Genomic DNA, 72,089 nt, shown 5'->3' with positions numbered 1-72,089 from the left:
TTCTATTTTAAAATGAACTTTTAACTGATTACAAAGGAATTGTGTGAAAATTGGAGAAAAACATGTTATATTGTTCATGGCAGGATGTATTTCTGAAACATTTGTGTGAAAAGTGTTGTGAAATGTTTAGCAAAAAATAATCTTTTAATTTATGCTAAAGTATTTTTTATTCTTTATTGTAAATGGAAAAGGTTCATTTACACAAAATAAAACTTTTTAAAAACATTGTTTAATTAATATATTTGATGTTTTATATTTACTGAAAATAAATTGATGCATTTTGGATAGACCAAAATGCCTTTAAATAGTTCTTGAAGGAACACATTTGACACTGTTAAGGTGCAAAGTGTCCTGTCACTGTAGTGGTTCCTTCATGGATGAGATTTGAACCTTTGATGAAGCTACAATATGCAGCCTGGGTTGACAATATTGTAGCAGGTGGTTTCCCATGGTACAAACCATGTCCTCAAAGGTACAAACTGCAATGGTACACATTTATTTCTTTGTTTTAAATTACAATTCTGTTCCATATAAAAGTACTGCCCCAGTGACAAGAGTTTGTACCTTCTTTGGTACATCATTGTACCATTTTTTTCTGAGAGTGTACAAATTGAAATTAAATTCACAGTGAATTGAGTAAAAACATTAACTAATAGTTATGGTTCCATCGTTGACTGATTGCTTCAAGAAATGGAGGCTTTTGATATATATATATATATATATATATATATATATATATATATATATATATATATATATATATATATATATATATATCGTGGTCATTTTGTTTAATAAAGACCTATTGAATATTCTAAAAGTTACCTTAGGTTCTTCATGTAAATAAATTGTTTACAGTATTTTTTAAGTGCCTTCAAGTACACTAAATATCTTTTAATCAATATTTTCCTGTTTTGAGTTGTTAGTTGTCAGTTTGCTGATGGTTTACTTTAAGTTCTTGATGAAACATTCCTTAAAGCACCAGTAGATGTTTTTCTGATGAGCTCGAAGACCAAAAAAGTTCTTCATGGAACTTAAAGGTTCTCGTGAAAGCCAGGAACCTTTCTGTCAGAGAGTGTGTGCATGTGCACACCTAGCATGAAGTGAACCCGCTCACTGACATCAGAACCCGCTCGCCGCCACCATGGAAGGCTCCGCATTAGTGCAGGCGCACAGAGCTCCAGCAAATGTCAAACCGAGCAGCAATTTCACGCGCGTCTGACGTCAACAAGGGCGAAGGAAAATAAACTTCGCGCACACTTCGGGAGAAACCATTTTCGCCAACGCCGTTTTTTTCTCCTTCCGCGTAGAGAGGAGGAGAGCCCGCTGATATAGGCATGCTCAGCTGAAGCGTCCTGCAGCCTCTGACGCTGGGCGCAGGCGAACTGCGACGGCCGCGCCAAACGAGCTCCAGGTAAGACATATGCTTTAGAAATGCCATCCGAGCGCGTCGCGCCTTTTAACCGCCGAAAACGGAGGTCCGCAGCCGGCCCGTGCATGCAGGCATTTTTTCCATTAAGGAGCAGTATACCGCGAGCGCGCGCGCGTGTGCGTGTGTGTTTTCCACCTAATGCAAAAGATAAACACACTCAGGCAAAAGACGCATCTGCAAACGGTGCGAAGAGCTGAAAAACGCAGCCCGCACCTTGCGTTTGCGTTTGCCGGTGCGAGTCTAGGCCATTTGCGTGTTTATGTTGATATGGGAGGATATGTAAAAATTGAAACGGGATTATGACAGCGTATTTTCCCCACTCAGTTTGTGCAGTGTGTTTTCTGTACCTGCGGCGCTGCGCTGCGCTACGTTTCCCTCCCCGTTTTGACTTTTAAAATGATTGTTGAGCGGCCTGTGTTTGATGTATACTGTGGCACACACTGCAGTATGGCTTTGCCAGCATAGCACGTTTGTGCTGCTGCTGATGCTGCTGCTGGTGCTGATGCTGTAGGTCATATTACGCGCTTGTGCGCCGCGTTGATGCTCATCAGGAGCTGCGTGTGTTTGTGGCGCAGTGGAGATGCTCAGTGAAATGAAATAAGTGAGAGGTGGAAATTGCATTTGAGTTGGGCTTCTTGCTCTAATATTAACAACCTCTCCCATAGGGAAGGGAATGGCTGGTGCGTTTGGGTGTTACTCTCTGCTTTGCCCATACCACCCCACCTCTCTCTCTCTCTCGCTCTCTCTCTCGCTCTCGCTCTCTCGCCGCTAAGTTCTTAATTAATTCTGATACACACGTGATAATAATTGAGTCGTCTCTGTTCGGGCCCTATTAAAACGCTGTATTCTGTAAAAGTGACGAAGGAGTGATTTTAATCACCTGCTCTTGTGCTGACGGAAGCTACCTGTGTGCCCTACACTGGAGCACTGAGCTCGGCCTGCTCCTTAGAGACAGCGAGTGTGCGCGTGTGTGTGTGCGCGCGCGTGCGCGTGTGCACAGGAGAATGTGATTGCTCTTTTACAGCTTTGGGGTCTTCAGATGTTTAGGTTTTTTATATAATCCATGAGCGCACTGTAAACATATGCAGCTTGTTGTCTGTGAAATAGATTTAACTCAAGCTTTAAATAGACCCGCTGGACTTCTTAATGAATGAATAATATTATAGAAGGGCTAGAAAGAGACTTTGAGATAGTAGTGTCACATGCAGCTGTGTTTATTTATTGGACAAATAAAATGTTGGGTAGTCATAACTCAATGTTGGGTCAAATAATTAACTTATTAACCCAACGGTTGGATCCATATTGACAAGGCATGTGCCGGTATAAGATTCTGACGGTATGATAACCTTGGATAAAAATATCACGGTTTCACGGTTTGTCGGTATTGTGATTACTGGTCTAAAATATGTCATTTTTTAATTGTCTGGGTAAAACACGAAAACTTTCTTTCCCCCTTTGAACACAACATATTTTATTTTGAGAAATGTTTAAGATATTTTGGAGCAGTAAACATGTCAGGCTAAACAATATTAAGGAATCATTGACTTCTGCTGTCTTCATTTGTTCCAAAAACACAGATTTCTTTACAATTTAAAATGGCATCTTTGTATATTTTTTTCTGCTGGAGATACTGTCGTCCTAAAAAACAAACAAAAAAATGTAAATAAATAAATCGTACACATACCTTAAGAACGGTATAGCAGAAAATTTTGACGGTTTTAAAACCTTGACTTTTCCAAACCGCGGTATACCTTGAAAACGGTTATTGTCCTATGCCTAATAGTGACCCAAAGTTGGGTAATGACAACCCAACGCCACAATATTTTTTTTTGCTCATTTAAACTACTTATTTAAAATGAGCTGAAACAACACAATTCTTGAGATTTCATTGGGACAACTTAATTTTTTATGTTCAAGCCACATAAATTTGTTAAAAGTAAGTTAACTTAATTAATTTGTGTTGGGGCGACATGAATAAATTGTGTGGAACCCTGCATTTTTTACAGTGTACATTTAGCTACATCTTACATTGTAAAAAATTCTGGATTCCACACAATTGATTTGTGATGGGACAACATGAAGTATTTAAGTTAACCTATTAGTTTGTACAGATTTAAGTGGACTGAACACAAAACAATTTAGTTGTCGCCCCAAAAAAACTCAAAGATTGTGTTGTTTCAGCTCATTTTAAATAAGTAGTTGGAACAAACACCATTTTGGGGTGTAGTTGCAGATGTAGTTGGAAGGCATAAAAAATAAGAGCCTTGTACGATATTTGAGAATGAATTCAAAATTATTGTGAAGATATTATTGAGATCAAATTGACCCATCGCAAACATTTGTGGATATCCGAGCACAGAACTCTTAAGAAGACACATCTGAGATTAGATCTGAGATCCAGAGCTCTTAAAGGAACATCATTATTCATTAGCATTATACTGTCATCGTCAAACTCTCGTGACTTTCTGTCAACAAGAGCAGATGCTGGCAGCTTGAAAACAGTCACCATTTTCACTTGCGCTATATAATGAAAGTGAATGTCTATAGTGCTGCTTAAAGGATGCCTTTGCATGTGTTGTGTGAAAGATGATCAAACAGCATGAAGACGAGTAAACGGCATTCATTTTTGCTGGTGAACTGTCAGTTTAATTTCAGTGCGCTCTCCAGTTAATTTAATTCCCATCTAAGTGGAATGCCTGAAATATTAAAAATGTTTCATTGTGATTTTTTTGCTGCATGTGTGTGTGTGTGTGTGTGTGTGTGATGAAGTTTGTGTGTATCTGGCACATCTAGATTGCATAGTGACAGCCATGTTTTAAGTATTGATGATGATGCATATTTAGGGAAATTACCATAAGTCATGGGCAGCATAGTGGCTCAATGGTTAGCACTGTTGCCTGAAAGCAAGAAGGTTGCTGGTTCGAGCTTCGGCTAGGTCAGTTGGTGTTTCTGTGTGGAGTTTGCATGTTCTCCCCATGTTCGTGTGGGTTTGCTCCGGTTTCCCTCACAGTCCAAAGACATGTGCTATAGGTGAACTGAATAAACTAAATTGGCCGTAGTGTATGAGTGTGAATGAGTGTGTTTGGGTGTTTCCCAATAGTGGGTTGCAGCTGGAAGGGCATCCGCTGCATAAATCATATGCTGGAATAGTTGACGGTTCATTCCGCTGTGGCGACCCCTGATGAATAAGGGACTTAGCCGAAGGAAAATTAATTAATGAGTCATTATAATTCTGCTGAATATGCAGATGGAGTGACTTCATAAAGTTATTTAACTTTCAAACTTTGTTATGTGTGTGATCAATATAAAATAAGACAAATTAATTCATTCCTAAAACTAAAACCTTTTTTTTTTTTGGACAAAGTAAAAGAGTTGATGCATTAGCACGACACAGAATGACGAGATTAGATAAATGATGTCAGATCAGTGTTTTGTGAAGTCTCCCTCTGGGATACAGTCAGCGGTTGTAATTATGAACCTCCATTCCAGTGGTGATGCTGTGACACTCTCATATTCAATCAACATGAGGCAGCAACACCCCTTTTTCTACCCAGCAACACCGATGTGCTATCATTGACAGCAGCTGTCATGGTCAAATCACACTTTGACTATCGCAGCCTCTCTTCCCTGATCCTCAGCAGCGAGTAGGGACCACTACTTTTTTTTTGCGGTCTGATACGATCAAGCAGTGGCGATGGCACCTGCATTGGTATTCACTCTGTTGAGAATGCAGCACTGGAGGGAGGTGGCCAGTTTAACTGTGTCACATGCAGCACCAGAGAGGGAGAGAGAAGGAGAGAGGGAGCGAGAGCTGTGTCTCAAACGGCATTGTTTGCTTTTTCACTCTTTATTTATTTTTACTCTGGATTGTGCTTTAGGTTACAGCTGATTCAGACACTGAGAGACCTGATTGGCTGCTCACAGTGATGATGTCACCCCCAGAGCACACCAATCAGAGTTAAAGCTGGCAGGGGAAATGCAAGCTCACTGTAATTTCAACCCCATGTTTGACAAATTTACATGGGTTATTAAAGCATCAGTGGTTTTAATGCTTCTGCAATGCGATATCTAAAGCGTGAGGAGGCTTTCCGAGCTGACAAGAACAAAAAAAAGAACAAGTGTGTAGCCTATTTTTTAATCTGTGCAGTTTTATCATTATATTTACACTGGATACTGGTAATATCATGCTTCTAATCCATGCACATGTTCTCCACAGAGGTCATCCAGAGGTCAGGTGTGTGTGTTGACAGTGAGTGCAGAGATGGATCTAGTTAGAGAAGGATCCAACTAAAGCCTGAAGCATAGCTGGCGGTATCGCATGGCTCACCATCAATTCAACCTGACCCAATGGCACTCATCAAATCAGTCTGAGCATTAGTCAAGAAAACAAGAGTGTTTCACACACTCACACATATATGCATAGAGAGTCAAGGTCGTTGTCTGACTTTTTCTTTAGGCAGAGGTCAAGGTCAAGTTAAGGTCAGTGTGGGGATCAGAGGTTAACACTGAGGTGTGTTAAGCACTGAGGTGTGGCTTGATTGTTATAAATCTGCATGGAAACACACTGATTGGCTCTCTCACGATGCAGATTGAGTGTTTATTGAACTGTTGTTCAGACATAAATTCATCAATCAGTGATTTGCTGATTTGTGAGTAGGGTGTGTGTGTGTGTGTGTGATTGGTAATCGGTAATCTTTAATGTCTACTAAATATGCATGTTAATGATTTCCCAAGGATGTAAATAAAACAATGATTATTGGAATACAATTTAAGACTCTCTGCTTCACAATTTCAGTTTGAGGGACATTCTACCAGAAATGTACATTTCTATATCTGCACAACTCTGGTTTGCACTTATTTGCCATATGCTCTTAATGTAATTGTATTGTTTACAAATTTCTATTCTTTATGTATATTTTTAGACTACATATTATGTATATTTTTAGACCACATTTTATGTACAATTGTATTTATTGTAATTTTTTTCTTAAAACTCTACTTCTTGTATTAATATTATTTGTTAGGCACCTATAGGGTCTGAGAGTAACGTCATTTCGATTCTCTGAATGTCCTGTACATGTGGCTAAATTGTCAATAAAGCTTTGACTTTGATTTTCGCTTATTAAAAAACGTAGCTTATTAAAAAGTAGCTTGTCATCCTCAAAAAAAAAAAAACATATGAAAACAAGCAAAAAATCATACAATTCAATGATAGAACCTGTCCTTAATCACTGTCAGCTTCTTCTCCATCAAATGACGTCACTTCCGAGTCATAGCCTTAAACGTGTAATGCGCGTAATGTTAAATTGAATGCAAATGTGACAGGACTGACAGAAACAGAAGGATAATTGTACATTTATTTGTATTATACATCTGTGGTATTTATTTGTAGAATTTATTTAAAATTTCATGTTTTTAATCAATTGATTTAAATGATTACAACTTAAACGTTGCTGTTTCTGAAGTTTTTTTTTTAAATAACAGTGTTTAGCATCAATAAGGCTGAGGACAAAGACAATGGCAGGGTTTGTATTGTGTAAAGTGTTTTTAATAAATAAAAAAATATCTGAAAGCCAAATGAAGGACATATTCCTTTACAAAGCAGCAGAAATCAACCATCGGTCTATTTTAGACATTTTTGGGATGAAATACTTTTTATTCACTGTATTTATGTTCTTATTTCAGGGTCAGATAATATACGATTCTCGTAGAATGTCTCTTAATTCAGGATTATTTGTGAAACTTACCGGCAGTTTCTTTGTAAAAATTTGGTATAGATAAACTTAATCCCATTTAACTTTGACACTTGTTTTGCTTTATGACTTTACTCATGGTTTACATATAAAGAAAATAAATATTACAATCCTTATTTTTATTTTGCCCTTAGTTTAATTAGTCCTTACTCTTTACAACAAGGTTCCATGATAGGTATGGGACAATAACCGTTTTCAAGGTATACCGCGGTTTGGAAAAGTCAAGGTTTTAAAACCGCCAACATTTTCAGTAATACCGTTCCTAAGGTATGTGTAAGATTTCTTATTTACTTTTTTTTTGTTTTGTTTTTTTAGGACAATAGTATCTCCAGCAGAAAAGATCTCCAAAGATGCCGTTTTAAATTGTAAAGAAATCAGTGTTTTTAAAACTAATGAAGACAGCAGAAGTCAATGATTCATTTTCATTATTTAGCCTGACTTGTTTACTGTTCCAAGATATTTTAAATCTTTCAAAAAATATATTGTGTTCAAAGAAGAAAAAATTGTTGTTTTTTTACCCGGACATTTAAAAAGAATATATTTTAGTGCAGTTATCACTGGAGATGGGGACTTGAGTCACATGACTTGACTCAATTCAGACTTAAGTCTTAGGACTTGAGACTTGCTTGACAAATATCCAAAGAAGACTCGACTTGACTTGGACTTGACTGTCATGACTTGAGACTTGACTTGGACTTAAGTTAAATGACTCGAAATAACTTGTTTTTGTTAAATAAATAACTGTTTGTTGTTTATTATGCATTACATACAAAACCGAAAGTTATATATGTAAATATAAATTATAAAAGCAAATGCAAATGTTCAAAAATCGACTAAAATTTGATTGACTTGAAGGTGACTTGCTAGACCTAGCTACTGTATGACTTGACTTGACTTGAGATAAGCAGTGACTTGACTTGAGTCTGACAAAAATTGACTTAACTTGCTTGAGACTTGAGGGTTATCACTGGAGACACTGCTTGTGATTTGCACATGTGTGACTTACTCCCACCTCTGGTAATCACAATACAGTGATACCGTGAAACCAGGATATTTTTATCATACCGTCAGAATCTTAGACCGGTCCATGTCTATTCCATGGTTACACCTCTTTAGTTCATTAATTCATTTTCTTTTCAGCTAAGTCCTTATATTAATCTGGGGTCGCCACAGCGGAATGAACTGACAACTTATCCAGCATATGTTTTATGCAGCGGATGCCCTTCCAGCTTCAACCTATCACTGGGAAACACCCATATACTCTCATTTACACACATACACTACGGCAATTCAATTCAAATCGCGCATTTGTTGGACTGTGGTGGAAACCGGAGCACCCGGAGGAAGCCCACGCCAACACGGGGAGAACATGCAAACTCCACACAGAAATGCCAACTGATCCAGCCGGGGCTCGAACCAGTGACCTTCTTGCTGTGAGGCGATTGTGCTACCCACTGCGCCACCATGTCACCTAATTCAGGATTATTGAATTTTTGAAATTTATTTGAAATTTACCGGCAGTCTCTGTGAAAATTTGGTATAGATAAACTTTATCCCCTTCAACTTTGACACTAGTTTTGCTTCATGACAGAACTTTACTCATGGTTTACATATATAGAAAATAAATATCACAATCCTTATTTTTATTTTAATTTGTCCTAATTCTTTATCTGAGTAACACTTTACAACAATGTTCCACGGTAACACTTTAGTTTAGGTCAGAACTACTGGCTGACTACCTGCGTATTATTAAGATATGAACTGTTCATTACTAATTATAACATATTATTTTATTCGGCATCCCTAATCCTACCCTAAACCTAAACCCAAGTTCTACCTTACCTACTATTATATTATTAAATTAGTAGTTTATTAAGCTAGTAGTGTTAGTTAGTGGTTTGTTAATACTGACAGTTGTCACCTACACTAAAGTGTTACTGGTTCCGTTAGTTAATGTTAGATAATGTGTTTACCAACATGAACAATGAACAATACATTCATTACAGTATTTAATAATCTTTGTTTATATTTGTTAATGAAAATCAAGTCATTTGGTTCTTGTTAGCTCTGCGTTAACAAATATTAATAAGCACAACTTTGGATGTTAATAATGCATTTGTAAATGTTGAACTATGATTAATAAATGCTGTACAAGTATAGATCATTCATAGTTAATGTTTGTAAGTACATTAACTAACACAAACTACTGGAACCTTATTGTAAAGTGTGACTTTATGATTTATGGATCAGCTCTAACTATGTTTCAGTGAACCAGTTTAAATTTGTTATTATGCATTGTGGGGGGACACGGTGGCGCAGTGGGTAGCACGTTCGCCTCACAGCAAGAAGGTCGCTGGTTCGAGCCTCGGCTGGGTCAGTTGGCATTTCTATGTGGAAGTTTGCATGTTCTCCCCGCGTTCGTGTGGGTTTCCTCCGGGTGCTCCGGTTTCCCCCACAAGTCCAAAGACATGTGGTATAGGTGAATTGGGTAGGCTAAAATTGACCGTAGTGTATGAATGTGTATGGTTCCCAGTGATGGGTTGTGGCTGGAAGGGCATCCGCTGCATAAAACATATCCTGGATAAGTTGTTCATTCTGCTGTGGCGAGCCCAGATTAATGAAGGGACTAAGCCGAAAAGAAAATGAAGGAATGAAGAATGTGCATTGTCAAATAAAACAACAGACGCATCTGTTATTTTTTTCATATTAAACGAATGATTTAGGTAAAATATATGTAGGTTAATATTAATTATGATTTGGCTGTGGGGTGGCACGGTGGCTAAGTGGTTAGCTCTGTCAACTCACAGCAAGAAGGTTGCTGGTCGAGTCCCGGTTGGGCCAGTTGGCATTTCTGTGTACAGTTTGCATGTTCCTTCATGTTGATGTGGGTTCTTTTCCTGGTGCTCCAGTTTCACTGTCCAAACACATGCGCTATAAGTGAATTTAATAAACTAAATTGTCTGTAGGCGACGTGGTGGCTCAGTAGGTAGTGCTGTCGCCTCACAGCAAGAAGGTCACTGGTTTGAGTCTCGGCTGGGTCAGTTGGCGTTTCTGTGTGGAGTTTGCATGTTCTCCCCGCGTTCGCGTGGGTTTCCTCCGGGTGCTCTGGTTTCCCCCACAGTCCAAAGACATGTGGTACAGGTGAATTGGGTAAGCTAATTTGTCCGTAATGTATGAGTGTGAATGAGTGTGTATGGATGTTTCCTAGAGATGGGTTGCAGCTGCAAGGGCATCTGCTGCGTAAAACATATGCTGGATAAGTTGGCGGTTCATTCCGCTGTGGCGACCCCAGATTAAAAAGGGATTAAGCCGAAAAGAACATGATTGAATGAATGAAAATTGTCTGTAGTGCATGAGTGTGTGTGAAAGAGTGTGTGTGGGTGATTCCCAGTACTGGGTATTTCTGTGTGGAGTTTGCATGTTCTCCCCATGTTGGCGTGGGTTTCCTCCGGGTGCTCCGGTTTCACAGTCCAAACACATGCGTCAAAGGTGAATTGAATAAATTAAATTGTCTGTAGTGCAGGAGAGTGTGTGTGAATGAGAGTGTGTGGGTGTTTCCCAGTACTGGGTTGCAGCTGGAGGGCATCTGCTTGCTTAAAAACAAATGTTGGAATAGTTGCTGGTTCATTCCGCTGTGGCGATCCCTAATAAATAAGGAACTGAGCCAAAGAAGAAAAAAAAAAGAATGAATGAATCGGCTGTAGCTAAATGTTTCAATGAATCAGTTCAAAACTGATTTAGCTGTTTATTTGAGTTGTTTATTTAACTGTTTTAGCTATTTATTTTTCATTGTTCATTGGTTTTCATTATCACATGGATTCAGAAGTGTTGCCAGACCATTTGTTTATGATTTAAGAATTAGCTTTGTATCAAATCACTTCAAAACTCTGATTTAAATGAATTTGCATTGTCACTTAAAACACTGTACTTTATATTTTAGTGAAAAAACACTCACACTATTCAATAAGTTTTCATTAGTTCACATAATTTCCAACATTAACAAACAATAAACAATACATTCATTTATTAATCCTCATTAGCATTAGTTCATTAAAATAAAGTCCTTGATTATTAGTTCTTGTTAACCCACAGTTTAAATGTTACCGATCCCAAGTTTGTATTTTATTAAAGCATTAGTAAATGTTAAACTATAAGTAATGAATGCTGTACTGTACTGTACATTATTAGTTTATGTTAATAAATAAATTCACTAACATTCACTTAAAATTCTAATGTAATAGATAATTGTTCTGCATGACTGTGTATAAACGCAGACTATACACAAATGAACTTACAATGTCAATAAAACTATGTTATATTCAATAAGTTTCCATTAGTTCATGTATTTGCTAACATTATCCAACAATGAACAATACATTTATTTATTCATCTTAGTTAGCATTAGTTAATTAAAATAAAGTTCTTATTGTTAGCTTTTGTGCATTATTTAAATGATATAAATTAACTAAAATTCTCTCATGGATATTAACTATTTGTTAGTTCTTGTACATTATTTAAATGTTATAAATTAACTAACATTCACTTAAAGCCTTAATGTAATAGGCAACTGTTCTATGACTTTGTATAAACGCAGACTACACACAAATGAATTCACAATGTCAATAAAACTATGTTATATTCAATAAGTTTCCATTAGTTTATGTATTTGCTAACATTAACCAACAATGAACAATACATTTATTTATTAATCTTAGTTAGCATTAGTTAATTAAAGTCCTTGCTTGTTAGTTCTTGTGCATCATTTAAATGCTATAAATGAACTAACATTCACTCCAAAAAACCTTAACGCATTGTAATAGGAAAATGTTCTATATGACGGTATAAATTCAGACACAAATCAGTTTACAATGTCATTAAGACTATGTTATATTCTATAAATTTCCAGTAGTTCATGTATTTGCATGCAACATTAACAAACAACGAACAAAACATTTATTTATTCTCTTTCGTTAGCATTAGTTAATCAAAATAAAGTCCTTGTTTGTTAGTTCTTGTGCACTTTTGAAATGTTAACACTCAAGTTTGGATTTTATTAATGCACCAGTAAATGTGAAACTATTAGTAATAAACGCTGTACTTTTCTGTTCATTATTAGTACATGTTAATTAATAAATGAACAAACATTCACTTAAAACCTTAATGTAATATGCATTTGTTCTTTATGACTGTGTACAAATGCAGACTCTACACAAATGAATTGACAATGTCATTAAAACTATGTTATATTCAAGAATTTTTCCATTAATTAATGTATTTGCATGCAAATTTAACAATACATTGAACAATACACAATGAACAATACATTTATTTATTCATCTTAGTTAGCATTAGTTCATTAAAATAAAGTCCTTGTTTGTCAGTTCTTGTGCATTACTGAAATGTTATAAATTAACTACCATTTACTTAAAATGTTAATGTAACAGCATTAAACCCTCGCATATGTGTCTATATATAAATCTCTATCTATCTATCTATCTATCTATCTATCTATCTATCTATCTATCTATCTATCTATCTATCTATCTATCTATCTATCTATCTATCTATCTATCTATCTATCTATCTATCTATCTATCTATCTATCTATCTATCTATCTATCTATCTATACATCTATCCATCCATCCATCCGTCCATCCATCCATCCATCCATCCATCCATCTATCTATACATTTTTTTCAAGCCCATTACACATATTTTCCCACCAATTTTATAATATTATTACTTATTATTATACTTATAAACAATTGTAGTTAAGTAATGAAAGTCACTGAGATAAAGTAGAATAATGCTTATAATATCAATGTTCAATGTAAAGTGAACATTATAATATGGACAAAATGCAAATGTTCTATATAAAAGCATTCTATACACAAAAATAATACAAAAGTAATCAGCCTGAAACAATACAGGAGGAAAAAAAACGTTGTCCTTTTTATTTAAAGCAGGATCCTTTCTGTATGTTCCATGCATTAACCATTTGAAATCTGCATAGCAACAAAGCCCCTGCTCCCTCTGCTCCTGAGATCTATACATTACATATCTTAATACAGCCGAAAAACCTCACCCAGCCCCAGAAATGTATCAGTAAATGATGAGCAGAGCATCACACGGACTTTAAGCCGCACCTCTTGAGTTTGAGCGTTTTTGTGCATTGCTTATATAATAACCCGACAGGGGTGTGGCCACATCAGATCTCCAGAATAAATACTGTATGTCGCCTTTTAAACTTTCATGCGCTCAACCGAGAAGATGCTCAGGTCTCGGCAGAGCAGATGCTTATTGTTTTAGAGTGTAATGTTCTCTCTCTGTCTTTCTGTCTCTCTTATTCTCCAGTGATGGCCTCTGCTGAGCAGCTGTGTCCCCGCCTGCTGCACCAGCACTGCCCATAGGCACACACACACACGCATTTACACACGCCTTTGGGCTCCCTTTCCAACTCCGTCCACACACATACACACATCATGTACAGTGTGGAGGACCTGCTGATCTCTCATGGATATAAACTGCCCAGGAGCGGCCCTGCCTCCTCCTCTTCCTCTGCGCCTTATGACAATCGAAACAACGAATGTCGCCGTGAGAACGTCGTAGAGAACCGGCCTGCCGCTGCTGGTGGTGGCGGGACGCTCAACGGATTTGGGACGACGGAAGGGGGAGCCGAAGGGAGCACTGGGGTGTACAGGCCAGCACCAGTCAAGTCTTATCCTGAGAACAACAATAATATCAATGAGGGCCATGAAAGGATTCAGCGCAGATTGGAGGTTCCTGTCGCTTTCCTCGGTGACCTGCAACCTCTGGGTGACTCTCTAGCGACTGACAGTGGGTAAGTGTGCACAATAGAGTTGGAAAATTGTATGTTTCGTTTATATGGTCACTGTAAAAATACTGGGTTCTACACAATTCCTTCATGTTGTCCCAACACAAATCGATTAAGTTAACTTACTTGATTTTACAAGATTCAAGTGGATTGAACATAAAACAATTAAGTTGTCCTAAAACAAAACTAAGAATTGTGTTGGGCCAACTCTTATTAAATATATAGTTTAAACAAGCAGCAATGTCAAATTTGACCCTTATGTCCTTAGATTTCTTGATGTGGAAAATTAATCTTTGCAGGTTACAGTCTGCGTGAACAGGAAGTTGCTGAGACTTTTATTTCAGCATGTTGATGTACTTCTGACTAAAATAAAATATTTTGTACACACACACACACACACAAAATCATTGGATTTACTCAATTCCTAAGGTAAGTGGTTGTAAACAATTTATATTGGCTGAATTTAAACAATTAACGAATTAAACTTAGTAATGTGGGGCGGCATGGAGGTTCAGTAGTTAGCACTGTCGTCTCACTGCAAGAAGGTCGCTGGTTTGAGTCCAAGCTGAACCAGTTGGCATTTCTGTGTGGAGTTTGCATCTTCTCCCAGTGTTGGCGTGGGTTTCCTCAGGGTGCTTCGGTTTCCCCCAGAGTCCAAAGACATGCGGTTTAGGTGAATTGGATGAACTAAATTGGCTGTAGTGTATGAATGTGTGTAAATTAGAGGTGTTTCCCAGGACTGGGTTGTGGCTGGAAGGGCATCCACTGTGTAAAACATTTGCTGGAATAGTTAGTGGTTCTCCAAGTCTGAGGCCATGGTGCTCCACCGGAAAAAAAGTGTTTTGCCATCTCCAGTTTGGAGGAAAGTCCTTACCCCGGGTGGAGGAATGAGGGAAGGCTGGAACGTGAGATTGACTGACGGTCTGGTGCAGCGGCAGCAGTAATGCAGTCAATGTACCAGTTCATTGTGGTACAGGAGGAGCTGAGCCAAAGGCAAAGCTCTCGATTTACCGGTCAATCTACGTTCCTACTCTCACCTTTGGTCATGAGATTTTGGTCATGACCAAAAGGACAGGATCTCAGATACAAGCGGCCGAAATGAGTTTCCTTCGCAGAGTGGCAGGGTGCACCCTTATGGATAGGGTGAGGAGCTCTGTTGCCTGGGAGGAGCTCAGAGTAAAGCCACTGCTCCTCCACATCGAGAGAAGTCAGCTGAGGTGGCTCAGGCATCTGTTTCAGATGACCCCTGGATGCCTGCCTAGGGAGGTGTTCCAGGCATGTCCCACCAAGAGGAGACCTTGGGGAAGACCCAGGACACGCTGGAGAGACTAAGGCCCAATCATAATTCTATTTTTGAACCCCTACCCTTGGCCCTTACAACCGAGGGTTAAGGGGAAGGGCTTCAAAATTTACCCCTAAGAATTGGGACAGCACTACAGCACCTGCACACATCATCATATGACATTGCGATCTCATGCTTCATGTTAGATCAGACGATCACGACTGCTGTAGTTAATCCAGTTGTGCTATTTTTTGGTATGTATCTTCAGGAAATCACTGAAGGCAATGATATCATGTTATCATGAGGATATAATGTGGCAATAAGATCGTAATGTACTGTGTATTTACACAGTGGCCATATTTATCAATGTAAACACACAAACACAACATTAACATTATAGCAGATACTGTAAAAAGCTCATTCCCAGCCACTAGACATTACTGACAGGGTTTTCCAGTGTCATTGAGTGACAGAATGTTGTGGGACTGCTGTACAGAAGTTATTAATAGATAATATCGATCGCGAAATTTAGCGTTTTTTTTTTAAAAGCTTGATGGTAAAACATGAACGCAGTTATGAATATATTACAACCTGTTTGTTTGTCGTAAAAATTCGTAATAATGACAAAAAATACTAATTTGTGGATCTCCTTACTTCCGGGTTCAGCAATACTGCCGCTGTGGCTGGTGTATTCTGGGAAATTTTCTTACCCCTTGGTTTCGAGTAAGGTCCTGAAAAGTCTTTGTTTGAAGGGGTATTCACCCCTTCCCCTTAGCCCTACGCCTTCAAGCTAAAGAGAATTAGGACACCCCTACCCCTTGGCGTGCACGCGCAAAATGAGGGGTAGGGGTAAGTGGAAGAGTTAAGGGGTAGAATTGTGATTTGGCCTATGTCTCCCGGCTGGTCTGGGAACGCCTCGGGATCCCCCCGAAGGAGCTGGAGGAAGTGTCTGGGGAGAGGGAAGTCTGGGGTTCTCTTCTAAGTGTGCTGCCCCCGCGACCCGGCCCCAGAAATGTGGTTGAAAATGCATGAATGAATGTAATCCAGTAATGCGATCAATGAACCAGTCCGTTGTGGTAAAGAAGGAGCTGAGCCAAAACACAAAGCTCTTAATTTACTGGTCAATCTACGTTCCTACTCTCACCTAAGGTCATTAGCTTTGGGTCATGACCGAAAAGACAAGATCTCGGATACAAGCGGCCGAAATGAGTTTCCTTTGGAGGGTGGCAGGGCGCACCCTTATAAATAAGGTGAGGAACTAGGTCACCCAAGAGGAGCTCGGAGTAGAGCCGCTGCTCCTCCACATCGAGAGAAGTCAGCTGAGGTGGCTCGGGCATCTGTTTCGGATGCCTCCTGAACGCCTGCCTAGGGAGGTGTTCCAGGCATGTCCCACTGAGAGAAGGCCTCGGGGAAGACCCAGGACACGCTGGAGGGACTATGTCTCTTGGCTGGCCTGGGAACACCTCGAGATCCCCCGGGAGGAGCTGGAGGAAGTGTCTGGGGAGAGGGAAGTCTAGGATTCTCTCCTAAGACAGCTGGCCCCGCGACCCGGCCCCAGAAAAGCGGTTGAAAATGAATGAATGAATGAATGAATGAATAGTTGGTGGTTCATTCTGCTGTGGTGACCTTTGATAAATAAAGCACTCAGCCGAAGAAAATGAATGAATGAATGAATGAATGTGGTAATGTTCAAAATAATTTGTTTGTTTAAATGCTGCAGCCCATATAAATGGTTTTTTAACCACTTACCTTAAACAGTTTTAGTAAATTAAATGAATATTTTTTTCTCAGTATAATAGTCTTAGTTAATGATTTGTTATTAGCTTGAATTATTACTTAATATAAAGTGTTACCATCATATTTGGTTTATAAACACTTTTAGCGTTATTATCTAATGATAACAATACTTAGCTTTATTTGGCACACTGAAAAAAAAGAATCATTGGATTTACTAAAATAGGTAAGTGTTTGCAAACAATTTATATGGGCAGAATTTAAACAGACGAATTAAGTTGAACATTACTAAATTTAATTTGCTAATTTATTTAAATTCAGCCCATATACATTGTTTGCAAACACTTACCTTAAAAAATTTTGAGTAAATCCAATGAATCATATTTTATCACATGTACTCAATATTTTGTTTCAGTCGGAAGTACATCAACATGCTGAAATAAGTCTCAGCAACTGCCGGTTCATGCAGACTTTAACCTGCAAAGATTAATTGTCCACATCAAGCAATCTAAGTACAAAAGGGTCAAATTTGACATTTAAAATAAAAAAAAATTGTAAATCCAATGAATAATTTTTTCAGTGAAAGGGTGGGGATTTCCTTTTGCGCTTAATTTCTTCATAGCAAACTAATGGCTAGAGGGGCGTGGTTATGAATATTTTTACTGAAGCCGTCAAACTGACGTCAGCAGAGGAAGACTGCGACTCCAAACGCTTAAGCAAATGGTCAGACTTACATTAGAGATTACTGAAACAAACTTTTTTTTTTCTTCAGTGGATTAACTTGCATGGATTAATTGTTCACCTTAAGAATTTCTTTATTTGTTTATTTTTTTTATTTGGCATGGACAGTGTATCTTATTAATTAGAACTGCTGCAAATGCACCAGAATTATATAATTGAAAACATTTTCATCCATTGTCCCTAGACAGATGTTAAAATTGTCAACATAAAAAACAAATAAAAAATTATACAATCAATCAAGCATAGTTAAGAAGCACTAAACTAGACATAGTGATGCAGATCTTAATAAAAATGTATATGTACAAAATAAACTAAAAACACCAACATTATGTAATAGAGATAAGAATAGTTAAAACATATTTAATCAACAAATCATTAAGATGGCATGTGGTAACATGCTGGGTAGGTTCATGCTTATACAAATGATGACATGTCTGCTGTTCTATAAACCAAATATTTAAATGTTTTTTGAACATATAAATAGAGGTTATTTATGTGCTCTAGTATAATAAACACAACATTTTGATGTTATGCTGACTTTAAAGTGCCAATAAATGCTGTTGTCAATACCTGGATTTTAAAAAAAGTTAATGTGGTTATTGAATGTGGTTGTGACTCCAATATTTTAGTGAATTATGTCTGTACAGAATGCGAGAAAGTAGTAATAGGTAAACTGATAATTGAAATTAGCTGCAGTGTGCACATAGCAAGTAAATGCCCACCAAGCAATTTTGTGTTTAAAGACATCTGATAGGGGCGGCACGGTGGCTCAGTGGTTAGTACTGTCACCTCACAGCAAGAAGGTCACTGGTTCGTGTCCCAGCTGGGCCAGTTGGCATTTCTGTGTGGAGTTTTGCATGTTTTCCCCGTGGTGGCATCGGTGTCCCCCGGGTGCTCCGGTTTACCCTGCAGTCCAAAGATGTGCTGTAGGTGAATTGAATAAGCTAAATTGGCCGTAGTGTATAAGTGTCTGTGTGTGTGAATGAGAATGTATGAGTGTTTCCCAGTACTGGGTTGCAACTGGAAGGGCATCCGCTGCGTAAAACATATGCCAAAATAGTTGGTGGTTCACCTCTGAAATAGAGACTAAGACGAAGAAAAATGAATGAATGAATGAATAAATGAGACGTCTGATGGACATCCAAATATAGACGCCTTGACTTAAATAAGGCTAAATTTGAGCTGTCAACGAAAATTTAATAGACAGATTTGCAGTCATTAATCCTGACTGTTTGATGACTAGTCAATTTTTGAACTATTTTTAGACATCCTTTAGATGTCTTTTAAACACAAAACCGCATTTATTATACAGTTTTATTTATGTAATATTATCTTATACGCAATATGAAATGCAGCAGTTTGTAAATGTAAAAGGTCTACAAAGTTTTACAAATCAAACTGCATGATAAAGTCATTTACTCTTGAAAAAAGAATTGATTCTGAGCCACAGAAAAGTGAGTCGTCAGGAATTCTAGTTAATCTCTGTATCCGAAATCTGTAGCCCTGCAACACATTTGCATAATTCTGGCCAATTGTTTTTTATTGGATGCTTGCGAACAATATTTTCCATGGCATTGTAGGACTGTCATGAAAGAATGATTTTAACCCTTTCAGCCGCACGATCACACTGGTGTGATCAGCCTCAGCTGAACACTGAAGCGTACGATCACACTGGTGTGATTAGAACATTCAGAGTGCACGTCATCAGCAGCTAAAATTTAAATCTGATGGCACGCGCTGAGGCACGGAAGTGTTTGTCCTAAATTACAAATCATCTGTGCTTTCAAACACACATATACAAGCAAAACATACTATTTATAGTTTGTAAAATGCACGTGGATATCTATGGAGACGGCAATAATAATTATTTTTCAATATATCTGTATACATTGTTTATGTCACAAGAATATTTTCTCTGTTGCTTACCTTCATGTATTTCGGAAGGAAATTGTGAATAAATATGATGTAAATCCAGCAGCTCGTATCTCGACTCCAATTGTTGCTAAAAGAGGATACAGCAGCGATCAGAAGTTAATGAGAAGTATTTATATTATCTATTAAATTACACATTAAATGTATTTTATTAGGGTCTACCTCAACCCTAAACCCAACTCTCACAGTAATGTAAAAATATTATTTGTTGTACAGTGTCACAAAAATTATACTATATTGACGTGAGTATCCTCAGCTGTATCCCATATTGACTTCACCACGCTGCAGGAGATACAGCTGAGGATACTCACGTCACTATAATAAGCATAATTTATGTGACACTGTACAACAAATACTATTTTTACATTACCGTGAGGGTTGAGGTAGGAGTAGACACTGATAAAATACAATTATTACGTAATTTAATAAATAATATAAATACTTCTCGTTATCTTTTAGCAACAACAGCAGGGCCCATTACCCATCATAACAAATAATATGATCATTATTAAGCTGTTTAAAAGACAAAATAAATGTTTTATCACCTATTTGACAATCAGGGTATCAGAAATTTCACAATATAATTAGAACAATACTTAATATTTACAGATAAGTGCAAAAAGAACTAAATACGATATATACATAGATCATTAGGGCTGGTGGGTCACGTGATAAACTTGACCCGTCGCCATGAGAACTTTAGGACGCAATGGATTTTTAGTAACGGTCACACACAAAAAAAAAGCCCTCTGCTGGAGTCACTTTAATCCACAGAAAAAAAAGTTTTGTCTTGGTTATCTTTAAACTGTACAGGTTCTTTTTGTACTGATTTTGGTACTAATTGACAATGTGCAGTCGGCGGATTGGTGGTAGTGTGCAAGTAGAATTTGCCTTGTGTGTAAGATTGTCTTGGTTGTTGGATGTAATGTGAAGTAAATTCACACTTTGAATATAAAGCGTTAGCAAACACTTGCAACAACAACACTACCTCGTACTCCGCCATTGTTGTGTGTATTTTGTTTGTGGTTGTTTAATCTACACCTCCCTAAACACATACTATGCATGTGCATGAGGTCATCATTTTCAAAGGCTCCTATTTTCAGGTGGACTTTTCATATACAGAGCATCCGGAAAGTATTCATCGCGCTTCTTTTGTCCCCACATTTTTTTTTATGTTACAGCCTTATTCCAAAATGGATTCAATTCATTTATTTCCTCTCAATTCTACACACAATACCCCATATTGACAATGTGAATTTTTTTTTTAAATTGTTGCATATTTATTAAAAATAAAAAACCTGGAAAATTACACGTACATAAGTATTCACAGTCTTTACTCAATACTTTGTTGATAAACCTTTGGCAGCAATTACAGCCTCAAGCCTTTTTGAATATGATGCCACAAGCTTGGCACACCTGTCTTTGGGAATTTTTGTCCATCCCTCTTTGCGCTACCTTTCAAGCTCTATCAGGTTGGATGAGAAGCGACGGTGTACAGCCATTTTCAAATCTCTCCAGAGATGTTCAATCGGATTTAGCTCTGGGCTCAGGCTGGGACATTCCCAGAGTTGTTGTGAAGCCACTCCATTGATATTTTGCCGGTTTTCTCCGAACGTAACGGCAGGCATTCACTCCAAAAAGTTCAATTTTAGTCTCATCAGACCAGAGAATTGTGTTTCTTATGGTCTGAGAGTCCTTCAGATGCCTTTCGGCAAATTTCAGGTGGGGAGTGGCTTTCGTCTGGCCACTCTACCATACAGGCCTGATTGGTGGATTGCTGTACAGATGGTTGTCCTTCTGTAAGGTTCTCCTCTCTCCACAGAAGAACACTGAAGCTCAGACAGACTGAATATTGGGTTATTGATCACCTCCTTGACTAAGGCCTTTCTCCCCGATCACTCAGCTTAGATGACCGGCCAGCTCTAGCAAAAGTTCTGGTGGTTAAACATCTTCCGCTTACGGATGATGGAGGCCACTGTGCTCATTGGAACTTTCAGAGCAGCAGAACATTTTCTGTAACCTTCCCTAGACTTGATACAATCCTGTCTCTGAGGTCTACAGACAATTCCTTTGTCTTCATGCTTGGTTTGTGCTTTGACATGCACTATCAACCCTGGGACCTTATATAGACAGGTGTATGCCTTTGCAAATCATGTCCAATCAACTGAATTTACCACAGGTGAACTCCAATTGAGCTGCTGAAACATCTCAAGAATGATCAGTGGAAACAGAATGTACCTGAGCTCAGTTTAGAGCTTCACGGCAAAAACTGTGAATACTTCTGTACATGTGATTTTTCGGGTTTTTTATTTTTAATAAATTTGCAACAATGTCAAAAAATCCTTTTTCACATTGTCATTATGGGGTATTGTGTGTAGAATTTTGAGGAAATAAATTAATTTAATCCATTTTGGAATAAGGCTGTAACAAAATCATGGAAAAAGTGCAGCACTACGAATACTTTCCGGATGCACTGTAAATACTGATTTCATTTTCAGTCACAAAAATGCTGTTATCATGTAAAGGAACAGGCAAAACACATAAAAAGTGACCAGATTTTAGCTGCCTTATGACGATTTTTTCTCATTGATTGACTGAAAAAATCATTTTCAGGGTGATTCCACTGATCTTGTTTTTTAATATTAATGTCTTCAAGTTATAATGCGGACTTTTCTATACTAATTGAATTCAGAACAATAATTACTGTGTTAAGGTTATCATTAAAAAAAACTGTTGTTCAAATCCACTTTAACTACATTTCTGATATTATGCACCAGTTCAATCAATGAATTGCTTGACAGGTATACAATTTAATGATACATGCTATTCGGTTTCTGTTTCTTGTCATCTTTTTAGAATTGGAACTTCCAAATTGATGTACGTGATGTGAGTGAATCACTTTTCTGATCCTTTCAAAACAACTTAGCAAATCCTCAGTGTGAATCTTTTGATCATTCTGTTTGAATAATTCAGACAGGTCACTCACGTTCTGAATCGTTTCTTGCTCAGCAAACAGAATACGTCAAACTTGTCAGAAAGATTGCTGGATTAAGTGGATATTTAGCATTCAAAACAAAACCTCAAAGTACCTTCTGGCATTTGGCAGCGGTGAAGTCTTTATTAAGACTGATGCCTGGGTGTGTGTATAGGTAAAGACACTTTTCAAAAACGTATTAGATACAGTATATGTGCTCAATGAAGCAAACACAAACAAAAACACAAACAAAATGAAAAACTGTATTAAATATCCCTCCCACAAGTTATATTAACCCTTTTGCACTGTTCAAATTTACTATCCTTTTGTTATGTTGGGAATGAAAACATCCACTGAATTAAACAGCTGTAAAACTGCATCAGATAAATATTTGTTTATATAATTTTGCATAAATCTGTTAATCAACCTCAGTCCTGATCAAAACTACTAAATGTTTTAAAAACTTACAGGATTTTAACTCTTGAATTGCCAAGTTCACAAATGATGTCACTGATTTGGTGAAAAAAACACACAAAATGGCATATTTCAATATAAGAAGTAATTAGATTTTTTTTCATTTTTTATCACAGTCTTGGACATGTGAAAGATTATTAACAACATTGGCTTTGATGCATTGTTAGATTTTCATTTTTTCTTCCCAATTTACTGTTGGTGGCAGTTTTTGCCCCACTGACTTCCGTTATGACCATTAGATGGTGCATAAATACACAGGGCTCTATTTTAGTGATCTAGACACAAAGTCTAAAGCGCAAGGCGCGAAAGCATTAAGGGCATGTCTGAAAAAAACGCTCTGCGTCACAGCACATGGTCTAACAGGGTTGTGCTTATTCTCCTATGGGTTATGGGTGTGTTTTGAGAATAAACCAATCAGAGTGTCATCTCACATTCCCTTTAAAAGTCAGTTCCATGGCGCATTTGCTATTTACATGGCAGACTTTGTTAGTGTAAAATCTGAACGCTTCACTTTCGAGAAAACAGTTAAACAGAGCATCTGCAGCACGAAGATAAATAACGAGTCTCCTCCAATCGGCCTCTTTACTTTCTCTTTCTCTCTTTCGTGGATAAGGAAACAGTGTTGTACGCTCTCCACTGAAGACGTCATTAGCCTACATATTTAATTTCATTTGTTAAGCGCAAAGATTTGTTTAAACTATTTTTAAATTCGGTTCTAATTTCCATTTATATCCAAACACACATGCTATGCCCCATATGGTCCAAAACCTGACAGGTGGACAAATCTAAGCTTGTTTTTAATAAAACAATTATAAGTATGCATACAATAAATAATACTGCTAATAATAATAACATTATACAAAAGCAAATCGTCATGAATAAACAAAAAAGCCCCCGAGATGAAGGGATGGAGGCAGTGGTGTTTATATTTATGTAGAAAATAGTAATTTTTGTAATATTTTAATTCTTTAATTCTTTTTATGTAAAGATATTTGCATATTGCTGTACATCCTGTGTATTTTAAGCAATGTGTAAGTAAGGCGCACATCTTAGCATGCTCTGTGCTGGACTTTAGACCTGATTTCAGCTCCTTTTAGTTCCTCAAAAAGCAACGTGCCAACAATGTACCTTAACACACCTCTTTTCAAGACCGGACCACCCATAAGTCCACAAAGTGATGCAAATAGATTTGCTATTTAAACAACGTGGCGCAAAATGGGAAAATTAGCGTTGCGCTGGTCTGAAAATAGCAACACGTTACGGCAAACACGTCATGCGCCTTTTTGCGCCAGGTGTATGAAAGGGCCCACAGCCTTTGTTTTTGTTTACTCAGTGTAGTTCTGACAGCTGAGATGCATATTTTGATTTTCACAGTCACATAAAGGTAGGTGCGCAAAGGTCACTCTCACACACATAGACACACAATAATTTGCTGTTATACTCCATATAAAATCCATAAACTAGGCTTTTTTTTTTGCACAGGCCTATTTAAAGGGTTAGTGGTGCCAACTGATGATCAACAGTAAATTTGAACTCTTTCCAACAAGGAAAACCACCAACAATCAGAAATGCATGATTATATGGTGTCATGATTTTGCAATCAAAAAAATGTGGTTATAATGGAAGTCAATGGGACAAAAACAGCTACCAACAGTAAATTAGAGAGAAAAAACTAACAATCAATGAAAAACAATGCATCATTGTTTGCAAATGCATCTTGATGTTGTTTCACATGTCCAAGACTTTGACAAAAGGTTAAACAAAATCCAGTCCACAATTACTTTTTATATTGAAAATATGTCATTTTGTGTGTTTTTTTCAGCAAATCAGTGACATCGCTTATGGATTTGGTAATTAAAGAGTTAAAATCTTGTAATTTTCTATGCAATTTAGTATTTTTGATCAGGACTGAGGTTGATTAACAGATTTCTGCAGAAAAATTCTAATTTTATCGAACAAAAGGGTGGCAAATTTGAGTGTATCAGTCACGACGTTTACATGGACACTAATAATTCGATTATAATGCGATTAAGACAATACTCTGATTAAGAGTTAACCATGTAAACAGCAATTTTTGATTAATTTAATCCAATTAAGATCATAATCGAACTAAAGAGAAATCGAATTAAGACATGTGGCGTATTCCGATTTTAGTTGCATTTTTGAAGTGCAGTACAGACATGTAAACGCCTTAATCAAACTATTACCATCATGTAGGAGGTTTTTTTTGTGACAGGACAGTCCACACACACACACGCACACGGCTGTTTGACACTCTCTGTACCTACCGAGTCAGTGCAGACCACAGACACCTGCATTGTGAAATGCGGAGGGTTTTTTGTCTTCCATTTAGTGTGCACTATCAACTTCTGTTAAAACTACACTATTCCAGCTGTTCATGATTGCATTCAATATCTAGTTTGTCACAGGGGGCATGCATGAAATGTTCCCGAATGAAAGTGAAAGTGCCAAACTGCTGTTAAAGTCGACAAATTAAAAAAGAAACACCCGAAATTACATGAAACTCTGGAGGAAATGCAGATAGCGTGGTGATGCAACGACGTTATGTGCTATAACATGTAAAACGGGATCATGAAAGGAAAATTCAAAAAGCAACTCATGTAAAAGCTTTAATCATATTATTGTCTTAATTAGATTAAGGCAAATAATTTGAATACTGATTTCTATGCAAACGTAGTCATTGAGTTCTTTAATAATTTCAAACCATTTTCTTAAAATATGTGTCAAAATAAGATTTGTCATCAAAACTCATTCTGCTAGCTGAAAGTTATGGCCAAATTAGGACTCAAAATCACCCCAGAGTGGATGAAAACATCCTTAACAGTACATAAGGCTTAAAAAGTTATATCATTGGTGGTAGAAATAATGTTTGAGATATACAATATTTACCTGTAAGTTACAAAAAAGGCCTATTACAAATCAAAACACAACGTTTCTTTGAGGGTTATTGATTAATAGAATATATATTTGTTTTTTCAATGTATTAAACATGTTATTAGTTTGTATGTGCAGTCTATGAAACTTAAACAGTGTTGTGATGACCTTAACCAGTGCTTGCAGTGATTATAGGTGATGTTCATTCAGATCCTCTTAAATTTGTGTAGTTCATCACAATACCAACTGTGACACATGTCCACATATGTTTTGAGGGTGTTGTGCCATATGTGTGCTGCTGTCGGATCTGTGTGAGATTTTAATGGAAAAATCAAATGTTAAGGACAGCTTTGTACCAACAAATCTTGAACTCTAAACGGTCAGTCTAATACAATCCAATTAAAACAGACTTGATTCATATTTCAAAGCGAAGTCCTATCCATTGCACCATGATTTTATCACAGAAATTTGGGCACTCTGACAACGTTGATGTATTGTAACCTGAAAGGAAGCAGCCATGTGAATGTAATCACATACAGTAGCTTGCCTTGAGGTGCTTTTTAAATGACAATAAATGAACAACAGGCAATATGATTCCTTTTTTCATGAAATCAGTATAGGCTGACCTACAGTAATGTTTTTTTTCAATAGCCTGTTGTGTCCCTGTATATTTATATTTACCCAGAATTGGCATCTAAAATATTTGATTTCTGTTATGTTTTCAATATGTTATTACTAGGCCCACACGAAATCTGCGCACGTAGAATAACACAGATTTTCTGCTCATTTCCGCAGATTTTTCGCCCATCATTAATTCTGTTTATTTACTTGAGTATATGTGTGTAAATCTATATTTATTCAGTTTTTAAATTAATTACAGTTCTATTTTTGACTAATATGAAAATGTTCATCTGATTTATGTACAATGCAGTTTGTACAGTAATATTTTCTGTCTTTTAGTAGATATATTAAATGAGAGACTTGTTTGTTTACCAAATAAAGTGAATCTAATTGGATTTGCATTTTAAACATTAAATAAAAGTTAAAAAGTTTGTACTTTTTATTCTAATATTAAGGTTTTAGTTATGATACTCCCAAAATAATTCAGCAGAAATCCTCAGATTTTTACCAAAATTCTCAGCAGAAATGGCAAAAAACGTCCGCAGATACCGTCTGGCCCTAGTTATTAGCATGTCCTTCAAAATCGTCAACAACAACACTGCTATTTTATAATGCAGCAACTATAGATTAGCTAATTGATTATTAAATTGTGTTATTTATGTTACTGATTATTACTGGTTATATAAAAATGCTTTTAAAAAGTTACATTTGTTAAAAGGTTGACTATTCTGATTTCAAAATTCCCTGCACTATGCCATTTGTCTGTCTAACATAAAGGAACTGTTTAAATGTATTTTTATTCAGTTTTATGACCTAATCTGTTTGTAACAATAATATAAATAAAATTTTGTAATAACTTAATTTTACTATGGAAAAAAAATCGAACTTTAAAAGCAAATGTGGCAGAATAAAAAAATAATTTATTGCAGCTTTTGAAAAGGTACCAAAAGTTCATCAAAGATTTGTCTCTGTTGCTAGGTTCTACGATGCACCCAGCCTGACATTCTCTGAACATCCAGATGAGCGGGATATTTCATTTTGGAGAAGGAGGGGACAGGATTTCAGTGCTCTTTTGGACTATGCTGATCCCAGGGAGCTCAGAGTGTCTGGGGGATTGTGGCGAGGTCCAGTATTAGCTGTTGAGGAGCTGAGAGGTGAGAGGCCACTGGCACGCTGGGAGGAAGGCCCATGGATACGAGAACCAATAGACTCAGGCCCAGAGACTCTGCGTGTGACTGGAGAGAGAAAATGCCAGAGTCTAGGCACAGAGGAATGGCGGCCTGCAGTGGGCCTGGGTCGGCAGCTGTCAGATGGGGAGGCTGAACATTGGTCTCTGGAACAGCAACACCGTCTGCGACCAGCAGAGGGCAATGTGTCAGCCACAGTGCGTGCCAAGTCCCAGTCACTCCCTCGAGTCCTTTCACCTGAGGATCCTCACTATGGAGAACTGCCTCAGACTGGTGCCCCAAATCAGCCCCCTACACAAAGAAGTAACAGCTCTGCTCCATATGGTCGATTCCACGGTGAATGGCCTGCAGGGGAAAGGTGGAGTGGTCAGACACAAAGTCACGGTCCTTCTGCAGTTGTACCAAAGCCACGGTTCAGCCGCCCCGTCAAGCCCCCATCTTATGAGACTCACCAGCAAAACAGGGGAAGCTGGGAAACGTTGTCTTCTGAACCTGTGTCCAAACCCAGAGACCGTGCAGTGTGCTTTACTCAGAGTTTTGAACCACTTAGAGACCGCTCTGGTTGTTATTCTCAGAGTGCAGAGCCTATAAGAGATCGGTCCATTTGCTTTTCTCAGAGTGCAGAACCAATTCGCGACCGCATGATAAGCCACTCTCAAAGTGCTGAACCACTAAGAGACAGATTTATCAGTCATTCACAGAGTGCTGAACTTCTGCGTGATCGTTTTTTCACCCACTCTCATAGTGCAGATCTGTTGAGGGACAGATCCCTTTGTTACTCTCAGAGCTCAGAACTGCTACGAGACCGGTCCATTTGTTACTCCCAAAGTGCAGAGCTTCTGAGACCAGAAGCATATAGAGATCTGTTTTACCATGAACTGACTGGTATGGAGCCTCCTGGTTACATCCCACCCCCCTCCTATAGGAGATTCCTTCCGCCCAGGAGCGGACAGAACTACAGAGCAGATTCTGCTCTTGTCAGATGGAAACGTGAGCCTGTGAGTGCAGAGATGGGCCAGTGGTTTTCCAGGACCTCAGGATTGTCATGGTCAGAGCGGCGTGAAGACAGGAGCATGGCAGTAATTCCAAGAAGGCCTGTGCATCCAGGGCCTGTTGTACCTAGCCGCTCAGGACTCGTACAGTATGTCCCATTTGATGACCCGCGCATCAGGCATGTCTCAGGGGGGCCCTCTGGAAACTCACTCACAGACGCGGACAAGATCCGACACGTCAACAAAGAGCTTCCCTGCGCTGCAAATTTAGGACAATCCACACATGATAGTGCCTTTCTCCCTTCACAGGGACAGAGTCTCAACACGGACACTAACAAACCGGCTCTTACTGAACAGGAGAATTCTAACCGCTGGCACAAAGGGATGAACAAAGGCAGTGAAACTGTAGCACCTGAGCAGAGTTGTGTCAAGTATCCCGCAGCCTTTCAGCCCAGGCCCCTACAACCAATCATTAAAACAGAGAGAAATACAGACCAGCAGGCTAGAACTGACAGAGTCACTGACCAAGTTAAGGTTGAGAGAGTAACAGAGCCGGTCAAAGTGGAGAGAGGTCCTGAACAGACAAGAACAGACCAGGTCAAAGTAACTGAGCAAGTGAAACCAGAACGTGTTACAGACCTGATCAAACTGGATAAACCTACAGATCAGGTAAAGCCAGACAGGTTTACAGACAAACAAATAAAGGTAGAAAGATTAACTGACCAGATACAGATAGACAGGTTCCCAGATCAGGTCAAGGCTGACAGATATACAGATAAACAAATTAAACCAGAAATCAAGGTAGAGAAAGTTCCTGAAAAGCCCATGAAAACAGACAGAATTTCAGACAAGCAAAGTAAAGCTGAAAGACTCTTAGAGAAACACTTGAAGATTGATAGAATTTTAGAAAAACAACTTAAAGCAGATAAACTACTAGAAAAGCAATGCAAACCTGACAAATTTACTGACAAGTTGATCAAGGCTGACAAGCAGGCAAAAGGAGATGGCAGTACAGACCAGATAAAAGTTGAGAAGATTACTGACAAGTCTGGAAAGGCTGACAAATCCATGGATAAAGGTTCATCAGAGAGTGTGTCAACTGTAAAGACAGAACCAGTCCAGGAACCCGAGAAAAAGAGTGTGAAAAAGAAACTTAGTGAGACAATTTTTTGCCTTGTGTCTGTCCCACTTTCACAGTCCAGTTCAAAATCTCGAGATCAAAACAACAATGAAGAGAAAGAACCAGACTCTCCTCCAATTCCTCCTCCTCCTCCACCAAGCTCCTCTAGTGAAAACAGCAACACCCTCGGCTCCCTGCCAAACCAAAGCCTCAAAAGCACATCCACCACCTCCACTGACCTGGAGCTGCAAGCACTCACACTTGGCAGTGGGTCCAGTAGCATAGCCACAAGGAGAAGTCACCGCAGAAGGAACTCACGCTCTAGGATCATCAAGCCAAACCCACATGATGAACTCAGACGGTATTCTGGGGCATGGCCAGGGGACCAGTACCGTGATCAGGAGACCCAAACGAGCCCTGAGCCCACAAAGAGCAATGCAATTCCATGTCCCACCAATACAGAAGCACAAGATGGTCATGTTGCCCCAGAGGTAACAGCTCCTGCTGAGACCGCATTGGTGGCTGCAGGGCCTGCCCCAGGGGCCCTTGGAGCTTCGTCAGCTCCATCGGCTTCATCTGCTCCATCGGTTCCATCTGTTCCACCAACTCCAGGAGCTCCACCAGCTTCAGGAGCTTCAGACCCCAGCACCCCTTATGGGTATCCCATGAAGGGACAGAAAAGCTTAAAACCATCCAGCAACAGTGCTTTTTCACGGACAGGTACCTTCTCCAAGAGCACAGGATCTCACAGACCTCCATTACATCCACCACCACATCCACCACCCCCTCCTCCAACCCAACCTCCATCTCAACCTCCTCCCCCCCCTCCAACACAGCCTCCATCACCACCATCAGATCCAACTGAAGATGCAAAGTCAGCCTTTGGGCCAAACCCTGAAAACTCTGGCCAGTTTTTGCTGAAGCCTGTGTGCAGGCGTCCATGGGATGCCATTGAGGAGCTTGATGCCATCAATAAAGAGGCGCAGGAACAAGCAAGTAAACGTCCCAGCGTGGATCAGTGCATTGAGGATCTTAATGAGGCCTATAAAGATATTATGGAGCTTAGCACTGCCAGCAATAACCTTCCCAATCGTTCCTCCATGCAAATCCCTGACCGTATAAAATCCAGGCTATCTTCAGATCCGCTTGGGATGCCAGCAACCACTCTTCGTCCAAGCTTGGTACCTGGAGGTGACCCAGAATACCGGGAGGTGAAGAGTGCCTTTTCCCGGCCATCAACTGGGAAGAGTGTGAGCTTCAGCAAACAACTGAGAGAGGAAATTTGTCCTGCTCCTCCCCCACCAGAACCAGGCTTCAGAGATTACAAAACCGTCATGTCCCAGATAACCCAGCGCAAAGCCTGCAGATCAGTGAAGCTGGACATCCCAACCCCCAAAGAGACCCAAAGAGATGATGATTTGACTCTACAAACCTCCTCCACCTCTTCCATGTCAGCTGAGGTCCCATGGGGAGAGAGACAGCCCATGCAAGATGCCTCCACTTTAACCAGCCCCCCAGATTACGAGCACATCTGTCAAACTCTCCAAATGGCCCGTGAATCTGGGGCTGTTAGCCGTGCTTCTGTCAAATCCAAACCTGGAAGTGCCATGAGCATTGAAACCCCTCAACATGTACCTATACCTGGAAGACCTCCAGTAGATTCTGAGCAGCCATGTTGTTCATCAGCATTAGAAGTGAGACAGGAGCCAGTCTCAATATTCAGGGAGGAAAGAAGCTCAGGCTTTAGAAGGGTAACAAGCAACTCTAATAGGTTCCTTAGTAACAGGGGTGTGCTCTGTAGCCTTGCAACTGGAAAGCCGGTTGGTGATAAAGCAGGTTTAGAGGCAAACCCAGAGGTACCTGCTGACTGGCAAATGCAGCTTTTATTAGCCGAAAAGCATATTGCTACTCTGATAACAGGAGAGGGGACAGAAGAAGACCTTGATGAGTCAAACAAGGTTATAGGTGATAAAGACGTTTTTGCTAGTGAGCCAGTTGAGAAAGAAGTGATTAACATTTTTGCCTCTGATATTAAGGACGATTCTGAAAGTGCTGGGCAGAAATGTTTAGAAATAAAAGAGACAGAAGCAGAGCAAAAAGAGACACCTGAAAGCCAACAAACTGAAGTGAGAGAAACATTGAGAGAGGAGGACACTTCTAGGGAAAAGATGCAATCGGAACAAGAGAAATGTGAGCAGAATGACCCTGTTACTGAAGGAACTGATCAAAAGAGTGATGTGACCTCAGAGGCAATGAAAGAACCAAATGTAATCTTGAGAACAAATAAGGCGGCAATGTGGACTCATTCAGGTTTGGATTCAGAGCACCGTCCTGAATTTCCACCAGAACACCTACCACTTTCTTTGCTACCTTGCACTAATCGTAGACTGTCTCTAGGTTTGGACTGGGAGAAAGGTGGGTGGGAAGGGGAAAGTTTGGGCCAAGGTGGATTCTGGTCCAAAGAGAGGCGGTCTCTTGATGCTGAAAGATGGGGTATTGGTGGGGAGAGCTGGGGTTTAGACAATGATAGGCAGGAAGGCGGTGGTGAAAAGCGGGGGCTGGGGGGTTGGCGAGGGTGTGGTATTGATGGGCAGGGCACAGATGATTCAGACTGGGAGTTGGATAAAAATACTCAAGCCACTGATGGCAAAGAAGCGGATTCAGGTACAAAACAGGAAACACTTGCACAGGGTCTCGGTGAAGAACATTGTAGTCCAGCCTCTAGCACTGACAAAATAGAGCATAAAGAAATTAGTGTTTGTGAAAGAATTGATAAGGGGCAGAGTCGAGTTTCAGATTGCCAGGTTTCAAGTGTTGATAGACGGAGCCGTGGACTTTCCCAAAGAATAGAGGCTCTTTTTACAGCCCCACCCGGGCATGGCTCAAAGGAAAGACTTGCACGCATGAAGGAGGTGGACACTGTTTCACGAATGAGACGCCTTAGCCTCCGTAGCTCAGACTCTTGGGATGGACTGCAGGGGGTCGGAAGGTGGGAAGATTACGAAAGGGAGGGAGAATGCCCCCCTCCTGCCCCAGAGTATTCTTCAAACATCACAAAATTAGAGGATACAGAAGGCAGTACCCTCCCTGCAGTCATCAGTGAACCTAAAGAAACAAAGGAGGACCAGGAAACCCTAAAAGGTGGGAAAATTTTACAGCAACATTTGTGTTTAGCACTCTGTAGATATTATTATTATTAGCATGTGTTTTTTTTATGGTAAAATAGTACAGTCCAGTCTATTTAAGGTTAGTGCTAGTATTGATTCATGTTACGAATTAAACAGACTAATTTTATTAATTGTTGGGAAAAGTACATTCATAAGGGTTTGTCTTGTTTGCAAAAAAACTTGCATTCAAGTCCTGCTTGTCTTTACGCTGGTTTTTAGAGGGAGCTCCACAGTTCAGTTCCCAAGTTGCCCATCAAATGTGATTCAGAGTTTAAGCCAGGGGTGTTCAAACTCGGTCCTGGAGGGCTGGTGTCCTGCAGATTTTAGCTCCAACTTGTCTCAACACATCTGCATGGATGTTTCTAGAAAGCTTATTAAGAGCTTAATTAGCTATCCCAGATGTGTCTGATTGGGGTTGGAACTAAACTTTGCAGGACACCGGCCCTCCAGGACCGAGTGTGGACACCCCTGGTTTAAGCCAATCAAGCATCAACCACTATTATTACTTTACACAAACATTGATTTTAAGTGAATTGATTACATTGTTTTTCTGCTCTGTTGGTAATTTCAGAGTCACAGAAGCCCAGCCAGGTGGAGAGGTCATAGCTGAACCCTAGAGGTCATCCAACTAAGGGCCAGCCTCCAGCACTGTGACCTGGCTGTCTGCAAAATGCCTTCATCCTCATATGCTTTTGAAACACCATCAGACATTGACACACACATACACACACAACATTAGACACAAACACACAGAGCGATGCATCTATCTAATACACATGTCTGTGTGTATAAAAAACATTCACACACAAACTCAGCTGACACACAAATACTCAAAGTCATTGTCATGTATGCAGACGCTCACATGCATTCAGAACACCTTTCAACACCTCACCACACTGAGACATCTGAAATGGCCTTCTACTCCGACAAGAGCATTGTGTATCAACTCCACTCCACGCCCACTCAGTTCCAGCTCTGCTGGCTTTCTAAGTGTTGCTGTTCCACTGCCAGAGGGAGGTTCCCAACAAACCCCACCCCATTCATATGTTAGTCCTCATCTTGCGCCATGTTTCTTAACTCCTTGTTCCTGTCATTTTTCTTTCCCCTGCAATTTTCCATAAAAGTTTGGTTTATTTGATGTTTGTCTGGTGTGTTACTCAGCAACAATGAACGTGTTGTTGTGTTATGAAGAAACTAAAAAAACTACTTGTTGCGATCTTTTTTATAAAATAGACTGTTCAAAAAGTATGACAGAACAATCGATGACGTTTTAAAACCAGCAACAATATCTTATCATGTCCTACCCGTTCCAAATGACCTATCATCTTCAGTGTTCTTTCCTCAAACCATTTCCTTCCTCACATCTTTGTCAAACACCTCAGTCTTCACACTAACCTTCATTATACTAACTCATTCATTTCATCTAGACAGTGTTATCTCTGCGCACCAGTGTTTTGCTAATAGCGCAATACCGCTATTTGTGTAAGTGCTCACAACTTACAATATCATCCCATCAGTATTAGCAAAGCCATATCTCTGTATTCGAGGTCTTGTGCTAGAATTCTTAATTCCTATGACCACATTAGATTTACATTGTCTTTTTGTACCTTAATCACTCTTTATTTATTGAATTAATGTCCGCAGTGCTTTAGTTTCTGACTTCGGGGCCATTCTCACTGAACATGTTTTTTCATTCCAATGTGCTACCTTTCCATGCAAACACGCTCTTAATTGACATGTATTACCGCTATGCTCACATCTCACATCTTTTTTGGCCCCTCACACCACAAGCGCTGTTTTTAGGAACGTAGTGTCAAAACAAAATGAAATTTAACTTTTATGGCCCATTTCCACTGAGAGGTACAGTACGGTACGGTAAGGGTCACCTTTATCAGGCTTGCATTTCCACTGCCAAAAGGGTACCTTTTTAGTGGGTGTGGTGTACGACAAAAAGTTTCAGAGGACGTCATTTTTACTCTGGAAAATGTCACAGTAAAGCCGTACAGGTCGTTCACATATCATATGAGAAGCACTTCTCACAAAACAGATGCTTTATACACGTAAATACTTGAGAATAACTGTTCAATACTAACCTTTCTGTGAACATGATTTAATTATTACTGCAGATCAATGATAAATTGCGAAATAGCCTACTGTAACATCTGCGATTATATGAAATAAACAAATAAATAAATAGCATAAATGAACACATACAGACCCTTACAGTCTTTGATATGTTATCAATTACAGAAAAACTACACACAGGATATATTTAGTCTTTATTTAGGTTAAAAAACAACACGAAATATAGCCCACAGTCAGTGTAAACCTCTCAGATGTGTCTTTAATCTTCAGCAGCACATGTAACATCTTGTTAGAAAGTAATTCCGTCATTCCGAGTTCATAATAGTCCAAAAGGTGATGATAGTAATTAAACATGGCAGTTTGTTCATGTTTTAGGTAGCAGAAAGCATCATTTGCTGCTGTTTTTTCTGGCTTCCCCTTTGTTTTTTCGCGCTTCACACTCACGTTTGTCGATTTCTAAAAGTATTGGGTGTCAGAAGCGCTTCAATGATCACGCGCACATTATTTATATGAGGTCAAGAAGTTTGTTTCTTCTTGGCTTTGTGGCTGTCCATTAAGATGACGAAAGGGTTTTTTTTCAAGCTCGGGTCAACCATGGCTTGTTATTATATGTATATATTATTACAGTGTAATGTCTTGGCTGTGAATTTAAAAATGGCAGTTCCTTTGTTTTCATTCTCCTGCATTTGCGAGTGACGTATCTCTGTAAACCAATAGCGTTTAGCTGCTCATCTAGCTCTGCCTTTTTGTACCCTTTTTTCTGCTAGGTACCCTTTGCAAAGGGTAACCAAAAAGTGGTACAGTATGGTTTGCTTTTAGGTACCTTTTGACAGTGGAAATGGCCATAAAAGCGTACTGAACCGAGCCATACCGTACCATACCACTCAGTGGAAACAGGCCGTTATACGCAGTGCTGCTTATCAATGTCTGTTGCAAAGCATTGGACAAGTTAGAAGATGTTTCAGGCAGGGCAATAGTTTACAGTAGCAAGTTGGCATGTTTTTTATTTGACATTAACTTTTTTTGACTTCCTTTTTATAAAAAACAATTCCTAAATGCTGCATCTCACATATTTAGACCCAAAAACATGTTCTGTGTGAATGGCCTATTAAAGCCAACCTCGTCATAATGCCATGTCCTAACCTGGTGCATTCAACATCCTAAGATTTTTGATTCGTTATTGCAGTTTTTCATATTTCAGTAAAATTTGAATGAAAATAACTGCTTTTGAAAAAAAGAACTATATTTAGCATACAGAAAACAAATGTGGTGGTTCATTCCACTGTGGCAACCCCTGATAAATCAGGCGCTAAGCTAAAGGAAAGGAAGGAAAATCTTTTTTCCAGTAATTTTTCTCAATAGCCCAATGTAGTCAGAAATATTAATGGCTAAAATAAACCTTTTCAAAGCTTTGAGCAATAGAAAGGTGCTATTTATTCTTCTTTTTTTTGAATCAACTGAAGCAATTGCTTAGCAAAATGATTCACTGATACCAAAAGACACTGGCCACCAGTTTCCAATCCTCTTCAGAATACCTTCTTGTTGAAATTGCATCACATACCTGTATCTTTCCCCATGTTCGAGCTTCATCATGCATGACGTTCACCAACCCGTTCATCTTTCATACTATTCGCCCACTAAAACCTCATAAATTGATCAGCCTGTCCATAATCCTAAAACCAGGCCGTCTCTACCCCATTAATTTTGTCCCTCCAGCCTCTGTTGACACCCTGGAACTCTCTTGTCGTTTGTTGGAACATGTGGTCCGCTTGTGGAGTGATTTCAAGGGGTGCGTTTACCCCTCTGTCCAATGTGGTTCTGTTTGAGCAGACATGAATGTTTTGTAAACGCTTTTTAAATTTTGGTATATATAGTTTTTTTTTTACTTTACCAAAACCAGTAAGGCAGTTTTACGAGAACTGTTCGATTAATTCATTCATTTTCTGTCATGTTTATGTGTCACGTGAGCTGTTCTGCTCCAAATCAGGAGTCAGTAGAAGAAGCTCAATGGCTCTGAACTGTTTTCATTTTCTGACAAATCGATCAAAGAAACCGTATCGCTCTTGGTTCAAACCCATAGTGCCCTACAACCAGAACTTTTCAGCACACTGTAACGTATGTCCCTGAGTGTGGAGAGCTTTGTACAGTATCGACAAAAAAAAAAAAAAGAAAAGAAAAAAGTGAGGTATTGCAGGTCAAACGGAGACCTGGGTTGGATGAGCGTTTCAGTATTTGATGTATCAACTTTAAAAGCACCTTGTTAACGTATTTTTATCGGGATTGGATTCAAAGAGAATTTTTAGCTATCAAGTGGCCTTTTTGAAACACACCAGTAACGATAAGCCTAAGGAGTTACTTTGAAACACCACCAAAATGTTTGATATCTCAAGTGTCGAAATGTGCATCATGTTTTGAATGTTTGTCTGATATATCAAATACCTTAAATGATGTTGTGTGACCCAGGTTTCACTTTGAATTAGGGAACTATTTTCAGGCGATGTAGACTTCAAGAAAAAACAGGGTCCAAATGCGAACACAAAGACACACGTTAGCTACTTGTTGCGTGTCTTCACCCTAAACCCCCAGGTAACTTCGGGAAGCAATAAATGCTCACGACGAGTGTTTTCGATGACAAATGTGTACAGATAATTTTAACGGTTAAACGTAGATGGTTGCAAAGTAGAGGACAGCTCTAGAAATGTAATGATTTGGATTAGTTTAGGTGAAAGATACTCTATGGTAATGTGTGATATGTATGGAACAATTTTAGGAAAAACGAAACTTCTGAGATACCATATGCTACGGAATGGAGAGATACTTTCTGACATCTTAATGCATGAAAGCTTGAGCAATATTGTCCAACACTAAAAGCGCTCATTGGCTGTAGAAAATCCGGGAAGCGGTATGTACTTGTGTTTAAAAGTGTCATCTATCCAAATGTCACTATTAGAAAAGCGTTTCAGTTTGCGTGCAAGCGGGATGAAAGAGTGTGCGCGCGTGCATGTGTGTGTTCGCTTGCTTTTTTCCTCATCATAGTGCCGTCCATGCGATTTAACAAAATAATAATGCATTTCACTGAATACTTATTTTTTTTATCATTGGAATTGTTAACCAGTCTGCATTATGTATAAAATAAAAGTATATTTTAAATATTTTAAAAGATATTTTGTATTTAACCATGATAATTAATTTCTCCGCTCTTGGATCAAGTTGGCAGTATTACGTTGCTGTATAGAATGATAAGAAAATTATATAATTTTCTAGCGCTTCAAAACAAAAATAGAGAAAAAAGAGAGAGAACGAGACCTGCAGCATGTCCCATTTTGGCTTCTCGAATTTTAGGGGCTCTCGTTGTAAACATCGAACATGTATTACAGGACTTCTTCTTTTTTTTCTTTGGGAGTTTGTAGTAAATCCTGTAGTAAATTCAAAAGGCTCAAGGTTGATATTTGACGCTTTGTATAGTTATAATGTTCATCCAGTTCGCAAATTTAGTGGATCCATTCACAGCTGCCTAGAAACTTGTTACAGAAAAGTGCATACAACGAGGAAATCGCAACATTAAAAGTGACTTTGTTTGATCTTGATTCCGTTCAAAGCTAAATGTGGCCTTATTTTATTTGAGCATCTGTACGTCTTCCATTCAGAATCATGTACTGTTATCATCATGAGCTTTTTCTACCAAGAAATGAGACATAAATCAATAGGTAAACAGTCTTTAGATCACTCAGCCAAATATTTCTTTCTTTCTTTGCAAGTACGATAAGCTAACGTTCGGATTGAAAGTAAGATGTGTAGCACACTGACAGGATCTGTTCCCTACTTCACTGAAAAAAAGGCCATAACTGTTATATGATTTCAAGCTGTTTTCATGAACTATGTAGCATTTTTGCCATTGTAGCATTCAGAGTGTGTTAAACGTGGGAAAGCCACTGAATCGTACTGTTTTTATTTTCATTTGTAATGGGAGTCGTAATGATAACACTGTCTGTATCTGAAAAACACAAGCTGTTGCATTTTTCATGCCAAGAGTGTCATGGGTTACATTTTTAACGCTTTTTTTAAAAGTCATTGGACATTTCTGGATATCATGGTTCGCATTTGCATACACCCATTTTTTTTTTGGTTCCATGTTTGTAAATGTTTTAGGCATTTGAAATGTAAATATGTGACATAAGGATAAAAAAGAATCAGATTTAATAAACATTTTCTACAATTTAATTGCTGTGTATCTGAATAAGATCTGTATAGCTATGTTTGGAGTTCGTTAATCCTCTTTATTAAGTTTGCATATGTTGAACAAGGCCAAAAGCATGTATTCTAATATAGTTGAATTTATAACTTTTTTAAATAATGTAATTTAATTTCTAATATTGCTCTTCTTAAGTATATCATATTTTTTGTTTGTTTTTTGGAATAATTTCATGGGTTGGAATCTAATTTAAATGACATTTTACATTAAAAAATATATGATAAATGTTTTTTCTTCTCTAGCCTTTAATTGAGAGGAATGGAGTGTTGTACGCTTGAAAATCCTTGCAGAAAATTACTATAAATGCACAATAACAATTGAATGTTGAGTAGATGTGTGTGCACTCACTGGCCACTTTATTAGGTACACCTGTTTAACTGCTCGTTTATGCAAACTTCTTAGCAGCCAATCACATGGCAGCAACTCGGTGCATTTGGGCATGTAGGCATGAGCAAACCGAGCATCAGAATGGGGAGGAAAGGTGATTTAAGTGACTTTGAATATGGCATGGTTGTCGGTGCCAGACGGGCTGGTCTGAGTATTTCATAAAACTGCTGATCTACTGGGATTTTCAGGCACAACCATCTCTAGGGATTACAGAGAATGGTCATAAAAAGAGGAAATATCCAGTGAGTGGCTGTGGGCGGGCGCAAATGCCTTGGGGATGCCAGAGGTCACAGGAGAATGGCCAGACTGGTTCGAGCTGATAGATGGTGTTGTAATGGTGTGGGGGATATTTTCTTGGCACACTTTGGGCCCATTAGTACCAATTGAGCATTGTGTCAACGCCACAGCCTGCCTGAGTATTGTTGCTGACCATGTCCATCCCTTTATGACCACAGTGTACTCATCTTCTGATGGCGACTTCCAGCAAGATAACCTGCCATGTCATAAAATGTGAATCATCTCAGACTGGTTTCTTGGACATGACAATGAGTTCACTGTACTCAGTTGGCCTCCACAGTCACCAGAGCTCAATCCAATAGAGCATCTTTTGCATGAGGTAGACCAGGAGATTCGCATCATGGATGTGCAGCCAAATTTGCGAGAGGGGTCTGGCTGCAGACTCGGTGCAGTGCAATCTGAGCTGCATCCAATGCATTTTAATGGGCTCACCTAACTCCATCCCTAACCCTACCGGCTCACGGTGACGTCACTCGCTCCATTTGAGTGCATTGAGTCTCAAATTGCATCGCTGAGTGATGCAATCTCAGCTTGCATCATCAAGGCTGCATCCAGATACTATTGAAATTTGCAGCAACTGCGTGATGCTGTCATGTCAATATGGACCAAAATCTCTGAGGAATATTTCCAGTGCCTTGTTGAATCTATGCCACTAAGTATTGAGGCAGCTCTAGAGGCAAAAGGGGGTCTGTAACCCAGTACTAGGTGTACCTAATAAAATGCATATATATATATATATATATATATATATATATATATATATATATATATATATATATATATATATATATATATATATATATATATATATATATATATATATATATATATATGTGCATTTTAGTGTCCTTTTAGAAGGTCTTGTGCTGTTTATCATAGCATACATCAGCCAATCAAATAAAAAAGACATATTTCTGTCAAATTTGTTTGCAAAACATATTGAAATAGATTTTCAGGAACATCAGAGATTGAAATGCATAAGAAGCCAGCAGCATTTTTTATAGAAATAAGTAAAAAACAAAATAACAATGCAGTCTGTTATAGAACAATATCCGGGTCCAATTCGCTTCTCATTTCAATTGAGAAAATATTCGTTTTTGGCCACTTTTTTGTTTATGAATTTTATATGAAATCATAGTGTAGACCAGTGTTTCCCAACCCTGTTCCTGAAGGCACACCAACAGTACACATTTTCAACCTCTCCCTAATCAAACACACCTGAATCAACTTATCATAACATCAGAAGAGACTCCAACACCTGAAGTTAATGGGTCAGAAAAGGGAGACATCCAAAATATGTACTGTTGGTGTGCCTCCAGGAACAGGGTTGGGAAACACTGGTGTAGACAACAGTCTCTGGACTTGCTGCATCACAAATACCAAAATTTTAAAAATTTATAAAAAATGTATCACTTTCTGGCCCTCGGATATTAATCATGGTTTTATATATATTGCTATCGTGATTTTCGCAAGTATTACATTGCTTTGTGAACGTTTATTACTACCATCTGATGAGTCTCCCCATACAGTTTGATGGAGTGCTTGGACCCGGAAGCCACTTCACGTGACGTCACACTTAACAAGCGGATACATTGTTAATTTAAATGATTCATATTTTGCTACTGTAATGTGTTAATGATTTTAAAAGAGCAGTGTAGCCTGTTAATGTGGTGTGTGTGTCCATGAGTGACTCATAAAATGGAGATGGACATCCTCCAAGTCCCAAATCAAGCATGCTGAGAGGATTTTAGGTTTCATTCATAAAATGCTCTGCTGGCCTGATACATTCATGAAATGTTGTGCCAACGTTGTGATCCATCGATAATAAGTTTTGCCAACATTTGGGTCCAACTGGCAGCTCAGTGTGGGAGTCTGGCTGGAGAAAAGTGCTAAAATCACCGACAAATACATCACACACTTCCTCAGACTGGCTTCTTTCTTAGTAATAAAACCGTGTGTTGTAGTTGCGATTATGCATTTATCAAAACACAGAGTCATGATGTCAGTTTCCACCTCTGAGAGATACTATTTGACTTATTTACAGGCTTATTTATAGGCTATCTATCTATCTATCTATCTATCTATCTATCTATCTATCTATCTATCTATCTATCTATCTATCTATCTATCTATCTATCTATCTATCTATCTATCTGTCTGTCTGTCTGTCTGTCTGTCTGTCTGTCTGTCTGTCTGTCTGTCTGTCTGTCTGTCTATCTATCTATCACAGGTAAATGACAATGGTTATCATGATCTCAAAACATCTGTATTTGTGTAGACATACAGTATATTAAATTGTTTATAAATTTTCAGGTATATTTAAATAGGTCAGATTGACAATTACTGTTTAAAAGTAATTACTACAGAAGATTACAGAACATAGTCCAACAAACTAGTTCATAAATCATACCTCATAGAAAATAACTGACAATTTACCTCAGCAGAAGTACGTTTGTGGACCTTCAATAGAAAATCTTATGCTAACTGAAGACTAATGTAAGCCAATCGCAGAGATATTGTCCTGTCATTGGTTTATTTCACCGGAAATCTGGAGCTCGTGTTTACCAGCGTTATCAAACGCTTGGATCCCGACTTAAGTTTTCTCGGTTGGATGAAAATTTATGGAACATGATGGACAAGAAGAAATAAGAAAGAAAAGCACGCGATAACGAGTTTCAGTCGCACGTGTATCAAAAAAAGGAGATACACAATATTGGAGATCCACAGGTAAGAACAATGGTTATTTGCTGCGTTGCTTGATGCTTGACTTTCTGTTCCAAGTTTATGTTACGTCGTGTCTTTTTCCTCTGAAATTGCTCTCCTGAACGTCATGCAACCTGTCAATTTGAAATTGAGCTTCTTTTTATCATTTCATATGATGTTTTTAGCTGCTTATATTCCTCTTATTGATTTATTAGATTAACACTAGCATTCATATGAACCACACCAAAATGTATATCTGTATATTTCAGTGTTAATGAGGAAACATATTTTATTATATCGTTTTATAAAGTTTTGTTATGACAAACTTCAGAATTGCCAGTAATGGGATTTTGTCACAGCCAGAAACCGTGCCACATGTTTTTTTTTTTTTGAATTTTCTGTTTTCAAAGAAACTATGGTGTGTTATCTCCATATTCATAAATAGCAAAATATTACAAAATGTTTGTTTAGAATATCAACATATTGTTTTTGGATTTTTGAACTGTAACAAAAACATTGAGAAGGAAGATTATGTTATGGATCTTTTGAAAATATTTACAAAGTTCCATATTCACAGATGCAGATGATTTACTAGCCAAAAACCCTTCTATCCTGATATACTTAAAGAAAACATTATACAAACACCATCAAGCAAAGCTTTCTGTTTTCTGTATACACCTGACCTTTTTTCTTTTTGTGTGTTTGTATTGTTCTGTATTCTGTTCTTTAAGCATTAATAATAAAAAAGTTAACACAAAGTTATCACAGCATAGTATACATAGTTTATACATATAGTATATACATATGTATGTATGTATGCATGTATGTGTGCATTTAACAAAATATTTTGTCAATTTTGCTGTGGCATTGACACGATGCTCAATTGGTACTAATGGGCCCAAAGTGTGTCCAGAAAATATCCCCCACACCATTACACCACCACCACCACCAGCCTGAACATTTCATTCAAGGCTGGATGGATCTATGCTTTCATGTTGTTGATGCCGAATTCTGACCCTACCATCCGAATTTCACAGAAGAAATTGAGATTCATCAGACCAGGCAACATTTTTCCAATCTTCTATTGTTCAATTTTTTTGTGAGCCTGTGCGAATTGTAGCCTCAGTTACCTTTTCTTAGTTGACAGGAATGGTGTGGTTTTCTGCTGCTGTAGCCCATCTGCCTCTAGGTTGGACGTATTGTGCTTTCAGAGATGCTCTTCCGCATACCTTGATTGTAACTAGTGCTTATTGGAGTTGTCTTTCTATCAGCTTGAACCAGTCTGGCCATTCTCCTCTGACCTCTGGCATAAACAAGGCATTTGTGCCCACAGAACTTCTGCTGACTGGATGTAAACCCTCTGTAAATGGTTGTGCGTGATATATATATATATATATATATATATATAATATATATATATATATATATATATATATATATATATATATATATATATATATATATATATATATATATATATATATACATATATATACATACATACATACATACATACATACACACACAACTTTTTATAAACATTTCTCTCTATCTCTCTCTCTTTCTTATAATTTACTCATGTATTGCCAAATCATTTGTGAAGTTTACATTAAACTAAACATATGAAAACAAATGACATAGTGGTAGTGAAGAAAAAAAACGTAATTAACAGTATATTAAAGTCAACATTTTAGGATAAAACAATAATAATAAGATATTATTAACTGTATATTAAACAATCAACATTTTGTGATTCATTTATAACAATATAGAATTTTGTGTGTGTGTGTGTGTGTGTGTGTGTGTGTGTGTGGTGTTTGTAAGCGTATCACTGATGTTTTTATCTCTGTCTCTGTATTTGCTTGGATTATGCACTATAAGATTTATGTTCATTTCCACGCATATGATGTATAAATTCAAAAAAAGGCGTCCTTATACGCCTCGTAACCCTACGGCTTTATAATCTTATAAGCAGATTAAGTAAAACAGGCATATTGCTTGTGAACATAATATGCATGTGTTTGGTAGTGCCCTGGCGCATACGTCGGGCATGGTCATGTGATCAGATGAACCCTGCACGTGTGTTCTGGTGTTTTCTGTCCAAGCAGCTGATGTTAAACTTTATGAATGGCTGCAGTGTATGGTCTTTCTCAATTGTGTTTACATATGCATTGGAGTCCATAAGGGCAATAATCAGCTTTCCTCTGTCTGGACTCATGCTGTATGTGGATATATGGGTAAAGCTCATGAAGTCTAACACTCTGAACCTGTGATTGAAGCCGGCTGTTTACAATTGGATAAGTGTCTTAGATCACACTTTGTGACCCCGAGATCTTGGTACTGGACTGGCACAGTTTACGGTTTTAAACACCCGCTGATGGTACAGGAGCAACTTCAAGGATAGTTATCAAGAATATTTGTTTAAAGGTATAACAGATTTTTGCTTTTGTATTAGAAATACTTGGTAGAATAATGAATGTCTTGTATGAGTAGATGTACTTTTATCTGGACTTTTAAAATAAGTTCCTTCTATAAGTCTTCTTTTTTTTTGGTTTGTTTGTTTGTTGTTGACAAGATGTCTCATTTTGTTTTTCACAAATCAAATTTAATTAGGGAAAAAAGGGATTTTTCCACACAGAAAGCCATTAAATGCAAGTAAAATGTCTACTTCAAGATTTTCAATTATTTTTGTTAAAGTAAAATTATGTTTGTAATTTGGGCGACATGGTGGCTCAGTGATTAGCACTGTCGCCTCTAAGCCTCAAGGTCGCTGGTTCGAGTCCCTGCTGTGTCAGTTGGCATTTCTGTGTGGAGTTTGCATGTTCTCCCCGTGTTGGCTTGGGTTTCCTCCGGGTGCTCCAGTTTCCCCCTCAGTCCAAAGACATGCGGTATAGGGGAATTGAATAGGCTAAATTGGCCATATAGTATGTGTGTGAATGAGTGTGTACGGATGTTTCCACCAGTTTTTTTTTTCTTTATTTACATATTTCCCTAATGATGTTTAACAGCGCTAGGAAATTTTCACAGTATGTCTGATAATATTTTTTTTTCTGGAGAAAGTCTTATTTCGGAATAAGTTTTAAATTTTTTATAAACCATTTTAAGGTGAATATTATTAGCCCCTTTAAGCTATATTTTTTCGTCTACAGAACAAACCATCGTTATATAATAACTTGCCTAATTACCCTAACCTGCCTAGTTAACCTAATTAACCTAGTTAAGCCTTTAAACGTCACTTAAAGCTGTAAAGAAGTTAAAAATATCTAGACAAATATTATTTACTGTCATCATGGCAAAGATAAAATAAAGCAGTATGTATGTATAAATGTTTGTATGTAAGTATGTATGTATATACTGTATGTGTGTGTGTATATGTATGTGTGTGTATATATATATATATATATATATATATATATATATATATATATATATATATATATATATATATATATATATATATATATATATATATATATATGTATATATGTATGTATGTATGTATGTATGTATATATATATATATATATTCCTTAAAAAGCAGGTAATAATGGATGGTGTTCTGATCTAATAAACTTTTACGATCTAAGAAACTGTCAAGGTGCAAACATTTAGACACAACGAATGAATGAAACCCTGCAATTTTCTGTTTCTTATTGCCTGTTGTTATTTTGCTCTTTACTCCTGTCTTTAGTATTTATTTTCAGCTCTAGATTTATCCTACATCCAGAGTATTTCAGTTTTGGCCCAGAAAAACAAGTAATTTATTGCACCTCTCTGCCATATGAATATTGCATATACTGTTATTGCGATAACAAAATTTTTTCGATATTGTGGAGCGCTAATTTAAACTTAGTGTTTTGAGGGTGTGTACCAAAGTATAAAGAGTTTTATACGTATATTTAAACTATTGATCAGTGCCGTATGTTTACGTATATTTAAAAAAGCAATGATCAGTGCCGTTACTGTAATTATTGTCATAGCGTGTGTTGTCCAGCAGATGGCGCTCTGTTTTTTGTGGACTGTGTGTTTGGAGAGGACTTGTGCCATTACATCATATAATGTTGTCTAGTCTTGAGTGTCTTTCTTTATTCATATGACTTTCCTGATATAGTCAGTAGTTATGCCATCCATCTCTGTTGCCATGCTTCATTTAGTGTCTGAAGTTTGTCTGTGTTTGGGTGAAGTTTAATAAAACCACACAATCAGTTTCACCACATAATCAGTAGAACAATTTAGTATAACATTTAGTTTCCCATTATTTTCAGCGCAATTCATAATGCTTATAGCTTATAAATCTTTTTAACAGCTTACAACTAATATATATTAGTGCTGGGCAAAGATTAATCCCAATTAATTGCATCCAAAATTACATCATATATATTTATTTTGTAATGTGATACACATATAGATTGACACAAAACTATACAAAACATTTTTGTAAAATAGATATTTTAATTTATACTTAATTTCTTTCATATACACATATTTTATAGCCAGAAAATGGTATTGTATTTAATAAATATACACAGTACACACAAACATGTCAAAAAAGCTTTTTATTTTGGATGTGATACTTACTTCTTAGCACTAATATATTTATTAATTAATTAATAATTAAATAATTAGTATTTAATATTAATATTTAAATATATATTATACATTTTTATTTATATAAAAAAATATATATAGAATTTTCAAAATTTAAACATGCTTTTAAAAGGTTATTTTAATAATTTGCAGTTCTAAATTTGACATTTTTAGTGAAATTCATCCAAATATCTAAATAACGTCCAAATATCTTACTTATTTTGAGTATATAGGTTAGAACAAGTAAAAGAAGATTTTAAATGTATGAATTTGCATATTTTTATAGCCCATCAAAAGCTTGCACGTGCATCTGTGATGTTTTTGGTGAGATAAACATTGAAGAGTGTTTGCTAAAGGTTTGTTGTGAGAGTGAAGGGGGCGAGTGTTTCTGAAAGTGACACTGCAGCATCGTGACCATGTGCTGCTCTGAAATCAACATTGCTCATAAAAGTTCAGACACCAAGTCACGTTCTCCAGCGCTGAGGCTCGGTGCCTGCCTGCAGACTGATCTACATTTACTGCAACACTCCATGCCAATAATAACACATGAATATTACCAGGTTTATACAGTTGAAGTGAGAATTATTAGCCCCCCTGTTTATTTCCCCAATTTTTGTTTAATGGAGAGATTTTTTTCAACACATTTCTAAACATAATAGTTTTAATAACTCATCTCTAATAACTGATTTATTTTATCTTTGCCATGATGACAGTAAATAATACTTGACTAGATATTTTTCAAGACACTTCTATACAGCTTAAAGTGACATTTAAAGGCTTAACTAGGTTAATTAGGTTAACTAGGCAGGTTAGGGTAATTAGACAAGTTATTATATATTGATGTTTGCTCTGTAGACTATCAAAAAAATATTGCTAATAATTTTGACCTTAAAATGGTTCTTAAAAAATTAAAAACTGCTTTTATTCCAGCCGAATAAAACAAAGAAGACTTTCTCCTTGAAGAAAAAATATTATCAGACATACTGTGAAATTTTTCTTCCTCTGTTAAACATCATTTGAGAAATTTTTAAAAAAGGAAAAAAAAATAAAAAATTAAAAGGGGCTAATAATTTTGACCTCAACTGTACTTGATACCATTAATGGCTTTTGTCAATTTTACCATCACTGATGCAATACCTTTATTAAAATCTTATTTTTTTTTACATTTCCATTATATTTATTTAATGGGAATTGAAAAAAAAAAATAATGATTTTAATAAAGATATTGTATTTTTGTAAACCCTTTTTTACACTTGAAATATATTATATTATATCATATTAAAAAAATTTTATACTTATTTTATTGTCAAAAAAATAAACATTTAACCACTTAAATATTGTACAATCGTAGTTTATCACATTTATTTTTGCTCTTTACTACAATTAGATTTACCAGTGCACCTCGTAAAATTTTTATTTTATATAGTTTCACAAAAATAATTGAAATTTGATTTTAATGTTCTTTATCTGGATTTAAAATGTAAAATTAATCACTTTTAATTGAAATAAACACCTTTTTCACAATTGCTACAATTCTTACTTCACTCAAAAAACAAGTGTTGATGCTTGTTCAAGCAACTTACAGGGCTCAGCATAATTGAGTTCACCCCATTTTGAAAATTAATACTTTTATCCATTTCTCAGTAAATATGGGTAATGTATATTGGTGCGTTTAAACAAAACAGATTTATTAAATGGATATATTTATTCAGATTAAATTTTAGTCAGAACATCTTTAGAAATGGAAATATAAAACAATTAAATTCATGCAAAATATTGCAAAAAACAAATCAAAAATAAATATTTTTCCCTAACATATAAATTTGGGCTACAAATTTTTGAACGATTATTGTAAGTTATTTTGTTAGATAGGCTTCAGATATGGCTTCAGTACTGACTAATCTAATGTATATTCACAAATCTAATATTGTAAAGCTTCCTTTAGAAAATATGAATTTAAATGAGAGATTTGTGGGGATGTACTCATGTATGCTGAGTACTGTATTTAAAATGAGCTGAAACACAATTCTTAAGTTTTTTTCTTTGGAAAACTTCACTGTTTTACGTTCAATCCACTTAAATTTGTTAGAACTAATAAGCTAACTCAATTCCTTTATGTTGTCCCAACAAAAATGAGCATTTTTACAATAATACATTGATTTGAATACTAAATTAAATAACTAAAACATCTGACTTTTAATTAAAACACATTTATAACAAATCTTGTGCAGTTCCATTTGAAGAAAATAAAAGTGATGCAATGTTTACTTGTTTTAGTGTCAAATCCACATTGATTTGAATGCAAAATAAGAAATAAACTAGAATCAAAGTATTTATGTGCTTCTCCGCCAATATCAGAAGTATTGATATTGAAGATCGATGTATCATCCGTGTGTTTCCTCTCCATGAGCGTGTCTGTGTCTATCTGTGGTGGTCTGGTGAGGTTGTTGATCTAACAGCTGATTCAATCCCCCCACAGTCTATTTCTGGCAGATTCCCCTGCAGGACTCAGTTCTCCGGCCATACATGGAGTCTGCTGGTTTTGGTTCCCTCCACTCGTGCGTGTGTGTATGTGTGTGAGCATGACTCCCAGAACACTGTCACTCTCCACTTGTTAACCCAACAGGAAATCCAGAAAATTGCCACCTGCGGATTTTTGCGGATCGTGCAGAACTTCTACACCCTGATTCCTTGGAATATTTTTCATTGCTACCATTTGGATTTTTTTTAAATTTCTCCTCCATCATTGTTGTGTTTGGGTTACTTCACATCATATTTTCCCAATTTTTCCCCCCTCCTCTCCCTTCTCTTTTCCCTCCCCCTATTTCCCCCCTTCTATCATCAACACTTATTCCTTCAGCTCATTTAATGGATCAGCATCCCTTTGTTTTCCGTCTGGAGTATGATGGACATCTCATCATCTTTCATCATTCACAATCTGACCCTCGCTTTAAACTGAATACTCTTTACTAAAAGCTGAACTGACTACAGATGATCTTGGGGAGCTTTTAAAGGCAGTTACCAGTAAGTAGTATTTCTGTCTTTTTTTTTTTTTTTTTGTTTCTTCGTGTGGCGGCAGGCGTAAGCTCTCGGCCTGAGCCGGCTTTGTTTAACCCCATGATAGCGTAATCCCCCTGTGACTCCAACCCACCCTGATCCGCTTCCCGCTGGACAATGAGCAGGTTGGGAAGCATGTGTCGTCTGCGTCCTCTTTAGCAGCTCAACAGGTATCATTTTGACACAATCTTCTATGACTGTTGCATGTTCTGCTGCTGGGAGTGCTGGGTAGTTTCTTTTACGGTGTCTCTTGAGGATTTTGATGGTGTTTTAGGAGCAAATGTGGTAGTCTCTTATTATGAGCACGAGCTGGTGACTGTGGAAGTGTGATTTTGACTAAAGTGATTATGAATATATTGGTATAATCAGACTGAGGCGCATGTTTGAGTCTTGTTGTTTATTAAGATGCTTCCATCTGGTTGGATTTGGAGGTCAGGATAGATGTATTTCTTGTTGTTTAAGATTGTTAAGAACATCTTGTTGTTTTCCCACAATCCTAAGTGATCATTTGTTGTAATGAATTCTTAAATAGGTAAGAGCATAAGTGCAAATATTTATATGGGCATCTGTTCATTTACTTACTTATTTATAGACTTATTTATTTAATAAATTACTTCAAGTTCTTTCGACTTACTGTACATTTACTCAAATTACAACTTTACTCATTTACTTATTTTGTGTTTGCATGTGAAATTATTTTTTACATTTAGGTTACTGTATTAAATATCATTATTTATCTTTTTTGCACATTTTCTCTTTCAAATTTTTATTTTACTTGATTACATTTTACTCATTTGTTTACAGTATTTTCTTTTGACTCTATGCCATTTGAAGCTATTTGAATCATTTACTTATACTGTAAAAAGCTATTAGTTACATTACATAAAGTGAGTAGACCAGTTGCCTTAAAAGTAACAAGTTGACTTTACTTTGAGTGAACTTGGAACTGTTAAGTTGACTTAATTTTTTCAAATTATGCGCATAAATTACTTGTTAATTTTTAGGCAACATGTTAACTCACTATTTTCAAGGAAAGTCAACTAATCGCTTTTTACAGTGTATTTTCTTCAATTTAATTACATACACATTTAGTTTTTACTCATTCATAATTATTATTAATATTTTCTTTTTTTTAACATTTACTTATATTAATTTTACTCATTTAATAATTGTAATGTTAATTTAAGATGATATTATTGCAGTTTCTCAAAAAAAACAACAGTTTTTATCAAATAAAATGAGTGTAGTTAACTCATAAATTACTAAAAGTTAATTTTATTCATTTGAAAAGAGTTTTGAACTCCGTGTTAAAGGCAATGAGTTGGATAAATACCTCATTACTTCAACTTAAATTGAGTAAGTTCACAGTACTCAAATAGATTAGTTTTTTTTTAACTCAAATGGTTTGTTGCAATCGGTTTTCTCATACAGTTTGAGTTGCTTATTGGGTTTTACAGTACTCAGTTGGTTTGAGTTCTCTTCATTTATCGGCTTTTATTGTGCTCAAATTGCTTCGTTTACTCAAATGGATTAAGTTCACAGTACTCATTGGGATTCGTTTTTGAACTTAAATGGTGTGTTGCAGTCGTTTTCCTCAAATGGTTTGAGTTTCCTTAACTTTTTGAGTTTTACAGTGTAAGAACCTAGTGATGTATAGGCAACCACTCCAAACACCCTAGCAACGAAGTTGTATTTTTTTAATTAAAGGTGCTATATGTAATTTTTGACTCTTCTAAATAAAATAAAAATACCATGATATATTTGCAGATATTTAAGAAACATGCTACGCGAACATTCTTGTTTATCTGACAAACAATGCTAAAGTCAGATATTCTGCTCTGAAAATGTGCGTTAAATGCTGGAACTTCTGTCTTTGTTTTGGTTCTTTTACCCGTCCACTGCCACGTTAGCCAATTATATTCCAGCACCTCGGGTTGCCTTGGTGGAAAACCGCGTATTTCATTCATTCAGTCAAGAAGGCTCTCAAAGTGTGTGTCTGTGACCAAAATGCAACCTCCGGTGGACAGTAGCAGACTGCGAAATAAGATGCAGACTCAGAGTTACACATGAGGTGGTGATTAATTAGCAATTAACTTTAATATTACGAACATAAACATTAGGAGAGCAGGTTATATTGTAACCCTGTGTCATAACAACACGCTACATGATGAGATTTGCAGTGAAAAGCAATTTGGCTGTTTACACCACACCAAACATGACAGAAATTTAAATACAGCCATTCAGAAGCATAGAATAGTGCACTCACTTCACTCCAACCTGTAAGGTTTATAATCTAATTAATACATAGTAAACCTCTTTAACACTATTAAATATAAATCTTCATCAGTCATATGTGTTGGTTTACACTGAGTCACAGTTCTAAAGTTCAAATTTAAAGGTGGTCTGAGGTGAACTATCTGCTGCTGCTTTCTGTAGTATTACAATAAATGTCATGTAGAGTAGGATTCAAACTCGCATTGTTAGCATTTAACACTTAGTAAAGCAAATTAGGTGTACCTAAGGTAAACATTGTCAGTTTTCTGTTGTTCACCTGTGAGAAATAGAAGCGTTTCTAATATATCAATTTAAGGTGTTGGTTAGAACAAAAACTTTTTTTTAATATGGAAAATATTTCTTCTATCATGTGCTGTTGCTTTTAGTTAGAACATGACTTAAGTCAGCCTTTATGCTCTAATTCAGCACACTTCTGTTGATGTCGTCAATCTGGCAACCTGTGCTTGCGTGCGTTTTTAACAGGCGTGCAATACCTAGTTTAACCCCTGGGTGTCAAACTTACATACTGCATCTTGAATTATTGTGGCAGTAATACATATCCAATCAACAGGTTGGCATTAACGTGCCTTTAATGAGCCCAAAGTTGACCTTTCTAACATTGTTTTTTATAAATTGAGATCTTTACTCGGATCTCTCAGAACTCTATGTGCCTTCAAGTCATCTGAAGCTCATCTAGAATCAGCTGTTAACGGCAGGCTTGAAACCGGAGCGTGTCTGAGGTCTGTGCCAACATATGCCGATATTTCTAAGCCTGGCATCCCATGTGTGTTTACGTTTGCCACGTCTGGAGGAACGAGTGACCACATGAAGAAAATCACCTGCTGCTGCGGCTGCCCACATAATCACTAACATGCAGTATTTACTTTTTAAAAGTATTATCAGCCTGTTGTTGTTGATGATGAAGTCTGAGATTAATTTCTAATTATATTTGTTTATAATCATAAATGCATCAATGGCACAGTGATCAGATACCTGCTTTCTCAATTTCGGCAGTATTTTGGGCTCAGATGCATGCATGATGATCTGAGATTCAAATTACATGCTTCTGTCCCAGAAGAATGAAGATCGGTCCAGCAGACCTTAAACATGAGACCCGAGAACTCCATAACCTCAGTGGCTGAAACGGGACGCTGGCCTGAGGATGAACTCATGTCTTATGAAAAAGAACATGGCCACATTTAGAGCAATGCAATTGAAAAATACCAATATTCAAATGTTTAAGACAGAGTTACTCACCAAAGAGTAACTTTACCAAAAGATTTACTCACCTAAGCTGGATTTATTTGATAAAAAGTACAGTAGTATTATTAAATATCGTTAGAATGTAAAATAACATACCATTGTAGCGCTGCACAAAACTGTATATTGCAATATAATGGTTATCGGCTGGATCAGTTGGCATTTCTGTGTGGAGTTTGCATGTTTTCCTCATGTTGGCGTTGGGTTTCCTCCGTGTGCTCCAGTTTCCCCCACAGTCCAAAGACATGCGCTATAGGTGAATTGAATAAACTAAATTGGCCGTAGTGTATGAGTGTGTGAATAAGTGTGTATAGATGTTTCCCAGTACTGGGTTGCAGCTGGAAGGGCATCTGCTGTGTAACACATATGCTGGATAAGTTGGCGGTTCATTCCGCTGTGGCGACCCCTCTTGAATTAAAGCTGAAGGAAAATTAATGAATGAATGTTTATCTAAGTTTGACCAATCAGATGTGGCCTTAGTATCTTTATCCCAAATAGTTGCTGTTCTGTTATTGGCTGGAGGCGAACCCAAAGCTGAAAATAAATACTAATGGTGGGAGTCGAGATGAGAGAAAAATGACAACAGCCAATCAGTCAGAATATCTGCTGTGGTTTTCACTGTAAATGGCTAAATGTTTGCACCTTGACTAGGGCTGCTCGATTTTGGGAAAAATCATAATCACGATTATTTTGGTCATAATTGTAATCACGATTATTTAAAACGATTATCAGTTGAAGTCAGAATTATTCGCCCACCTGTGAAATAAAAAAAAAAAATCCCAAATGATGTTTAACAGAGCAAGGAATTTTAACAGTATTTCCTCTAATATTTTTTCTTCTGAAGAAAGGCTTATTTTATTTTGGCTAGAATAAAAGCAGATTTAAATATTTTGAAACCTATTTTAAGGTCAATATTATTAGCCCCCCTTAAGCAATATATATTTTTTATTGTCTGCAGATGAAACTACTGTTAATGACTTGCCTAATTACCCTAATTAAGCCTTTGAATCGCACTTTCAATCTGAATGCTTGTATAAAAAAAGTTAAATATTATGTGCTGTCGTCATAGCAAAGATAAAAGAAATCAGTTATTAGAAACAAGTTATTAAAACTAGTATGTTTAGAAATGTGTTAAAAAAAACTTATTTCCATTAAACTGAAATTGGTCGCTAAAAATTCAGGAGGGCTAATAATTCTGACTTCAACTTATTTTCCTCCCTGTAAATAAGGGATATAAATACAATAGAATAAAAATATGAAACAAACTGTGCTTTAAGCATCTTCATTGTAGGAAAAAAACTTTAGCTACAAAAGACCTTCAGTCAGGAGCAGTGAGGGATTTTCTCTTTTTGTTGTTTGATTAATAATGATAAAAACAGGCGGCAGCAGGAATATTGCACGCTGTCACATTAATGGTTTCTCTTTCACGTGTCTTTGATTCTCAACTCGTTTGTTTATTACACAAATAAGGGTTAATATGAATAATCACTAAACACCGCGTTTTGACACCTTTTGACCCTTAAAGCGCTCACGTTAAGTTGACTTTAGATGTGTGTGCTCTGCTCGTCTCAGTGTGCGAATGCTGACCATGTGTTTAAAGGCGCGAACGAGACCGCATGCTTCTATGTGTGAAGAATGCGGTGTCGTTCGCGCCTTTAAACACATGAATGATTCAAATGTACATTAATGAATGATGCGCATCCCGTGCTGCAAACGTTACATTACAGTGCATGCTTTGTCATTTTTATGTGAAGCTGAGCTTTGCAGAGCAACAGATGTTTTTTTTTTTTTTTTTTTAAATGTAAATATGTACAAACTTAGTTAGTACGGGAGAATACATCTCACAACAAATATGAACAAAACAAAAATAAATAAACTAAAATGAGAGAAATTATCTCAGTAATACAAAGTATAAATAAATGCCAGGGGTAAAGAAAAAAAAAAGGTAAGATAATATTAATTAAGAGATAAAACTTTTATTCAATCAATTGAAATTTACTTAATGCTTCATATGTTTTTTTTTGCTTTTCTGTTTTTAATATTACATAATGTAGTACCGTATTGTTTAATCTCCTTTATAAAATGTTCAAAATTTGGCTTAGCTTTGGCCCGTTTCTTGACATGAATCTGGTATTTTCCAAGTAATATTATCAGTTGTATAAGAAAATATGTTGAACTTTTTCAATCAATTCCATCTTGTACAGAGCAACAAATGTGTACAACTGGAAAGGGGGCGGTATATGACGCAATAATCGTTTATCTTGATTAAAGCTTTTTCATAATCATTAGAAGCCAAAATCGAAATCTAAACCGGATTTTCGATTAATTGCACAGCCTAACCTTGATACAGTTTTTTTTTATTCTTAATTAGAATTAATTAAATCAGAAAAATATATTTTACCTGTTTATTTTAATATAATTAAATAAATAAATGATTTAAAACATAGCTAATAAAAATAGCATTTTTCTAGGGAAACGTATAACTTACAGTTGTTCTCAGTCACTTTGGTGGTGCATTTCTCACAACACTATTTACATTTGCACAACAGTTAATGCATTTCTCAAAACAATTAGTCATTTGAGCACATCATAGTAGCAGTTTCTCATTCCTACCAACAAATTGCAAATGCTTTTGGACATGCATCAACTGCTTTAATACAACTCTCTGCTGTTTATAACATTATCATTTGCTTATGCCATGTCAGTCAAAATTAACTAAACTTGTGAATGCTGAATAGTCATTCCATATAAAACTAATAGTCCCCATTTCATTACTTGAGTCATTACATACAAAAATGTTGAACTAGTTGTCAAAATCTGTCAAGCAAATTTTACAACAATTTTTAAATCTTATTTTTAAATCTTTTTTTTTCTGAAAATGTCTTCTAAATTAAACAATTTGATGAATGATTTACAGACGTATGTATGATGTAGGTTCAGTTCCAATATGAACTGTAATATTGTTTACAGTTGTGCACAGCTCTACACAAAGGAAGTTTATGTTTGTTGTAAATAAGGGTGTATTTATTCTTTTGCACAATTCTGTGAATATATTAGAATTGCAAAGAGCAAATGCGGTAAAAATGTGAACCACACATATTCAGTGTCTTGTACTCAGATACCTCACTAAATGCAGTGATGTCTAACTTTACTGTAGTTTCCTAAATGACTGTGCAAATAGTATCTAGTGCAGTCTTGAGCATTTTCAGGAAGTGTCACCAAAATCTGTACAGAGTAAACTGTCATCACGTAAACATGACTCTTTCATTGACATCAATACTTGCTTTTGAGGAATGAGCTCTCCATTTTGAGCAAGTGACACACTTTTGCAGGTTATCAACTAGGTTTTGCAGTTTGTACTAATTGTTTTGAGAAATGCATTAACTGTTGTTCAAATGTAAATAGTGTTGTGAGAAATGCATCAAAGCCACTGAGAAAAACTGTAATAGATTAAAGTATTGTAAATTCACCACTGGATCAAAGGAATAACTAATGTTTTAAAAATATCTGATGTCTTAGACTTGACACATGGCAGAGAGTTAGGTTTATTAAGTCTTACCTCTCTGACTCGTCATCCCTCCTTTTTGATTCATACAAATAAATCTATCAGGAGGCATGCTTAATAAGATCACCATCATATTGTTTAAACTTTAGTTTTGTCGACTCGCAAAACAAAAAAGGCTGTTACGCCAGTTTTACAACGCATGAGTGGTGTGTGAGCAGCAAGTAGCTTGTTTTTTGGCGCGCATGTTAACTACCGGGACTCACACCAGAAGAAGAGCAGCATGTGGGGAGTTGCGCGGGCTCTCTGCGCACATGCAGAGATGCGTCAGTTTGCTTTTTGATTACATTGCTTTCACCAGCGTTGGTTCAGTTGCACATAGAGAATAACATCTTTATTTCGGAATTACCACTCTTAATAAATACACTTGCATATGAAGTAAATCATATCCCAATGCATTTACTGGGGCACTGGAGATTTTTACTGGGGTACGTGCCCCAGTAAATTGGGTCTAGCGATGCCAATGGTGTCAGGACTTTTCCTCTTGATGACACTGACACTTTCATTGACATCAATACTTGCTTTTAAGGAATGAGCTATCCATTTAGAGCAGGTGACACGCTTTTGCGGGTTATCAACTTTGCAGTTTGTACTAATTGTTTGAGAAATGCATTAACTGTTGTGCAAATGTAAATAGTGTTGTGAGAAATGCCCCAAAGCAACTGAGAAAAACTGTAAAAAAAAAATTATTGCAATACTCAACAACAGTTTTGCATATTACTCTTACTTACTCCCAGGGCCATTTATATTGAAGTTGATATTTAGCCACACCAACAAAACTCCTCCAGTCTGATCTGATCTTTTTCCATAGCTCCAATCCTCTCCATGTCCACCTTTACTTGATTCCACCATTTTTGTTTCGTTCTTCCACGGGGTCATCTTCCTTCAGGATTAGATTTCATCACCTTCTTCAAAGTCGCTTTAAATTCAAATAAGTTTGTGCTCTTTTTCAAAAGAGGGCGGAGCTACAAATACCTGTGTGTCAGCATAGTGGCAGATTCAAGAACGAGACTAACATCCTATGCTAATGAGGGAGAGATTGTCACTAATGGGTGGGGCTTTTCCCCTCTGATGACACGTACAAAGAGAAAATGTGAATCAAAGTGTTTCTGCAGACTGTTTTTATCTAGTGTGATTATAAAAATAGAATAAATTTTTCAAAAAAATGTACATTTTATTTATTAATTTTTGTTCAAGCAAATTTGTTTTGGTCAAAAAGAGCTTGTTTGTTAAATTATATATTAAAACACAAATAACTTTACCAAAGATGAGTCAAAGTGTTTGTAAATCTGTAACTACAGTACATGTAGGAGTGGTTTTGGGAATGAATCGCACTGTTCTTGCATGCTCTTGGTCAAGCTGTTGCTGAATAGGGTTTTCAGTTCAAGGAAACTAGCAAACTGCTAGTGAAGTTCATGTTTGTTGCTTAAGAGAATAAATGTTGATCAGTTGAATAACTGTAGACTGTCGGCGGTGTACAGACTGCTGAGTCACTGTTGTTTCGAGGCTGCGGGCACTATAAGAACAAGGCACACTTGCAGTGCATTACTCTGTGTGTGCGTGTGTGTAAGTCTTTGAGGCCTGGAGCCAGACAGTGATATTGCAGCTGTTGAATCAGTTGCACCTGCCCTCTTTCAAAACACACACTCAGATATACTGCTAATACTTCACCTCACTCTTCTTTTATTGTGGTTCGCTTAATTGTTTCTGAGATCCATTCGTTCATCAATCGGTCCATCGATCTATCTTTCGATTTGTCTATCGATCTGCTATTATGTCTATTGATCAATCTTTCGCGCTCTGTTGATCTGTCATTGCTTCTGTCTGTCGAACTATCGTTCCTTCTGTATGCTGATCTGTCGTTCGGTCCGCCTGACGATCTGTCATTTGTTCCTTCTGACGATCTATCATTTGCTCTCTGTCGATATATCGTTCGTTCTGTCGTTTATGCTATCATTTTATTTATCATTTATTTATCGTTTATTGCATCTGTCATTCATTTTATTGTTTTATATAATCATTCTGTTATTCTAGCATATCTATCTGTCTGTCTGTCTGTCAATCATTTAATCTATTCTTCTATCGATCGTTTTATTAATCGTTCTATATATTATTCTGTCTGTTGATAATTTTCTATCATTCTATCGATCGTTTAAATATTATTCTATCTGTCTGTCTGTCTATCTATTGATCTATCTATTATTCTATCTGTCTGTCTGTCTATCTATTGATCTATCTATTATTTTATCGAATGTTCTATCGATCATTCTATCTATTTATCTGTCTGTCAATCATTTTATCTATCATTTTATCTATTATTCTATCAATCCTTTTATCTGTCTGTCTGTCTGTCTGTCTGTCTGTCTGTTGTTCCTTTTATCTATTATTCTATTGATCGTTTTTATTGATCGTTCTATATATCTGTCTGTCTGTCTGTCTGTCTATTGATCTATCTATTATTCTATAGACCATTCTATCTGTCTGTCTGTCTGTCGATCATTTTATCTATTATTCTATCTGTCTGTCTGTCTATCTATTGATATATCTATTATTCTATCGAATGTTCTATCGATCATTCTATCTATTTATCTGTCTGTCAATCATTTTATCAATAATTTTATCTATTATTCTATCAATACTTTTATTTATCTGTCTGTCTGTCTATTGTTCTATCATTTTATCTATTGTTCTATCCTTTTATCATTCCATCTGTTGTTCTATTGTTCTGACTGTTTTATCATACATTCGTCATTACAGAACTCTATCAATCTATTGATTGTACTTTCTATTAAATGTTATTACTATCTCTCTGTCTGTGGTTTGTTTATTCTGTCAGTCCTTTAAGTTGTTCTTTTAGTCTATGGTTGTATGATTTTATCACATGTATGTATGTATGTATGTATGTACTGTATGTGTATAAAAAAAAAAAAAAAAAAATATATATATATATATATATATATATATATATATATATATATATATATATATATATATATATATGTATATGTGTGTGTGTATATATAATATATATATGTCTTCTATTTCTCTATCTACAGAATAAATTTTTTTATTTTTTTGTTTTGTCTCTAAATATTTTTAAAACATTAGTTATTCCTTTGATCCACCAAAGCCACTGAGAAAAACTGTAATCCAAGTTTAGGATAATTTTGTAGAAGAACATATAATCCCACAAAGGTTTGGGGAAGTGTTTTGTATATTAAACATAATGACCATCCATGCAGGATCAATCAACAGTAAAACAAGCAATGCTGGATGACATACAGTAGTAGTTTTTGCATAATGACACTTCAGGAAAGTTTCTGCAAAAGTTTTCTTTACCCAGAGAATTGTGTTTTCTGGCCTTTTGGTGCATACAAAACTTGCACAGGAGACTTTATCTTTAACAGCAATGTACGGCAACAGAGTATCAAAGTTGTGAAAACATTTAATATCTGTTATGTGGAAATAAAGATTCAGATCCAGTTCTATCTGTGTTATGGTTTCCATGAAAGCCTGTGTGCATGTGTGCGTGCTTGTTTGTCTGTGTGTATTTTTGTGTGTGTTTGCATTCCTTATCACATTAGCTCTGCGATGTGTCACCATCTGATTTAACCGCTACAGAGACTGAATATAATTCATCCATAAATCTCCCTCTCACTGGTATTGTTTCCAGCTCACGGGAGTCTGTCTTTGTCCTTTGAGGTTCAGCTGCGCTTGTTTCTCTGCGACGGTTTATGAGAAACTGACATCTCTCCAAATAGAAGTTGAATTTATTTGGTGGATGGAGTTAGACATGTCAAACTAAAATGTGCTGGCAGCAAATGTGTGATTTAAATGCTCATTTTTGGGTGGCAGTGAATAGAGAAGGATGCATTCTTTGGGGCAGATGTTGCACCATTTGCATGAGTGGCAAACTGGCCCAACATTTACCACTGGTACAGATTAAAGTCACCACTGTATGAAATTAAATATAGCAGTTCTTATTTTATGGATTATTTTATGGATTTAGGCAGTTTTCTGAAAAACTTCAGTCAGAAATGGACTTAAACTTTATGTAGAATACATAAATAAATAAACAAACTACAAAAAAAACAATGTAAAATAACTAAGTATATGTAGTAAAATAGTACAGCACAATAACAAAACAACTTTAACTTACGCATTGTACATGCTGTAAAGGAGTATAAAGTATATGCTTATTTAATCCTCATAGCCACTATATGTTAATACAAAACAATCCATAACCATATTTATTTACAATTCATAACAATAATCATTAAACTCTCATCTTAATACACCCTTTTCACTTTCTATACTTAAATAAACAGTATACACACCAATCAAAACCTTGTGTTTATACTGTTTTATGCATTTAGTGACACTTGACATTGCTTGAGTGAAAAACATAAGTATACTTATGTTACACTATATATGTTACACTGTATACAAGTTACACTTGCTCCTAAAATTATGTCTATTATTTTTGAAAATTAACAGGAAGTAAATTATTATTTGCTTTACTAATAATAGTAAACACTTTACTAAACACTAATCAATACATTCTATTAGCTTTTAAAAATATATAAATGAGTGATCTCTACAGCCAGTTTTATGAATTATCCATATTGCTCTTTTTTGCATCATAGATGATGATAATCTACATTTGTTGCCCAGAAACACTAAGCAAATAAATTTAATCTTTCTTCACCATCTCTTTTTACTGATATGATACTTGTATTTATTTATTTTATTTGAGAAATTTGTATATGTTTTGCTGTTGTGTGAGCCTAGGTCTGAAGACAATTTTCTAACCCAAGTGGGATAGACATAAAAGTTTCCCTAGATACATCACAATGTACCATTACAATTTTCATATTATGCCTACTTAACTTTTGCCAACTGTTCAGACTTTAGAGCACTTTAACTCAGCTGAGTGTTTAAGTCCCTATTAGGGCTGGACAAATATGCTGTATTTTTGTTGACATAAAAAAATCTATTTAAAAACATAGCTCATAAAAATATTTATATAATTTTTCTATATTTCTATTCTATTTCAATTTTTTTTCTATACCAATGTTTTTTATAATATAACATTTGCCTAAAAAAAATAATACAAATATTATTATTATATATTATTATATATTAGCTATGCCAGATATTCTGACTCTGATTGGCTGTTGTCATTTTCCTCTCTTATTTTGACTCCCACCAAACAGTGCATCCGGAAAGTATTCATAGCGCTTCACTTTTTCTAAATTTTTTTATGTTGCAGCCTTATTCCAAAATGGATTAAATTCATTTATTTACTCAATTCTACACACAATACCCCAAAATGACAATGTGAAAAAAAGATTTTTTTTAATTGCTGCAAATTTATTAAAAATAAAAAAAACAGAAAATGTACAGTTAATGTACATGTACATAAGTATTCACAGCCTTTGCTGTGAAGCTCTAAATTGAGCTCAAGTACATTCTGTTTCCACTGATCATTCTTGAGATGTTTCAGCAGCATCATTGAAATTCAGCCATAGTAAATTCAGTTGATTGGACATGATTTGAAAAGGCATGCACCTATCTATATAAGGTCCCAGGATTGACAATGCATGTCAAAGCACAAACCAAGCATGAAAACAAAGGAATTGTCTGTAGACCTCCGAGACAGGATTGTGTCGAGGCACAAGGCTGGGGACACTTGCTAGAGCTGGCCGGCCATCTACTGTAAGCTGAGTGAACAGGGGAGAAGGACCTTAGTCAGGGAGGTGATCTGTAACCCGATGGTCACTCTGTCTGAGCTCCAGCGTTCTTCTGTGGAGAGAGGAGAACTTTACAGAAGGACAACCATCTGTGCAGCAATCCACCAATAAGGCCTGTGTGGTAGAGTGGCCAGATGGAAGCCACTCCCCGTCTGGAATTTGCCAAAAGGCATATGGATTCTCAGACCATAAGAAACAAAATTCTCTGGTCTGATGAAACTGAAAAGGAACTCTTTGGAGTGAATGCCAGGCGTTACGTTTGGAGAAAACCAGGCACATCTCATCACCAGGCTAATACCATTCCTACAGTGAAGCATGGTGGTGGCAGCATCATGCTGTGGGGATGTTTTTCAGCAGCAGGAACTGAAAGACTAGTCAGGATAGAGGGAAAGATGAATGCAGCAATGTACAGAGACATGATGAATGAAAACCTGCTTCAGAGTGCTCTTGACCTCAGACTGGGATGACGGTTCATCTTCCAGCAGGACAATGACCCAAAGGACACTGCCAAAATATCAATGGAGTGGCTTCACAACAAGTCGGTGAGGCCTTGAGTGGCCCAGCCAGAGCCCAGAACTAAATCCTATTGAACATCTCTGAAGAGATCTGAAAATGTCTGTACACCGTCGCTTCCCATCCAATCTGATAGAGCTTAAGAGATACTGCAAAGAGGAACAGGCAAACATTCTCCAAGACAGGTGTGCCAAGCTTGTGGCATCATATTCATTTTCAGGTTTTTAATTTTTTTATAAATTTGCAACAATTTCAAAAAATCTTTGTTCACATTGTCATTATGGGGTATTGTATGTAGAATTTTGAGGAAATAAATAAATTTAATCCATTTTGGAATAAGGCTGTATCATAAAAAAATGTGGAAAAAGTGAAGCGCTATGAATACTTTCCAGATGCACTAAGTATTTATTTTCAGCTTTGGGTTGACACACATGACTACAATATGTAAACTGCATATACTTTTATTGTAATAATGATAATTTCGAGATTATATTGTGCAGCCCTAGTGTCTATATTGAGTTTATATACCACACACAGGTTTTTAAACACTGTTTATAAACTAAAGTGCCAGAAAGAATGCATTTATCGTCAGTTCCTGTTTAGGATGTGATGACGTAAGATCAGATTTTTGTTTTTGTTTTTATAACCGAGCCAAGAACCACTCCTGAATAAATCCCATGGAGAGGTGAGGCCTGAGACTGATTCAGACTCCTCACAGCCTTATAAGAGCAGAGAATGTGAGTCCTCATCATTTGTAGAGCTCAGAGGGAATGATGCACTCTGTGTGTGGAATGAATTTCTAGTGCACTACTTATTACATGCACACTATACACTTCTAAGTGTTTTTATTCTACATGTGTATGTACATATAATAATATAAAATTTGTATTATGGCATTTTTATTTTTCTCTATATTAGTAGAGGTTTGTTTGTGTGTGCATAATTTAGAATGTAATGCCTACCTTTTAATAAATACTGTATATTTTATGATTATTTAACATAGTGTTATTGCCATTCAGTTTCATAATTTTAAAAGAGCCTGTTTTACATTTGCTGTAATCTGATATTAGTGTTGTACACTACCTGAAGTCTTGTCATCGATCCCAGTTGTAATAGCAACAAATATTAACTTGACTTCTAGTTGATCATTTGGAAAAGTGGCAGAAGGTAGATTTTTCCGATGAATCATCTGTTGAACTGCATCCCAATCATCACAAATACTGCAGAAGACGCAAGGTTCTTACAGAGGTCAGTCAAGTTTGGTGAAGGAAAAATCATGGTTTGGGGTTACATTCAGTATGGGGGCATGCGAGAGATCTGCAGAGTGGGTGGCAACATCGACAGCCTGAGGTATCAAGACATTTGTGCTGCCTATTACATTACAAACCACAAGGAGAGGGCAAATTCTTCAGCTGGATAGCGCTCCTTCTCATACTTCAGCCTCCATATCAAAGTTCCTGAAAGCAAAGAAGGTCAAGGTGCTCCAAGATTGGCCAGCCCAGTCATCAGACTTTAACATTATTGAGCATGTCTGGGGTAAGATGAAGGAGGAGGCATTAAAGATTAATCCAAAGAATCTTGATGAGCTCTAGGAGTCCTGCTTGATGCTTTCTTTGTCATTCCAGATTACTTTATTAATAAGTTGAGTCATTGCAGAGATGTATATATGCAGTCCTTCAAGCTCATGGGAGTCATACTCAATATGAATTCTTTTTCCACTGCACCATGACTTTATATTCTATACTGTACATTATTTCTGTTGTGACGAGACTTTTGTCTAAGCAAAGCAGACTTTACTGTCCTAATTAAATAAATCAAGGCATGATCATATTTTATTTTGGTAAAATAAGCAAAATCTAGAGGCCTTTGCCTTTCATGTAAGCCACTTCTGGTACCAAATGACCAACTAGAGGTCAAGTGTGTTACCCTGTTCATTCGTTGTTCCTTTAAACGTGGATGGGCGACAAGACTTTTGTCAGGTAGTGTGTATTTTTGGTTTAATCTATGAAATAATTTTTTTTCATAAGCATACAGCATTTTCTGTTGGTAGTATTAGCATTTATATTATGTGCTTATTCAAGTGTACGATTTAAGTTTTATTATAGTTTTAAGACTGTTTAGCCTTTTTGTGATTTTATTTATTTATTTATTTATTTATTTTTCTTACACTAGTCAGTCACTGTACTGTAGTTAAACTATTGTACAGTTAATTCAGTCATTAGCATGTAGTAAAAATATGTTAAGACTATTTTGCTTTTGTTTAATTTATCAATTTATTTCTCATGTTAAATATTTATTCATACTACAGATATTATCATTTATGATTAGTTGACAGCCTAAATTTGCTAATTATGCACTTAAAAAGAAGTATAAAAGCAAATCTGTTTCATTAGTGTCTGTTTCATTAGTTATATTGGAAATATAAGTTCAAATCAAGGCATTGCATTACAAGAACCTGTGTTGCATCATGCGTCTGCTTGACTATATAACATATACCGTATCCATACAGTGAAACACTGAGACTGCAGTGAAGAGAAAGATGACAAGAGAGAATAAATGAAGGGTAGAACAAGACAAGTGCTTTTGAGGAGAGGGATTTTCAACAAGACCAATACAGAATTGCTTTCATTCCAGGACTTCATCTCTGTCTGGGGAGTCAGTGTGTTTGAGACGCTCAAAGATTCACACTTGACTCCTGTCTGTAAAGTATGTTCAACTGGATATTCTCACCGCACAGTCTGTAATTCAGCAGTGTTTTAAACAAACCTCGTCCTCTCCTAATAAAGGCAGAACGACGAGAGAATGTAGCCGGACTGAACTCCTCATTTAGACTGAACTGACACTGCAGGTTAAATGTACAAAGGGGAGTTTTAGACGATATTTGTACTTGCTGTGGTATTCAGGAAACCAGTTTGAGATGATTCGAGCTTTCAGCCTTCCAGTCTTAAGATGGATTCACTGTGGTCATAAATAGGAGGGTAAATCAGATGTTTCATCACAACACAATCAATATTGATACCCATAGCTTGTGATAACATTCATTCATTCATTTTCTTTTCAGCTTAGTCCCTTTATTAATCCGGGGTTGCCACAGCGGAATGAACCGCCAACTTATCCAGCACATGTTTTTTTTTTTAATGCCCTTCTAGCTGCAACCTATCTTTGGGAAACATCCATACACACTCATTCACACTCATACACTACGGACAATTTAGCCTACCCAATTCACCTGTACTGCATGTCTTTGGACTGTGGGGGAAACCGGAGCACCCGGAGGAAACCCACGCGAACGCAGGGAGAGCATGCAAACTCCACACAGAAACGCTAACTGACCCAGCCGAGGCTCGAACCAGCGACCTTCTTGCTGTGAGGCAACAGCACTTCCTACTGCACCACTGCGTCACCCCCTGTGATAACATATTTGTCAAAAATTCTGCTAGATGATTTTAAAACTGTATGGAGGTATCCATATTTTATGCATATAATAGGGCTGGATGATATTGGAGAAAGCTCACATTGCATTATTTTATTTTTCTGTGATTTACTCTAATAAATAATAAAACACTGATAGCCAGTCAGATTTAATCAAAATATTGAGTGCGTGAAGTGTCCATCATTACACACTTCATTTTACCGGCTGAATAAGTGCATCATCCGGGTAATTAAAGTGCACTCATTATTTTTTTAGAGTTTTCAGTGTGAACGCACTACTTACACTATTTATACTACAAAATGGCGTAGAATAGTGCAAAAGTAGGGGAGCGCGGTGCACAAAGTAACACAGGGTTAAATGTAACACAGAGTTTTAAGGTATTTGCTCAGGGTTAACCATGGCATACTTCTGAGGTTTTCACCAGTGTCGGTAGACGTCTTCCTGCCAGTTATTGAAAAAGTTCGGCTAAATTTGGATGAGAAACACAGGAGAAACCATTTTCGCAGCATAAAAGTATTTTTTTATTATACTCTATATTTTTTTATTTAAAAAAAAATCTGTGAAAGTATGAATGTAAAATCTTATATTGTTGTGACTACCGCCTTCTAAGCTAAAAGATGAAGCCATTTTGAAAGATGTAAAACACACACAGTGACTGCTAGCCAGTTTTTAGGAAAACATGACACAGCGGGGTTAGTTGTAACAGGGTGTTACAATTAAGCCACACACTGTTGGACACTGACCAAACTAACACATTTTTTTTTTTTAGAATTTTGAGTGTAATGTTGAGAACTTTTGAAATAAAAATGTTTTTTAATAGAAAATAATGTTTTAATAGAAATAAAATAATTTTATTGCTAATAATGCAAATAAATGCATTGTATAATAATGGATAAATGGATAATAATGCAAATAGATTCAAATGTGTTTATCCAATAAACAAATAAATACATAAACATACTGTTTTATGTAGAATAAAATAAAGAAATGAGCCAATTACTGAGGAAATAAAGTTACTATTGAAAGTAAGCTGGATTTTAATTAATTGTGTGAAATCGCCCTTAATGTGCATGCGTTATAACCCCCTGTCTGTTACAACTTGCCCCGCAGGTGGGGTAAATAGTATCATTTTTACTTCTGGCACTTTTGGCAATACTGCACAAAAAACATAGGTCCGGCGATTATAATTTCAGTGCTCATTTGTAGGAGAGGCTTGTGTGTTCCTGGCAAAAAAAAATATGCTTTGTCTAACACCATTACTTTGTTCATTATTTGACCAAAACCAAAAAGTGTTACTTTGTGCCCCACTCTCCCCTATGCGATTTGGGACGCAGCTATCATGCTATTACAGTCAGGTGTAATCTATTGGTTGTTTAAGAGTTAAAGAGCTGTAGAGAAATTTTTATATAAAACATTGTATTATTGTCTTCAAAAATGCCTGTGAGCCCATCCTTGGGATCCTTCTTCAGAGAATGAAAGCAATTCAAATACAAACTTTGTCTGACTGTATTCAATTTTAGGAAGAACAGGAAGAAAATAATCTGCCATTACACATTCCACACAATTCATTCACGTTGTCCCAACACAAGTTAAGTTAACTTAACACTTTGAACACATTTATGTGGATTGAACAACAACAAAAAAGCTGTCCCAATGAAATCTCAAGAATTGTGTTGTTTCAGCTCATTTTAAATAAGTAGTTTGAACAGGCAAAAAAAACATAAATAAACGTAGAACACAAGTGAATCAAAATTCAGAAACTTAATTAACGAATATTATTTACAGTAACGTAAGCTGAAGTACTTTTAGCATTGTTTTAACCTCGTGTCCTTGTAAACAAGCAGTTGAACAGCTGTACCTAATAAAGTGGCCAGTTAGTGTGTTGTTTTCATATGTCAAATCCATCTGCTAGCAAAAATTCTCTTGTTTCTATGTAAGTTTTCGTATTCAGAATCACTCGTAGGGTGATATTCTCGCCGTTTTTTTCCACTTATTTCGGGAATACCTACAGAATTAAAGCAGCACAAAAGTACATTTAGGCTTGTACTTATCGAGACACCAACGATGTCACACTATTTCAATTTGTGCTTGTTTCTTTTGCATACCTGCACGCTATGGAGCTTTACAGTGATTTGAAGGGCTCACGTGAATAAATGTCAAGGCAGCAGCAACAGCGTGCATCTGTGCTGAAGTGTGGCGTGTTCAGTAATCTCCAGCTCAGAGCATGCAGACTCAACTTTGTCTGTTCTAATAGGGGAAATTTCCCGCAATGCTTTGATGAGGCCCACCATTCTGATGTGTCTGATGTAAACAAATGATTGTTGCTTGGCAGTGACACTTGGAGTTTTGTGAGCGGATGTGTAAATCCATCATAGATAATTGTGATGTCATAGAAAATGCTTATAGTTTTGTATTCTGGCAACTTTTCATAATTTCTCCTTTGTTTTCTTATTTCTTTTATTCCTTTTTTGTAAAGTAATACAGGATATAAAGTGTATGGCACAGTAGTGTATGAAGTAAGAGTTATGTGAATCGCTCACAGGCATTAATGTCAATACTAATGTAATTTTAAATGTATAGGAGTATTCATTCATTTTCCTTTGGCTTTCCTTTGGCTCACCACAGCGGAATGAATCGCCAACTATTTCAGCATATGTTTCACACAGCGGATTCTAGCCGCAAGCCAGTACTGGGAAACACCCATACACACTCATTCACACACACACACACACACACACACTCATACACTACGGCCATTTAGTTTATTCAATTCAGCTATACTGCATGTCTTTGGACTGTGGGGAAAACCGGAACACCCAGAGGAAACCCACGCCAACACGGGTCGAACATGCTAACTTTTCCACACCGAAATGCCAACTGGCACAGTCAGGACTCGAACCAGCAACCTTCTTGCTGTGAGGCGACATTGCCAACCACTGAGCCACCGTGCCGCCCTCTATTTTAACATATTAAACTTTAAATCTGAAGTTTGCGCATTTACACAAAATATTAATTATTTGCTTATTATTTTCTTTAACTTTTTTCTCTTTTTTTTGTAAATTCAAAGTTCAAGATAGCCGCGATTATTTGATTATTTAATTATTTAATTACATTAATTATTAACAATTATTTTACATTGTTTTATGTATAATTTCTTGCTTAAATTACATTAAAGCATTTCTTACAGTTCTTTCTGACCCCAGTCTTTGAAATTAAAATGTACACACTAGTGTGAGATTACATACATTACCAGACAAAAGTTTGGGGTCAGTAGGATTTTTAAATGTTTTGAAATAAGCTTCTCCTGCTCACCAAGGCTGCATTTATTTCTTCAAAAATACAGTACAAATTGTGAGATGTTATTGCACTATAAAATAACTTAAAAAATTGTTTATAATTTTAATTGAATCATTTATTCTAGTGATTTTAATTATGAATTTTCAGCTTCGTTACTCCAGTCTTCAGAGTCGCATGATCCTTTAGAAATCACTCTAATATTAATTATTATTTATATTAAATAATATTATTATTATTATTAATGGTAATGATAATAAAAGCAATAATGACTGGAGTAACAATTTCATTTGAAACTACATACAATAAGTAATAAATAAATATTTAACAATTTAACATTTTTTATATTTAATAACAGAATGAACAGAATAATAATTTTATTTAAATTATTAAATAAACTGAATAATTAAAAAAAAGAGATGGTCTCCAAACTTTTAACCAGTTGTGTATATTAAATGTTATATTTTTAAAAAATGCAGACAATAAATTGTATCATATTATAAAAAAAATCATATACACTAGCACAGTATTCATGCATTAGTTTCAGTATTCGTTGTCTTTTCTGGTCTTCTCTCACATTGTAAAGTTCTCCGCCATTTTTGCCTTCATTTTATTGACATCTTATTTTTAAGTATCTATCCTACATTTCCAAAACAAACCACATAATACACACACATGGCATGCATATCTAGCTAATATCTTCAAAATAATAATAAAACTAGACTATAATCATAACTTCCTTGCATTACTGTAAAAATGAAGACTAGTTATTTATGTTTAATTGTTTTAGGTCACAAATTTACAGTCAGGGCATGTGGATATATACAGGTGAAGTCGGAATTATCAGCCCTCCTGTTTATTTTTCTCCAATTTTTTTTTTTTTAAATAATCTTTTTATTGTTTTTAGCAAAAGAAAATGAACAATAACATAAACAGAACAAAAAAAAAAAGGGTACAAAGGCCGTTTCAAAATACACAAATAGTCAGATACAACATAAAACAACATCATTCTGAAAGCATAAGAGAAATAAATAGATTTAAATATAAAAAATAATAATAATAATTTACAGAGAAATGTGTAAGGTTCACAACTCTACTTATGCCGAACCAATCCCACCTATAAAGAGTTACAAGTCAGCATTACTGATATAAACATAATTGGATTGCAGATTTTAAAAAATGTGTTCAGTTTGTTTGCCATCCCATATCGCATTTCTTCCATGGGCAACACGTACAGTAACTTAAACTCCTAATCCAAGTTTCAAAGACAGGCACGTAATCTGACTTCTAATTTTGTAAAATTATTTTCTTTGCTAATATCATACACAAAGATACTGCCTGTGATAAATATTTATCTCCTAGTCTCCAAAACTGCCCAATTTTGGCTCTGGTGACAGATCAATCCTGTATATTTCTATATAGATATAAAGTTAAAAATGCTCTGCCAAAATCATTTTATGGCATAACCAGAATGAGTGAGCCAGTGTACCTTC

General features: G+C 36.6%; 1 protein-coding gene across 1 annotated transcript; it reads left to right on the top strand.

Annotated features, from left to right (window-relative positions):
* Positions 1-13,553: 13,553 nt before the first annotated feature.
* On the top strand, positions 13,554-39,508 carry LOC130238607 (uncharacterized). The gene is made up of 3 exons (XM_056469677.1): positions 13,554-14,027; positions 27,653-33,114; positions 33,712-39,508. Exons 1-3 carry the CDS (start codon positions 13,669-13,671, stop codon positions 33,744-33,746), a joined length of 5,856 nt encoding a protein of 1,951 aa, XP_056325652.1. The 5' UTR covers positions 13,554-13,668; the 3' UTR covers positions 33,747-39,508.
* Positions 39,509-72,089: the final 32,581 nt, after the last annotated feature.

This window comes from Danio aesculapii, chromosome 2 (assembly GCF_903798145.1).
Source record: "Danio aesculapii chromosome 2, fDanAes4.1, whole genome shotgun sequence".
NCBI classification, from domain to species: domain Eukaryota; kingdom Metazoa; phylum Chordata; class Actinopteri; order Cypriniformes; family Danionidae; genus Danio; species Danio aesculapii.
The sequence above is the reverse complement of the archived record's forward strand: the minus strand, read 5'-3'. Positions and strand labels throughout refer to the sequence as shown.

Bases quoted from the DNA above. Each gene is read 5' to 3' on its own strand.
- LOC130238607 (XM_056469677.1), top strand. From the start codon at position 13,669: ATGTACAGTGTGGAGGACCTGCTGATCTCTCATGGATATAAACTGCCC. The intron at 14,028-27,652 runs GTAAGTGTGCAC...CTCTGTTGCTAG, and splicing joins TCTCTAGCGACTGACAGTGG to GTTCTACGATGCACCCAGCC. The intron at 33,115-33,711 runs GTGGGAAAATTT...TGGTAATTTCAG, and splicing joins GGACCAGGAAACCCTAAAAG to AGTCACAGAAGCCCAGCCAG.